Source organism: Plecotus auritus (genome assembly GCF_963455305.1).
Source record: "Plecotus auritus genome assembly, chromosome: 8".
Classification (NCBI taxonomy): Eukaryota; Metazoa; Chordata; class Mammalia; order Chiroptera; family Vespertilionidae; genus Plecotus; species Plecotus auritus.
Window position 1 is genome coordinate 58664789 of NC_137782.1, and position 66257 is coordinate 58731045.

At 49.4% G+C, this 66257-nt stretch overlaps 1 protein-coding gene across 1 annotated transcript; it reads left to right on the forward strand.

The window, feature by feature from the left end:
* The first annotated feature begins 616 nt into the window (after positions 1-616).
* KIAA1755 lies at positions 617-35353 on the forward strand. The gene is made up of 14 exons (XM_080684543.1): positions 617-740; positions 13401-13598; positions 14666-16016; positions 16723-16911; positions 18341-18464; positions 20793-20886; positions 21742-21828; positions 23111-23227; positions 24855-24953; positions 26103-26251; positions 28377-28515; positions 28649-28771; positions 29276-29497; positions 34163-35353. The coding sequence occupies exons 1-14, from the start codon at positions 738-740 to the stop codon at positions 34862-34864; spliced, it is 3597 nt and encodes a 1198-aa protein (XP_080540669.1). The 5' UTR covers positions 617-737; the 3' UTR covers positions 34865-35353.
* The last annotated feature ends 30904 nt before the right edge of the window (positions 35354-66257 follow it).

A 66257-nucleotide genomic window follows, 5' to 3' on the forward strand; every position in this document is an offset into this window, starting at 1 on the left:
TCTAAGAGGCAGGGGTCATCGTTATCATCACCTATCATAATCAGCCCCATTTTACAGATGAAGAAACTGAGGCTCAAGACAGTTCTTGATTTGTCTGAATCCCTGAACTGAAAAGTGGACGATGAGAGGGCTGGGAACCAGGTCTGATTCCGAAGTCCGAAGCTCGGCCTCGCTCTGCCCGTCTGTGAATGTAGGCGGTCAAGCGGGCGGCCTGCGAGGCGGAGGTGGGGGCGCGGTGGGAAGAGGAGGGGCGGGTGGGACGCGGCTGCAGGGTCGGCTGAGCTCCCCTTGGCAGCCGTCACGGCCTGGAGCCGGGAGCGGGAGCGCCTGGTTCTCATCACGAGCGCGGCGGGCAGGGCGGGGGACGAGGCGCCGGCACAAAAGGCTGCCGTCGCGACACCAGGACCCACGCGGGGAGCCGCGCTCTAACCTGGGCGGGGACCTCCGGCAGCCCCCGCCCCGCCCCGCCCCGCCCCGCCCCGCCCCTGTGGCCGTCCCTCGCTGGTGGCGGGGCCGCACCGCTGCGTCTCTCACTGTCTCCAGTCTTGGTTTCACCCATCTCTCAGGCACCTCCTCTCCCTGCCTCTCCAGCCTCCCCTCCGAGATGAGGCTGGGATCGGCGCTCCGGGCCAGCCCGCTCCAGTGCTAGGCTGGGGACCGGGCTGCACCAGACAGATGGACCCGCGGACGTTGGACTGACCTGGCGCCCAGAAGAGAAGTCGCCCCCGCTTGTCACCATGGTAATGCCTGCCAAAGTCTGGACCACCTCCCTCTGTCTTCTTTTGGCGGGGTCCTCGCAGACCCCAACCTTTTATGCTCAGGCGACCCTTAGAACCCCACCAGGGCTCTGCTTAACTGCCTCCCCACTAGCAGGGATAGTGGGGGGCGGGGATTGCAGAGACCCACCCCTGGGCGATGCCTCCTTCTGCATTCTGGGCCTCTGGCTCTCCATGTGCAAAGTGGAGGAGTAAGACGGGATGACTTGTAAACTTTGATATTGCCCCATCCCACGGCCCAAGTCAGAGCTGTAATCCCGGCTCTTGGGCCTTGGACCCAACTTGGTGTGGTGTTGCATTTCAGATGTGGGGCTGAGCATCAGATATGCCCACTGTCCCCACACAGTTTTGGATGGGGATAGGGGTTAAAGGCCCTCGGAGCACAGTCAGGCAGTGCAGGGCAAGGAGAGTTAAGGGTGAGGAGCGAAGAGGAAGAAGTTGCCACCAAAACTTGGGGTGGTTTTGCTATTTCAGACTCAGGGCAGGAAAGTCAGCTATGCACATTGCCCTGATTGAGGTGCTGTCCTGGGGACTGGGTGGGAGGTAGGTCTAGGGGAGAGGGGAGAGGGCAGTGCCCACATACTGTGACTTCCTGGGCTGGCACCTCAAGGTTGGGACAGGCGTGTGCGTGCGTGTGTGTGTGTGTGTGTGTGTGTGTGTGTGTGTGTGTGTGTTTGAGCAGAGAATGAAAGAAAAGTCTGTTTTCAGAGAATCCTAGCCCAGCTCCAGACAGGCCCAGGAGCCCGGGGCAGATTCACACAGATCGCAGGGGTGGTGGGATTTGGAAAAGGGCTGTGAAGACAGGCCAGGGCTTTAACCCATTGACTGTGAACTACCGTGTTGAGTGTGTGTGGGTTTTCACTGTGTACACGTCCACCCACAGAAGATTTCTGTATAGAGATGTGCACACACACGCACACACACACACATACATACACACCAAAACATGCTCCTGCTGACCCACACAGCTGAACACATGTGCCCTCTCATCGTACAAGCCTTGTCCTCCTGCTCTCTCATACTGCTAAAATAGGGGCACACACCTGCGTACATGCCATAGACATATTGCAAAAGCAGGCTCCTCAATCCATACACCAGCAGGGCAGGGGTGTGCGTACATTGCCGTTGGAGCTGTTTGACAATAATCATAAGCTAATGTTATTCACCTCTCACCACAGGCAAGGCCCTGCCCTGGGCAATGTACTTGCAGGAGCGCCAGTAACTCACACCAACCCTAAGAGTAAACCTGCTGGCATTGCTACTCCACACAGATGGAGACCTGGGAATCGGAGAGCTTAGGTGGCTGCCTAGGGTCCCCCTGCCAAGAAGTCAGAAGTGGGACAGCATGAATTCTGAACCCCAACTCAGCTGTCACGGCCACCCCAGACCCTCCGGCACCAAGTGATGTTTGCCAAACCTTACCTGGTTTTGGACCTAACTTAGTTATTATTTTTGGAATCCAGAAACTCCTTGCTGAACCCCAGATCCTAAGATCAAGGGTCAGGCACTGGGTGGTCCTCTCAAAGAATGAGCAACTTTTTTTCTGAATGGGAATGATGGACAGATTTCCCTCCCACGGTTGTCTTTAAGTATTAAAGGTTGTCACGTGCCCACCTCTCTGGCCTCACCTCTGTACTCCAGACACTCTGACCTTGGTTCAGAGCCTCTTATGTTTCATGTTCCCTCCAGCCACAGTGCCTTTGTACATGCTGTTCTGCTGGGTGGAACTCCTACCCTTAATGACTCCCATTCATGCTGTACATCTCCACCCAAATGTCACCTCCTCAGGAAAGCCTGTCCTGATTTTCCTGACTCTCACTGTATATCTCTCCTTCATGGCACTGGTCACAGTTGTGATTTTTGTGAGATGATTTGATTAATGGCTATCTAATGTTCTGAGACAGCCCAGTGTCAGAGCATCTTAGGACAAAGGGACTTAGGTTTGATTCAGTCTAAAATGTCTGTAATTTTAGTATCATCAGACCATTTTTGCATATCCACTGCTTGGATATAGCAAATAATAAAATCTACTACTTACCATTTGCTCAATATTTTTATTTATGTAAATTTACTTTTGAAACTTAAAAATATATTTAAAAAGGACATTTTATGTCATGACCGTGAAAAATCAGTATCCCTTGTCATAAATAGAAAGTAACTGGGGGGGAAAAAGTACGACCAAGGCAAATCCATGTTAGAAAATTCTGGCTGGATGTGGTTGACTGTGGATGACTCCAAGCCCCAGGACTGCTTTCTTGTTGTTAAAAGGAGCAATGACTAAGTGTTGAGAGGTGTGTAAGCTATGCTGGCACTGAACTGGGACTTTCTCTTTGGTGTCATCCAGAGGACCGGAAGAGAATTGGAGTAACCTCTTTATTGTGATTTCATGTTGTGCTCATGTCCTCCCCACATCGTCCTGTGGGCCACCTGTGATCCTATTGCACGCTTTGAGAAAATCTGCTTGAGTCAATTCAATTCATTCCCCCAGAGCAGTGGTCGGCAAACTCATTAATCAACAGAGCCAAATATCAACAGTACAACGATTGAAATTTCTTTTGAGAGCCAAATTTTTTAAACTTAAACTTCTTCTAACGCCACTTCTTCAAAATAGACTCGCCCAGGCCGTGGTATTTTGTGGAAGAGCCATACGCAAGGGGCCAAAGAGCCGCATGTGGCTCGCGAGCCGCAGTTTGCCAACCACGGCCCCAGAGCACCTATTGTGTGCCTGCCGGCCCAGGGAGAGAGATGTGTAAGCCCCGGGCAGGCCCACTCACTGAGAATTCTAGGCTGCATGACGGGCAGTGGGAGTCCATCCCTTTGCCTGGAAGCACCTGTGTCATGAGAAGAGATGGAGGTGGAACAGGGCTCTGCAGTGTGGGAGGGAGCTCGCCCGGGCCAGCGAGGGACGCCGTGCTTCCCAAAGTGAGGCACCCTGGTCCTTGGAGGGACGACTTTATTTTATTATTTTTTTTTTTTCATGCTCTTTGTTTTAATTTTATTTTTCAATTACAGTTTATGTTCAGTATCATTTTGTATTCGTTTCAGGTGTACAGCATAGTGGTTAGGCAATCATATACTTTACCAAGTGTTCCCTCTTGTATTTCCAGTACCCACCTGGTACCATGCATAGTTATTACAGTATTATTGATCATATCCCCAATGCTGTACTTTACATCCCATGGCTATTTTATAACTATCAATCTGTACTTTTCAATCCCTTCACCTTTTTCACCTAGCCTCCCAACCCTCTTCCCATCTGGCAGCCACCGGTTTGTTCTCTGTATATATGAATCTGTTCCTATTTTGTTTGTTCATTTATTTTGTTCTTTAGTGAAGAACTATTTTGTTTGTTCTTAAGTGCAGTCATATGGTATTTGTCTTTCTCTGTCTGACTTATTTCACTTAGCGTACTACCTTGAAGGAGAGACTTTAGATGGCACTTAGATGAACATTGTTTTATTTTACAGCTTTTCATCTTGATGAGTTAGGAAATAATCTAAATTAACATACACATGTGATAATAGATACAAATAAATGTATTTAAGTTGAAAATTAATTGACCAAAAGATGAATGTGAAGTAAATAATAAACAATATTAAGTAAACAATAAACGAGGACAGATGAATAGCAAGAAAAACTCACGATCGCAGCATGTGGGTGGTTGGGAAGCCCTGGCTGGAGTGCAAAGTGTGTTAGAAGAGTAGGAAAGGTATGCTGGGTGTAAACTGATGGGCCACCAATGTCAGGCTGAGTTGCTGAGCAGTGGGGAGCCACTCAAGGTTGCTGAGCAGTAGAGGGTTACAAAGGCCACTGTGGTGGCCAGTGGGAGCCTGGTGTGGTGTCAGGGAGCCTGGGGAAGAGGCTGAAGAGGTGGTAGTTATCTGCACATGTTCATACCCCAGCTCTACCGCAATCCAGGACCCCTCAGGTAGGGTCCCTAGGCCTGGCCAGCAATCAGGGCCTATCGGGGCTTTCCTTTCCCCAGCTGCTGGCAGCTGGCCCTGCCCCCACCGCTGCCACTGCTTGCCATCTGTGTGGTGCTGCCCTCCCGCTCCCCTGCCACTGGTCGCCTCCCTCTGTGGGCTACAGGCATAGGGTGTGATCACTTGGCTGGCCTGGGCCTCCCTCTGCGGGGCAATTGCTGGCCAGCCCCACACACCTGCCACAGTGTCGCTAGCTGGTGGCCTGGGCCTTCCTCTGTGGGGCAATTGATCGTGGGGCCCCCAGATTGATTGCCCCACAGAAGGGGGCCCTGCCCACCCAGTCCGGGCTCTGCGATCAATTGCCACACAGAGGGTGGCCTGGGTCTCCCTCTGTGGGGCAATCGTGGAGCCCCTTCCCCCTCCCCCACCCCCACTCCCACTCCCCAATCAATCACCCCGCCTTCTTGTGGCCTAGGCCACCCTCTTTGGGGTGATCAATTATGGAGTCCCCACATCGATCGCCCCGCAGAGGGTGGCCTGGGTCTCCCTCTGCGGGGCAATCATGGGGCAATGGCAGGGCCTCCTGACCAATCGCATCGCATCCGCCTTGGCTGGCCTGGCACCAGTGCATGTCATAGAGTGGTTGTCTGGACGGTCGATCTGCTGTTCGGTCGTTTGGTCAATTTGCATATTATGCTTTTATTATTATAGATGATCATATGATACTGCTTTTTTTAGCCTGCTGATGTGATGGATGATAATCATTGGTTTTCTAATGTTGAGCCAGCCTTGTATACCTAGGATAAGTCACACTTGGCCATGGTGTGTAATTCTTTTTATCCATAGTTGGATTTGTTTTGCCTGCATGTTGATTAGGACTTTTGCATCTATGTTAATGAGAGAGATTGGTCTGTAGTTTTTTATAGTTATGAAATGTTACCTCCTCTTCTATTTACTGGTAGAGATTATAGAGCTTTGGCATCATTTCATCCTTAAATGTTTGATGGAATTCGTCAGAGAGCTCCTCTGGGAGTAGTGATACTTTCTGTTGTGAAAAGTTACTGTTATTGGTTCCATTTCCTTAATATTTATATGCTAACTAGAGGCTCGGTGCATGAATTCCTGCAAGGGTGGGGTCCCTCTGCCTGGCCAGCGATTGTAGCCTACCGGGGCCATCTTGCCCAGTCCCCATGGGAGGTTGGCTGGCCAGGGAGGGACTGTAGGAGGGCTCCAAGATGTGTCCAGCCCCGTCTCACCCAGTCCCAATCAGCCGGACCCCAGCAGCAAACTAACCTACCAGTCAGAGCATCTGCCCCCTGGTGGTCAGTGCATGTCATAGTGACTGGCTGAGCAGTCGACTAGTTGGTTGGACACTTAGCGTATTAGACTTTTATATATATATAGATGGCCATGTACTTTGGGTGAGAGATGGTGAACCCTAGGGCAGGGCCAAAGGGGTAGTAGAGAAAGGAATGAGCAAACACAAAACTAAGGCTCAGAGAGGTGAAGTGACCTGCTCAAGGCTACACTGATGGTACATGACAGGGCTGGACTTGAACATGGGTATTCTGACACCCACTTGCTTCTCGGTTTACTGCAACTGGAATGTTTTTTCCAGTTTCTGAAAGTTGTTTTTTTAAAAACGAGAAGCCAATTCTCACTCATACCTCCACCCACACAAAAATAAGGATTTGGGCAGGAGAAGTTTTAGTTGGAAGTGAGCAAGGACTTCCTGGCAGCCAGAGCAACAGGATGCTGGCTTTAGGATCTCCAGCCTGGAGATTCAGAGGAGTGTCCCAGGTATTGAGGCTGGTGGTCACAGCCTGACACCTACTGGGCTGTGTCTGGCTCACGGATGTGTTTGTTTTGGCCAACCTTTAAAAAATTGGGAGGTTTTACTAAAATATCAATAGATCATAGGCTAAGGCAACCCTCAGCTAAAGCTGACAAGATGAGGCGTTTGCTTCAGGCCCTACTACTCCTTATTGCTTCCCAGACACCGAGAATGACTGCCAGGGGCCATTCACCGACGTGCTAGAAAGCCTGTTTTCTCACATTTGGCTCACTCTGGCTTCCATGTCACCTGTCAGGCCCCTGTAGGCACTTGCATTTGTGGCTGCTGGTTTAGGCTCTCCCTGGGCCTAATTATATCTGAATTCTAGAAATGGTCCTGCTGGAAGGGCCTTTAGGGATAGATAAACCCAATGCCCCCATTAAAATACTTTTTCATCAGTTTTTTTTTTTTTTATTGATTTTTACAGTGAGAGGAAGGGAGAGAGGGAGAGAGAGAGAAACATCTATGTGAGAGCAAAACATCAATCCGCTGCCTCCTGCATGCTCCCTACCAGGAATCAAGCCTGAAACCCGGACATGTACCCTGACCCAGAATCGAACCAGCAACCTTTCAGTGCACGGGACAATGCCCAACTAACGGAGCCATACCAGCCAGGATACCAATGCCCACATTTTACACATTGGGAAACTGATACCCAGGTCACCCAGTGAGTCAAGGATGTAATCCCACCTTCCCTAGGCATTTCAGCCCTGGTGCAGAGCAGGCATTGAGGGCAGCCTTAAGACACTGCCCACCTCAGCTTTTCTCAGTCCTCTCCCTTCCCAAGTGAGGAGGTGCTGACGCTAAGAGGTACTAAAATTTTGCCTGTTGGAGCAAATGATAAACCTGGACATGGAAGAAAAGTTCAGCCACATCTCAGAAGGCCCAACTAACAACATCTGGTGAGACCATTTCAAAAGAGAACCAGCCTTAAAACACACACCCTCGCACTTGTACTTTCCCCCAACGATTATAAAAGTTCTACAAGCTGGTTACAGAATGTTTGGAAAATCCAGTGAAACTACGAAGAGAATGAAAATGGTGCCTCTCCCCTTCACAGCCCTCAGGGGGAACCACAGTTAACACTCTTTGATGGTCTCTTGGCTCACACACCGTTTTCCACAGTGGAGAGCAGACTGTGTGGGGATTTCTCTTTTAACACATTCCAATAATCAGAAGAGTAGCTACTCCTGGGGTGGGGGAAGCCTGAAAGGGGGCCTCTTTTTGGGGTGGTGGAAGTCCTGTATATATATTTTTTAAATTTTATTTTATTGTTTAAAGTATTATAAATAGTAGTACATATATCTCCTTTCCCCCCCCCCCCATTGACCTTCTCCCAGCCTCCCCTACCCCTGGCAAATGCCCTTATTCCCCCCCCCCACCCCGTCCAGTGTCTTGTGTCCATTGGTTGTGCTTATATGCATGCATACAAGTCCTTCGGTTGATCTCTTTCCCCCGGAAGTCCTGTATATTGATGTGGGCAGTAGTCACAGGAGTATGTGGCTGCCCTGTGCACTTCATGTGTGTTTATTTTACTATACACAGATAGTACTCAGGATTACAATAATAATAGAGGCTCATTACAAAGACATTGAGACAAAAGTATACAAAAATCTTCCTCTTCTCTCTCCCCATGCCCAGATGGAACTGCTGAGGGCCCATCGGCTCCACACGAGGTCCCCGTGTCAGTCCAGAAGGCCTGTGAGCATTGTTAGGCGCCAGCGCTGTGGGCTGGTTCGGCCTGTCCCCTTGGGGGCTCCTTCTCTGGCCTGGGCTGCAGGGGTGGGGCGGAGGCTGCACACCGCTCTGGCCCGTCATCCTTCTTCCTTTCCAGCGTCATGCTGTCTCCTGCCTGGGCTCCTGCCGAGGAACAGCTAAAGGCCCAGCCGGGCTGCGCTCACGGAGAAGGAATGGAAACGGGTTGATTAAGTTTCATGGAAATCATTTTGAGGGGCCCACGTCTGGCCGGCGGTGTTTGGGTTCCTGTGGTCCCAGGCTGGGCTGCCAGGTCGACTGTGGATGGAGAGTCGCCAGCTTTCCTTCTTGCAGCCGCCTGGTCCCCTTCACGGCGTGCTTCCCCCAATACATGGACAGCTTATGAGCCCCTGGGGTTCAGGCTGTGGCAGGTAATGCTCTGGCTAAGAGCTCGCAGTCCTGTTAACTTGGAACATTCTTCCTCGTTACTGGCTGCCCCTTAAATGGTTACCGTGTGTGCAGGCAGCTGAGCCAACTTGTGAAAGCCAAGGGCGTCCAGGCTGCGAGCCTTGGTCTGTGAGAGGCAAACAGCGTTTTCAGGGTCACGCGAAACAGCGCAGGATGGGCAGTTGGGAAGGCCACCCCTGAGGCTGGTGGCTGCCGGTGGCCCCAAGACAGACCAGCATAGGGACCGGAGAGGAGGGCACACTTAGTTGATCCGGACTTGAGTTGGATTCTGGCTCTGTCTTCTCTGTGGGAACTTGGGCAAAATCAGCCCCTTTATCTGAAAAATGGGATGTTCCTGCTTAGCCCCTAAGATCTCCGTGTGGCTAAGCAAGTGAGTATGAGTAGAGGCCCTGGTGCATGGTGGACGTCTGGACACTGTTGTTATTCTTAGGGTGACGGTAAGTGGAAGGGACCAGGAGGTGGAAGATGTCTTTGCACAGAGGCCAGGACTTGAGCTTTGTCTGACAGGATGAGTAAAAGTAAGTAACTAATAGCAGTAGCAGCAGCAGCAACACGTTTTACTTTTCCCAAGATCCCCTGTATCTGTTATCTTGTATCTCCAGATCAACCTCTGAGCGAGACAGGATAAGAACTAGAATCCCTATTTACAGATGGGGAAACTGAGGCACAGTAAGGCAGAGATGGTTTAGCTCATTACTCCCAGGGGTTGGGATGCAGACCACAGGTGGGACACAGACTGGAACTAAATGACATGGAATCGTGTGTTGAGAGCCGGTCCCTTCTGAATTCTCTGATCTCCTGAGGACCCAGAGAGAACTCTGCCTTCCTCTGGTGATAAGATGTCTTTTACCACCTTCCTAATGCAGGACAATCTTTTTTGGAAGAGAGAACACTATTGAGCCTTTAGGAAGTGACCAGCTGTCTCTAGAATTTAATGGCAGTATTTCCTTTCATTATTTTTTTTCTTTTAAAATATATTTTTTAGCCCTGGCAAGTGTGGCTCAGTTGGTTGGAGCATTGTCCCATTCCAGTCAGGGCACATGCCCAGGTTGTGGGTTTGATTGTCAGTTGGGTTGTGTGCAGGAGGAACTGATCAATGTTTCTCTCACACATCAATGTTCCTCTCTCTTTCTCTCTCCCACTCCCTTCCTCTCTAAAATCAATAAAATAACAACAAAGACATATCCTCAGGTGAGGATTTAAAATTTTTTTAATAATTTATAGAAATAGAGCAGTAAAATAATTTTATATAAGAGCTACTTATTATTTAGGTGTTATAATATTTATATAAATATATTTATGTAAGATATGTACTATCTATAATAATAAAAGCATAATATGCTAATTAGACCGGAGAGCCCAATGACCTTCTGGACGTCATTTTGGACATCCTTCTGGATGAAGCCGCTACGGCGGAGGCCAAGGCAGAGGCAGTTAGGGGTGATCAGGCAGGCAGGTGAGCAGTTAGGGGCAATCAGGCAGGCAGGCAAGTGGTTAGGGGCGATCAGGTAGGCATGCAGAGTGGTTAGGGGTGATCAGGCAGGCAGGCAGGCAAGCAGTTAGGAGCCAGTGGTCCCAGATTGCGAGAGGGATGTCTGGTGGGATCAGGCCTAAACTGGCAGTCGGACATCCCCTAAGGGGTCCCAGATTATGAGAGGGTTCAGGCTGGGCTGATGGACACCCCCACCTCTCCTGTGCATTAATTTCATGCACTGGGCCTCTAGTAGCTACTATAATAATAAATATAAACGTATTTATATAAATAAAATAATATAAAAACCACCCAATGCATTGCTGGTTTATTTTTGGAATTTCATTGTATTTATGCCAGTTGATACAGATTTTTCCATTTATAGTGGTGATAAAATAATAACTATAATATGAACACAAAAATAGCAGTGATGGCTGTTGCTTAATGAGCACTTACTAAGTGGCTGTCCCATGCAGAGAATATGTTTATTTTATCATTGAATCTCCTTCAACTCTTTTAGGCAGGTAGGATTGCAATCTCTAGTTTTACCAATGAGGAAATTGAGGCAGAGAAGAGTTAAAAAAAAATTTGCCAGATCACATGATCAGTAAGTAGCAGAGCCAGAACTTGAACGTGGGCAATCTGGCTGCATTCTCATAAACAGTATGGTGACATAGAGTCTCCATTCAAAATACAATTATGCAAGCCTTTAAAAAGCAAGTGGGTTTGAAAAAAACAGTAAGTGCTAATAGTAAAAATGGTTAGCACATGCTAACATTGATGAAGGTGACAGTGAATGACTAAATTTCCAAAAACAAAATGAAACAAACTTAGGCCAACTCCATTTGCACACGAGGAAAGAGGCCCAGAGAAGGAAGGCACCTGCCCCAGGTGGCACAGTGAAGTGGAACCCGGGGGACCAATCCCCAGGGAAAGCTGGGTGGTGTGGGGAGGGCATGAGGTGGGGGAGGGGTGCTGCTTGATCGACTTCATGTGTCTGTGCTCATGGATGTTAGACATGGTCCTCTAACTCCCTTTTCCTGTTCCCACTGCTGTCATTAGGATTGCATGGGCTGGGGGTAAATAACGGTTGGAGCTTAGCCTTGCTTGGGGGAGCATTGGAAGAGGTTACCAGGCCAGATGAGCCAACCAGTCTGCCACATTAAAGACCCTCTTCCCCCTCAGTGTGAAAATAACCCCTCCTGGGCACGTGCACTTTCGACATCAAGTACCTGAGCTCACTACCAGGACGGTGCCAGGTCCCTCTTTCCTGCAGAGCGGGAGCTGTAGGCATCCACTCCCTCATTCTGCAAACAGTGATGGGGCTGTCTTGTGCCCAGCACTATGTGGGTACTGAAGACACAGCGGTGACGCTGACATTTGTCTAAATGCCCTAGGCTAGTGTTCCCTGTTTTACAGCCTCCTGGCATCTTGCTGGGCTCGAGAAATGCCATCTTCCTCCTCCTCTAAGGCCCAGTGTTATTTCCCTGTCTCCAGGGACGCCTGCTATATACATGAAGATTCTTATTTATTCTCCTCTTCCTTTACATTCCTCCTTTATAGATGGACTCAGAGCTGGGGTGCCCAGAATGGCCTCCATTATGCTTCTTAAAGGTTGAAAATCATATCCATGGAATCTGTTACTGTATCTGGATGGAAACCTCTAGCCTTGTCCAACTTGCCCGTGTTATAGATGGAAAAACTATGGTTGAGAGGGGAATCTTTTGTTCAGTTTTCCACATTTACTGAGCACCTATTTTGTGCCAGGGACTGAAGACCCTAGAGGAATAGGAGCCAGTGCCTGCTGTGTCAGTTTCTATTGCTGCTGAAGCAAATGATCACAAGCGTAGCAACTTAAAGCAACTCGAGTCCATTGTCTTGCAGTTCTACAAAGCAGAAGTCCAACGGGGGTCTCACTGGGCTCACATCAGGCGTTGGCAGGCTGCATTCTTTTCCAGAGCCTCTTGGGAGAACCTGCTTGTGTTTTCCAGCCCTGAGGGCCATCCACATTCCTTGGCCCTTTCTCCGTTGTCAAAGCCAGCAGCGTCGCATCTCTCTGACCCTTCTTCCAGGCACATTTCCCTCTGGCGCCTGCCTCTCCTGTGCCTTCTTGCACTTTTGACGACCCTTGTGATTGGATTGAGCTCACCTGGATTATCCTGGATAATCCCAGATAATCTCCTTGTTTTAGATCAGCTGATCATCAACCTTTATTTCATCTGCAACATTCATTCCTCTTTGCCCTGTAAAGTAACATGTTCACAGGTTCCAGAGATTAGGATATGGGCATTTTAGGGGACCATTATTCTGCTTACCATTCCTGTTCTCAGGGAGCCTGGAGTCCATTGAGAGAGTCAGCAATCAGTGTGAGAATTGCTATGACAGGGGCATCATAGAAGCCCAGAAAAGGGGACACCTGACCCAGGGGGGTACGGTGGGGGCTGCGGGGAGAGGTCAGAGAAAATCTCCTGGAAGAGACAACGGTGGACTTGAATCTTGGAGGATGAGAAGGAGTTGGCCAGATGAAGAGGGAACGGAAGTGGAAGGCATCCTGGGGGGAGGAACAGCTTGTGCGAAGGCCTGGAGGTGAGCGAGGGAATGCATGTGTCATTGTGGCAGAAGCGTGAGAGGGGCAGTGAGGCTGGAGGGGAGACCAGAGAGGTGCACCCTGGCAAGATCATGAGGATCCGGATGCCTGGAGGGTGATGGTTTCTGAAGGCACTGGGAACCCTTAAAGTCCTGAGCAGGAGGCTGAGGCGGTCAGGCTTGCAGTTGAGAAAGGTGACTCTGGAGTCCTGGTAGAAGGGCTGGAGGTGAGGCTGACTAGAGGTTGGAAGCCAATGAGGAGGTGATTCGATGGAACAGGTGATGGGGACCGGGGTCAGGGCGGGGTCAGGGGAACAGAAGAGAGCCCAGCGAGTGTGTTGGTGAGCTGTTGGAGGCAAGAAGACTGTACAGGACATGACTGGGGGCTGTTTGTGGGCAGGGGAGGCAGGAGGAGGGGGCAGCATGATAAGCAGACTTCTTGACCTAGCAGCCAATTGAATGGTGGGCTCCTTGCTGACGGAGAGACAAGGGGAGGGGCGGGGGGAGGAGTAGGTTAAGGAAGGTACTGAGTTGAGTTTAATATGTTGATGGTCATATGGGGCCTGGAAGGTCGTGGGAAGTGGCTTCTACGCCTGTAATTACTGCTACTATCACTTTTATCCTCTTCTCCTATCCCCCGCCACCAGGACCCCCCATCCCTGGACGCAGCCATCCAGAACGCCCTGGCAGGCCTCTACCCTCCTTTTGAGGCCACAGCGCCCACTGTCCTGGGGCAGGTGTTCCACCTCCTGGACGCTGACTTCCGGGGGGACGGGCTGAGCTTCCTCCTGGATTTCCTGATCCCTGCCAAGCGCCTGTGTGAGCAAGTCCGAGAAGCAGCCTGTGTAAGTCCGAAGGGATGCCTCCAAATGGAGCAGAAGGGCCACTGGCCCTTTCCTCGCTGACATTCAGGAGCCCACCGTGTTTGCACTTTCACTAGCAGGGAGGAAGGCGTGGATAAAGGGCCGTGTGGGTTCCCCAGCCCCCGGGAGCCTGCCTTGGGGTTGGCCTTGTGGGCATCGCCAGGCTCCCTTGGCTGAAGTGGAACAGCTTCAATAGAAATAGCAGAGAATGTTCCAGACCTTCCCCGGAGCCCTGGAGGCCTTTCTTCCCAGATCCCTTCAAACCCAGATCTCAGGGAGGCGGCTCCTGAGGCAAAATGGAAAGAAAAGCATTTTAGGCAGGACTCATTGACTGCAAATGATGGATCCTTACTCAGTCAGGGACAGGATGATCTGGCCTCTACCCCAAATTTATCCACTGATCAATTTCCTTAAGGACCTTCTGTCTCCGTCTCTGCTTCTTCTTGCTTGCCAGCATCATTCTTAGAGGCTGAGTGTTCCCATAAGGCTGGAGCCCAGGACCGATCTGGGTTCAAATCATCTCCTAGAGGGGAAAATGAATTCTCTCCCATCAATTGCAGATAGAAAAATTGCAAGGAAGGATCCTGATTGGCCAGGCTTGGGTCCCATGTCCATCCCTGGACCAATCACAGCAGCCAGATTATATAAGATTATCAGGGAGGGCTCAGACTTGATAGATGGGGAGGAAAAGGGAGCAGGAGTCAGTAGGACAATCCTCATGGGTAAGGGACTTGCTAACTAGTGCCTACAACTCAAGCTTTTCTCTCCTGGACCAGTAGGTTAGCAAGTATTTTTAAGGTCAGGGCCAGGACCAGGGTGAGTCAAGAATCACCAAAGGTACAACATGTCAGAGGCACTCACTCTCAGGGCTGTGCGACTTGTAGGACCCTGACAGTGGGGCTTCCTTAGATGCTACATCCTAGGCACCTCTCTTGCCTCACCTTAGCCCCCGACCTGTTCAAGATTCCTTCTTGGAGAGGAAAGGGAGCAAATCCACTGGTGGGGTTTTTAGGGTCAGGTTCTCTGACATCATCCCCTTCTCTCTGCAGGCCCCCTATACACACTGCCTCTTCCTGCATCAGGGCTGGCCGCTGTGCCTGCAGGACAAGATTGTGGTCCACCTGGCCCCCCTCAACCCCCTCTTACTGCGCCAGGGTGACTTCTACCTTCAAGTTGAGCCTCAGGAGGAGCAGTCTGTCTGCATCATGATCAAGTGCCTCTCGTTAGACCTCGGCACAGTGGACACGAAGCCTGTTCCCACGTCATCCTACCCGACACTGTTCACCCAGGAGTGGCTGAAGGCCTTCAACAATGACTTTGAGGGAAGTCCCCTACACAACTGCCTGGTAGCTTCAGAAGAGGGAATTGTTCCTGTGCCCTGGACCAAGATAACCAGCCCAGAGTTTGTGGATGACAAACGCCAAGCAGTGACTGTTCTCTCCCCGGCCTGGGGTTCCCTTCAATTAGAGGCACTGGACTTGAGTGGCCCCCAAGAGCTGCACCAGGCCAGGTCTCCAGGCAGCCAGGTGCTTCTTGGCCTGAGCTTGGCCAAGAATAAGGACAAGACATATGAGATTAAGTACCCCGGACTTATCAAGGTGGAGCAAGCCAGGCCTGGGGAGGTGGCCTTCAGGATGGACGATGTGGCCAGCCAGAACTTAGAGGGAGAGTATGTGGCTCTCCTGGACTTTTCCCAAGAGAGCAGAGGAGAGCCTGTGCGTAGGGAGGTGGGCACACCCCATGGGTGTCCTATTGGGGCACTGGAGGAGCTATCTGGAACTAAAGAAATCCCTTTGCCCCAAGGGAGGCTGCCTCTCTCAGGGGCCAGTGGGGGGCCTCCCCTGGGAAAGTGTGCTTGTGCAAAGCCAGCAAGCTTGGAGGAAGAGCCCTACATGTTGAGCTTGAGGAGAAAGGTCAACCATAAAGCCCCCTCCCACAACTTAGAATGCCAGCCCCAGGAGCCCTACCTCAACGTCCTTGAGAACCCACTGCACTGTGCCTCTGGCCTCAGGACAGATGTCTCAGAAGAGTCAGCTGCCTCCAAGATGCAGGGACCTCTGGGAAACCCAGAGAATGTGGTCCAGCTCAGGCCTGGACAAAAACAAGCATCCTGTCCCCAGCTGTGCCCAGCTTCTCCTCCTGCTGCGCCAGCCCTTGAAACCAAGATGGGAGAGAGGATCAAACAGGGAAGTGGGAGATTTCCCAAGCCCATGACTGGCCCTTGTCGAAACACCTCCTCTTCCAGATCCCCATCTCTCGGACTCAAATTCTCATTCTTGAAGGGGCAGAGGCAAGCTCCCATGCCCCCAGAGAGAGCCTCGCTCCAGCATGACGGGCCCTGGAAGGTCTTGTGTTCACTCTACTCTCCCAAACCCAACCGAGCCAAGTGCTTGGAGAAAGGTAAGGTGTCCACTTGCATAGCTGGACAGGGGAACTGTTCTCTGACCGGATCAAGTGACAAGGTGGTGCAGGCTGTTAGAGACAGAGACCCACCTGGCTGCTCAGTCTCAGCAGTTCAGAGCACCAGGTGGCATGTCAAGAGGCTTGAAGTCTTTGGTTCTGGAATTGAGCAAGGTGTTATGACTGTGTTTTGATGGCTTGAGTCCACACGCCAGGTTGGGTGACCTTGGTCAAGGACTTAATTTCTCAAAGTTCAGTTCTCCCCCTCTGAGCAATGGGGATCTTACCTGCCTCACAGAGTTGGTTTGTTTGAATATATTTTTATTGGTTTCAGAGAGGAAGGTAGAGGGAGAGAAAGATAGAAACATCAATGATGAGAGTCATTGATCGGCTGCCTCCTGCAAGCCCCACACTGGGGATCAAGCTGAAACCAGGGCATATGCCCTGACCAGGAATTAAACCATGACCTTCTGGTTCACAGGTTGATGCTCAACCACTGAGCCACGCCAGCTGGGCATTATAGAATTGTTTTGAGGTTCAAAGAGAGGTCAGAAGGAAGGAGCTTTGCACAATGCCTGGCACACAGTAGGAGAGCAATAGTTGTAAGCTATCATTATTACTCAGAAGGACATTCTTCTCCTCCCCACCCCCTGGAAATATCCATCTTCTGCTTAACACCCTTTCCTTTGTTGTTGCTTTTACCCAGCTGGAACAACTCAGACCAAAACATCTGGCCCAGCTGCTGACTCAGGCCCAGTGGCTGGAGGAAAGGCTGATTTCCCAGAAGCTTCTACAGAAAGAGGCCCCACTCTGGATGAGGAGCCACCAGGGCCTGAGCCCAGGATCGGGGCTCTGAGTATGGAGATCACTCACTCCCGGATAGCGTGCCTGCCAGGTCCTCGGGATTATAGGGGCAGGTGGAGGGGGAGGGTATGTAGGGTGCAGGTGGGCCCCTGGGCATCCTCAGATGATGATGGGTGTGGGGGAAGACATGGAAAGATCCAGAGACCTGTGTTCTGGACCGAGGCTCCCTGGCACTCAGTTTTCTCATCTTTCTAATGAAAATGTTGGATTATACAGGGTGGGGCAAAAGTAGATTTACAGTTGTTCATATGGAAAATAATACAATAATTAATAAATAATAATACAAAAATACACTCTGTGTTTCATGTACTCACAACTGTAAACCTACCTTTGCCCACCCTGCATAAAAGCACTTTCTAGGTATTCGTCCAAATATTCATCCATCCATCCACCTAACCACCCACTCACCCACTCACCCATCTATCCATCCAAACATCCATCCACCCACCTATCCATTCATCCATCCATCCATCCATCCATCCATCCATCCACCCATCCACCCATCCATCCATCTATCCATCCTTCCTCCCACCCATTCATCTACTCAAGTACATACATTCTACTTTCAGCAAGGCAGGGAAGGTGTTTGTCTTAGGTCAGGTTCCCTAGAAACTGAGCCAGAGACAGTGATCCTATTGAAGGTTATTCTCAGAAGGGAAGCAGGTCAGGGTGGGGGAGGAGCTAAGCAAGGATGTGGCCTGATCCCACAGAGTTGGTTCCATCATAAGGTGCAGGCAACTGGCCATTTGTGCCTGCATCTGTTAGTCATCAAGGCAGGCTGATCCTGGGATGGGAGGCAGGGTGAGCCCATGATCCAGTTCAGCCGAGGGCAAGTCCTCAGAGAAGAGGGCATCTGTGAGCCATTTACAGCCAATACATATGGCCGTGGGGGGATGAGTGCCCTGACTTGATGAGGGGGTCTGGGTGGGGCGTTAACAGCATCCAGCACAGACGGCATTATCATTTCTGTTTAATATTTATTCACCTTTGCAATTAATATTTGCTGAACACCTGCTGTGTGTCAGGCCCTGAGCTTAGCACTGAGGATTCAGCAGGGAACAAGTCTGATGTGTTCTCTGCTCTCAAAAAGTCTACATTCTAGTGGTGGAGAAAATTCAACAGGTTACTACAACTCAGTGTAAAAAATCTTGTGAGGATGGGGCCATACAGGAGACTGTGGGGGGACAGATTCCATGAGCTTTACCTCCAGGGTGCCCAGGACAGAGGGAGTCCGGAGGAGGCGAGGCTACCTCTGCATGGAGGAAGAATTCAGGGATGACTTTTCTGAGAAGTGGCTTTTGAGCTGGGTTTAGAAGGATGAATAATAGAATTAATGGGTCGGGGTGGGGGTGGGGTAGGAAGGGACCAGTGTGGGCAAAGGCCTGGAGGCCACTGAGAGGTCCCAGTCGAGAGGGTTGCACCAAAGTTCTCACTGCCCATGTGTGTCCTCTCTCCTCCAGGTGGTCAGGACAGGGCTGGGCGGCCCCTGCTTCTGCTGTCAACTACCCAGGGGGCCTGGGAGGAACCATGGTGCACAGCCTCAGAGGTCACCAAGCTGCTCTCTTACCTGTGCACTGTCCCCAGGTAAGAGGCTGGGCTGGTTGGCCACTCCATCCTTCCAACCTCTCAGCCCAGAGCCTAGGACAAGGCACCCAGTGGACAGACACCATATCCTTCCATCCAGTTGTCTGTTCCCAGAGCCAGTACCCAGATGGTGAAGACAAAGCAGGACACACTTAGTCCCCGCCAGCGGGATCATAGGCTGGTCAGGGAGGCAGATGATGTGCCAAAAAAACGAACCATGGGCAAGCAATTCTCAGGAGTGTTAGTGTGGTGAAGGAAACAGTGGGCTGTTGTAGGTCAGTGGTTTTCCAACTCAAGCTTGCATCAGAGCCCCATGAAGGGCTGCTAAAACAGCACTGAGACCCACCTTCAGAGTTTCTGATTCAGTAAGTCTGGGGTGGGGCCTGAGAATTTGCATGTCTAACAAGTTTTCGGATGATCTTGATGCTGCTAACGGTGGACCACCGTAGAGTGAGAGGGGTGAGTGGACTAATTCCAATGGGAACATCAGGGAAGGCTTCCCTGAGGAGGTGATAATTGAGAGCTGACATCTAAATTATAAATATTTGTTGAACAAATGAAGGGCGACTGAGTGAATGAATGAATAAATGAATGAGAGTGAAAGAATGAATGAATGAATGAATGAATGAGTGAGTGAGTGAGTGATGAGTGACCCAGGCTGATTTCTAACCTCCCACCCCACCATTTGGACTTCATGTTGGACTGGCTAGGGAAGAGGTACCATCTTTTCCTCTGAGTCCCAGCTCCAGTCAGATGGTCTCAAAAGGGATGTTTGCTCAGGGCTATGGTTATTGACCCCAACCCAACCTAGAGGTTCTGCTGCTAGGGGCAGGGGGTGGAGGGACTGATGGACTTCTCATGCACTCCACCCCATGGAAGGCACCACCTCCACCAGCTGGCCACTGACATTTTTCTTCCTTTTGTCCAAGCTGGAGTGGCTTTTCTGACCTGACAGGGAGATGGGACCCCCTTGTCAGTGCTGAGAAGTGGCCAGTGTGGTACACAAAACCCTGGAATCCCACTAACTTGCTGTGTGATCTGGGGGCAGTAACCTCCCCTCTCTGAGGCTCACCTGAAAAAAAGGGGGGGACCAAGTGTGGGCATAAGAGGTGGGGGTGAGCTGCAATGTAAACTGTGGAAGGCGGTGTCCTCGGGGCTCCTGTGTGCTGGGCTTGCTTTCTCGCCTGCTTTGAATCAGTGTTGCTGGGCATCTGCTCTGTGCCTGGCGTCATGCTGGGGCATTCTAGGGACCCACATTGAGTCCTGGGCCCTAGGGGCCTCCAGGCTGGTGGCTGAGGCAGGTGTGGAAACAAACCGCTCTCCCATGAGGCCGAAACTAGTATCCCCATTTGCAGATGGGTAATGGACTCCCAGCTTAATGGAACAGCGTGCCCAGGTGACCATGTACCAAGGCAGTGCCACAGCTCTGCCCCACGCTGGCCACCCCTGGTTCTGTCTGTGAACTGGCTTGCAAGGCTTGAAGGCAGTGGGTTTATTTTCTCAACCTGCCTGATGGTCAGGCAGAAGCCGACAGGTTGCCTGGCTCCACCCCTTACAACCAGATGTCTGGGTGGACTGGATGCGGCTGGGGCTGAGGGATCAGTATTTTAACAAGTTCTGACAATTGGCCCGTTTGGGAAATCCAAGGTGATTGCTGAAAAGTGCAATGTGAACCAGTTAGGGTGTTTTGGCTGCAAGTAACAAATTCCAATTTAAAATGTATTATCTGGTAAGGAAATTTATCATTCTATGTCTCTGCCTTATAGCTCTTTGTAAAAACTTCTTAAAGGAGAGACTGCTTTCCCTGAAGTCCACCAGCAAACTTCTCATGTTTCATTGGCCAAAAATATGTCACATGACCCTTATCGAAACCTATCATTAGCCAGAGGAATTAGATCCCTACTGTTGGCCCCAACTAATCAGAAACTAGCCCCTGTGGTGGTGGTGGGGCGGGGCTGGGGGGGCATAGTCATATGGTGGAACTTGGATTCTTGAACAAAATGAGAGTTCTGCCCACACAAAAGGGGTAGGTGAGTGCTGGGTGACTTACCCACTGTAACTGGGATAGTGCTTGTAGTTTATGATTATTAGGATGTAAGAGAGGGTTGTTCGAGGTACTGTGGGAACATTAAAAGAGAGCAATGGGCTCTGGAGAAAAATCCAGGAGGTCTTCCTGGAGGGAGGGGCATTGGATCTTAGTCTTGCAGGATGAAGACTCTACCAATTAATTAAAGCTTCTAGCAGGCAGTTTCCCTCATTCCACTAGGTCCTTCCCCCTAGAGGCCTGGCTTATCCAGCAAGACTGCCAGTTCTGTTTACCACCCACAGGCCAGAAGATAAAACCAAGGGGCTGGCGGTGGTGATTGATGCCAGGAAGCAGCCTCTACACCCTGTCCTGGTCAATGCCTTGAAAGCCACCCAGGTGAGTGAGAGGTGGACAGCATCAACCTAGAAAGTCTTGGGAGCACCAGGGGCTTTCTGGTATGCATGGAGTCTGGGAGCTCAGAGCTGGGTCCAAGCTCCCAGACAGGGACTCCTCGTGGCAGCTAGCAGAAACCCCAGCCCAAACAGGCTTAACGAGGAAGGTTCTTCATTGGTTCACATGACTCCATAGTCCAGGAGTAGATCCAATGTCAAGTATGGCCTGAATCGGGGACTCCAATATTGTCACTCAAATATTCTCTCTCCATTTCTGGCCCTGTTCTCCTGGGAGGGTGCCCTTCTCCACCGGCCCCTCTCTTAGTGACAATCTGGCTCCCAGAAGTCCTAACCTTACATGGTCTTGCATTCAAGTCCCATAGGAAAGAGTGAGAGATTCTTTTCCCAGAAGTCCCAGCAAAAGTTTCTTTGTGTCTCCTTAACCCTGATTGGCTCAGGTGTCAGGAAAATTCGACACACTGATTGGCTTAGACTTAGGTCACCTGAACCTCATGAACTGAGAATAGGGGAGGGAAGAGATTCCTCCAGAGCTGGTATGGGCAGCAGAGTAAATGGAATTTTGGCTTAAGCTTACCTCAGGGTCTGATCTCCTCCTCACTGTATAGATGGGGAAACGGAGGCCCAGAGGGGATGGGTCATCTAGAAAGTTTGCAACCCAGCTTGGACCTCTTGATGGCCAATGACACCCTCCACACATACCCTACAAGGGTCCCAGCCTTGCACAACCCCCTCTCCCCCTCCCTGGCCCTGTGGCCTATTCACTTGTGTCTTAGATGGGAAGCTCAGGGGCTCAGTGAAGGCCTGGGCAGAGCAGCTCCAAAATGCTTCTTCCATACAGGCTCTGGACCCAGCCTCCATCCATGTTATTCTCTTCCTGGGGGAGAAGGAGACTGCTCTTCCGCTGAAGACATTACCTGACGTCCAGGTGAGGGGCAGGCAGCGTCAGCCGAGCAGAGAGGAGGTGTTGGGCTTGCACTGAGCTGGGCTGAAGAATTGCAGACGTCCGAGCGAGGAGAGGCCCTAAAATAAGGTCAATAAATATAAGGCCCACGAGCTACAACTCTCCGGCCCTGCCCCTGGCAATCCTAGCAATGTCTGGTGGGCACCACCACGTGATTGAGAGCTGCACATGGCAGGATACCTTTGTGCAAAGCTTAATCTAGCCAAACCCTCCCCACTTTCTTTGCACATGGGGAACCTGAGGCCCAAGGCCACACAGCAAGCTGGAGGCAGAGGTGCCTTTTCCTCCCAATTTCCCTGTATTTCTCTCCCTAGTTTCTCTGAGCATCTCAGCCTCAATGCAGAGTTGATCTGGGACTTTGCAGGAAAGAGCGCGGCAGCTCCCTTCCTCTAGTGCCGGGTACCACAGTCGTAGTGTGGGCTCTGCCCTGCTTCAGGAGATGGTGTTAAAGGGCCCCTGGCTCCCGGGTTGTGACGGGCACATTGTAAGCTAGAGAAATGCTTTCCAAGCTAATGTGCTTACGAGTCACTTGCGGATTTTGTCAAAGGGCAATTTCCAATGGAGTCGTTCTGCTTGGGGCCTGGGACTCTGCATCTGTAACATGCTCCCAGGTGATGCTGATGCTGATGCTGCTGGTCTGTGGACCACACTTCGAGGACCAGGAATAAACAGTGGGCTCCCAGACCACACACCTGCCCAGCCCCAAGCTTAGGTGTGTGAAGCTGTTCCCAGCATAAACCTCCGACTTCACTGCCTGGGAGAAGCAGTCACCGGGTCCCTTCTCCATGTCCTAGGGGTTGCTGTTGGGTTTGGTGACCTTCCGCAATAGCCTCAAGGAGGAGACAGCACCTTGGGGGGTCCCCGGAGAATGGAACAGGATTACAAAGAAATTAGGGCCAGCTCCAGTCAATTGGTGTGATTGCCTGGAGGTCTGGGCTGGGCAAGAGCTGAGCTCAGAGGGAGCGAGTGCTGTGACTGATTAATGATGTCTGCCTTGGGCACAAACCGGAAGAGGGACATGGCAAGTGCTGTTCATTTGCTATTTCTCACCTGGGGTCTGGTTCTGAATTTTGATTTTTCAGAATTCTCAGAGAAAATCCATTGCCCAGAAAGCAACTCTTAAAGCCAGGGGACTCACCTGTGGGAGGTGGAATGGTGCTGGGGCTGGGGTCTGGACAGGACCTTCTCAAATGTCTGTCCCCACACTGAGTCCCCGGTCCTCTTGACTCGCTTCTTTTGTCCGCAGGTGGAGGTGCTGACCTCCTTAAAGGCCCTCAGCCACCACGTGGACCCCAGCCAGATGCCCACAGCCCTGGAAGGCTCCTTCCCCTACTGCCACAGCGAGTGGGTGCAATTCTTCCAGGTGTCTACCATCACAGCCTTTCGTCCCGTAACCTCACCCCTTCCCTTCCTCCCTTCACCATCCTGCCCCTTGGATCCATCCACACTGTCAGGTTCAAAACTAGTCATTCAACAAAAGTTTAAAATGAAGGTGCAGAGTGGAGTGATTGAGAGCTCAGGCTCTGGGGCCCGACTGCCTGGGTTCCAATCCCAGTTCTGCTGTGTGACCTTGGGTAAGTTATGTACCTTCTCTGAGCCCACTTCCTCATCTATAAAAGGGGGGCGGGTAATCATAGTCGGCGGTTGTTGTGAGCAGTAATTGAGTCAATGGAGGTAAAGAGTTTAGAAAAATGTCTGGTACCTGCTAAGAGCTGTCTGCATTAACTGAAAATAAATACAGACATCTGCTCTGTGGAACCACACAGCTCAGGAGCTCAGGGTGTGATGGGGAAGGCAGACGTGTTCCCTCTTGTAAGAGGGAGGAAATAAGGAAACTGCCAGCGAGGAGCTCCTTTCCCATGTGATCTCAATTCCTCTGGCTCAAATTAACACCCAGGAAAGCGGGGGGAGGGGGGGCGGCTCACACAACAGTACGCAGAAGATTACCAGCTTGAGCCACATTGGAACCCTGCCCGGCAGTGCCGGCCAGGGCGTTCTCTGGACCAGGGCTGCTCGATCTCAGCACTGTTCACATTTGGGGCCGAATCATTTTTTTGTTGAGAGCTGTCTTGTGCATTGTAGCATGATTAGCACCATTCCTGGCCTCTGCCTACTTTGACCGTGACAACCAAAATGTTTCCAGACATTGCCAATGTCCCCTAGGGGACAAAATTACTCCCCGCTGAGAGCCACTGGTCTATACTAACAGTTTACAATGTGGTCCTCTTCTTCTAAAAATCATGTCTGTTTGAAAATAGGCAGTATGTTCAAAATTCAAGTGGTGCACAGGGTACTGAAAAATCTCCTTTCCTGTTGTCCCCTGGGCCTCAGTTCCCTTCTCCAATTAATCGAGTGACTTTCAAACTACATATTTGTTTTAAAACCTTCCCTTTAAGTGAAATTTTACCTACAGACCCAGAATATAAAACTGGTAATGAGGAAGACTAACACTGTTTGATCCTCACACCAGCCTATAAGGCAGGAATTACTGTGATCCCATTTTACAGAGGAAGAAGCGGAAGCACAGAGACGTTAAGTAACTTTCCCAAGGCCTCACAGCGAGTAAGTGGTGGAGCTGGGCTGAAGTGGGACCCAGCAGAGTCTGTCCCCCTCCCCCTGCCCACCCTCTCCCGCTGCCTTCCCCTCCCCTCAAGTATCCCCACTGGCCTGGGATAGCGCAGGCCTGTCTTTCTTCTCCCTCTCTCACTCCCAGCATCAGTGGTTCTCAAAGTGTGGTCCCTGGAGCAGCAGTGTCAGCATCACCTGGGAACTTTTTGCAAATTCACGTTCTCAGGCCCCACCCCGAGGAACTAGGTCAGAAACACAGGAGTGGGGCCGGCCGCATGGACACTAACCAGCTCTCCAGTGATTCTGATGCAGCTAGTGTTTGAGAACCACCACCCAGGCCCCTGCTGTGTCTTTCTGGGTGGGGGAGGTGCCCTCCTCACTGGCTCAGGCTGACACCCCCACTCTGGCCTTCTGTCCTGCAGAAGTCAGACCCTTTCCTTGCTGACCTCCGCCAGGCCTCCTCCCTGCTACAGGCATCCATCAAGGAGTTTGAGAAGGGTGACCCTCATGGAGGGGCACAGGTGAGCCAGGGGCATGGGTGGGAAATTCTCACCACACCTCACATTCCTCAGACCAAGGACTCAATGAAGGGAACAGCCAGACTGGGCATGATCATCCCTGTTTTACTTCAAAAAAAAAAATAATAATAAATAAATTTTATTGGTTTCAGAGAGAAAGGGAGAGGGAGAGAAAGACAAAAACATTAGTGATGAGAGAGAATCATTAATCAGCTACCTCTTGCATGTCCCCTACTGGGGATTGAGCCCACAACTCGGGCATGTGCCCTGACCAGGAATTGAACCATGACCTCCTGGTTCATAGGTCGATGCTCAATCACTGAACCATACTGGCTGGGCTCATCCCTGTTTTTCATTCATTCATTTGACCAATACTTACTGGGTACTCACTGTGTGCACCCAGAGACCCAGCCTGGGTAAGCCAATTTGTTCCTGCCCTCATGCGGTGCATGGTACAGAGGTAGAGGTTGTTGTTAAAAAGTGAACAAAGAAATGGACATGTAGTTACAAATTATGCCAAATGCTTTGAAACTAATGGGGAAGAAGTGAGGGCCTCCCTGAAGAGATGGTGTTTAAATTCATACCTGAAGGATGAGAAGGAGCCTGCATGGGAATAGGAGGGGGATTGGGCTCCAGGTGGAGGGCAAGCATGTGCAAAGGCCCTGAGGTGGGATTATGCTTGCTATGTTCAAGAATAGCATGGAGGCCAGTGTGGAACAGAATGATTTGGGGGAAGGAGGAGGAGAAAACTAGAAGATCCTCTGGATAGAGGCTGTATCAAGGAGAGGTTGGATTGGGATTTCCTTCTAAGCAGGTAGGGAAGCTACTGGAGAATTTTAAGCAGAAGGATGTTTAAATATGCAGAGATCCTTTCAGCTGCCATGTAGAGAATAGACTGCAGGGGGAGCCAGAGTGTAGCAGCAAGACAGTGAGGAGGCTGTGCCAACAAGAGGTGATGGCACTTGGACCAGTGAGATTGCCATGGCGATGAGAAGAGTGGCCTGAGGAGATGTTTAGAGATAAAGGATAGATTTTCTGTAGGACTTTGTATGCCAAACTGGGGGAGTTGGGCATGATCAGGGTGTGGGGAGCCCTGGAAAGTGGTAGAGGGAGAGTGGGATTGGGTCTCAGGCCACCTCCCTACACTGGCAGGAGGCCTCCAGGTGTCTGAACAAGTCCAAGGAGCTGATGGAGGCCGTGCTGAGGGACCCAGTTCTGCTGGGCCTCCAGCGGGAAGGTGGAGCCACCTTGGCCAGGCTGCAGCAGGAGGCCAGCAGGCTGGATTTCAACCCAGATGTCAGGTACAGACGCCCATCTTTTCCTCTCCCATCCCACCTGTTTCCTGGATGGGAGTTTGGAGCTGGGGACTCATAGGGTGAGCCCTGCAGATGCCCAGGACAGGGATGTGCACAGGGCCCATGTCCTGTCCCTTCTCTGCTGCCCTCCTTCAGCCCGTCATCTTCAGATGGGGGGTGGGCATTGGAGGACAGCCCGGCCTGTTTCCGGTCACACTCATGCACCAGGCACTTTCACTCACCCAGACACTGAGCTGAGCCTGGCCAGGAGAACCTCACTGTGTGTGAGGTCTCAGAGCCACAGCAAAAACAATTCCCAGAAAGTACCAATTTTCTTAAATTTAGGGGTGGTGTAGGGGCAAATCAGTGCTTAAATCAGTCAGTAATTGGAAATTTCTTTATCTCTGTTAGAACACAAAGTTTGCATAAACTCAAGTACAATTAATTTATTTAACCAGCACCTAAATAGCACTTAGAATGAGCACAATATTGTGTTAAAGGCTTTACACATAGTAACTCGTTTAATTCCTACCCATGTGGTGAATCTAGTAGTATTCTCATTTTACAGTGGAGGGGCCTGAGGCTCAGAGAGTCTAAGCGACTTGCCCAGGGTCACAGAGCTGGGATGTGGTGGGGCCAGGACTTGAGCCCAGGCAACTTGGCCCAGAAATTTGAACACACCACCCTGAGCTGTGCCCACAGGCAAAGTCATGCTCTATGAGCACTGAGCAGCAAGGCCCTAGTACCAGGTATGGAGTCGTCCCCCTGCCCCTCACGTGGCCTGGTGGGGCTGTGATTCCCAGAATATCCCATCTCACTGGCTGAGCGCCAGGCCCCTGTTGTCAACCAGAGGCCCCTCCAGGCCGTTGGCCACCGGCAGGTCCACCAGGGGGCGCTGTGGTCCCGTGTGAGCCACTGTGCGTATTTGTTCTGCTGCTGGGTCCCTGCAGCTCCCGCCTACCGCCCTCCCTCTTTCCCTCCCTCCCTCCCTCCCTCCCTCCGCCAGGAAAGCTGGCATTTTCCATCAGGTTCACTCGGCCTGGACCCTCACCTGAAAGGGCAGGGACCGTGAGGAGTATCAACCAGATGGGGAGGCTCAGAGCGAGGCAAGCAGGCATTCCTTCCATTCCATCTCCCCTTTTTCCTTTTCCTTCTGAAGTAAGACACCCCCCTTCCCCCCCCCCCCCCCCCCCCCCCCCGCCAACCCTGACCACCCACGAGCAGAGGAGGGTGGGTGGGATTTGAGGGGTGTCAGAAAAGCCTCCCTTTACCCAAGTGTTACCACACCTGAGTCCCATCCACAATCCATTTATGTATTCCTGGCTTTGACCATTTTAAAAACAATGTTCAGAAAAAGCCAAGGACTGGGTTCCAATTCAGACTGCCATACTTGAGAGTCAGTTCCTCTCTCTGGACCTCAGTTTTCCCATCTGTAAAATGAAGACTGGTGAGGGGGTGTTACAGCTACTCACTATCACTGCAATAAAAATAACAAGTGCCAGCGAACACTGTGTGCCCAGCCCTGTGTTAAGTGTTTTGAATGCAGGAGGGCTGGTCCTCAGGCCTGGCTCCTGAGTAGGTTTAGGAAGCACTGGTGTCCAGGCTGCGTTCAGACCTGACTCTGTTGGCCTGGGATGGGCCTGGGCATCGAGATTTTTTAAGCGCCCAGGGCAGGTTCTGATATGTAGCCAGGGTTTAGAGTCAAGGAGTTAGATCATTTAATCCTTGCAAGCAGTCTGTGAAGTGGATTCTGTTATCTCCACCTTTCAGAGATGAAAAAACAGAGGCACAGAAAGGTTGAGAAATTTGCACCAGGTCCCATGACTAGAAGGTAGCAGGGCTGGGATTTGAACCCAGATCTGTTCAGTTTGGTTCATACCCTCCTAGGTAAGAGAGTGTCATTTGATGTCCTGCTGTGCTTGATGGTCCTCCCAGTCCCATGTAGACCAAAGCTGAGGCCCAGAGAGGTGTAGGGACCTGCCCGGGGTCACACAGCAAATCAGGAGCTAAAATACCCAGGTCTGGGCCACAGACTCCCTGGGAGTTGGGGGGTGAGGCAGGCCTATACTGGACAGGAGTATTGGGGTGGGGGGTACATCTTGGGCCTTCTCTCACCTCCACTGCCTCCCAGGAGCCATCTGGCTGAAGCCACTGCCCTCTATAGCCTCGTGGACGAACAGCTGCATGTCCTGGTCACCACATCTAATCACCTCCTGGGGAGGCTCGAGCTCCGTGTCCGCATGGGCCACCTGGAAGCTGCCATCCACCAGGTGAAAGGAGAGGCTGCCCGGGACATGTGGGGGCTTCTGCTCCAGGCCCTGCCCCAGCCAGGCACTTGCTCTGGTGTAAGGTCATGAGCCCCTCATGTCCAAACCTCCCCTCCGACCCCCGCCCCTGTCCCAGGTCAGCAACTGGATGGAGCAGGAAGGAAGCCAGTGCCTGCAAGCGCTGACCCCCAAGGACGGAAGCCTGGAGACAGTGCAGAAAGCCCACCTCGAATTTGAGGACTTCTTCCTTCAGGCTGCAGTGAGTCCCTGAAACTGAGGGGCAGGACTGGAGCAGATGGAGAGAGGGCAGGAGGAGGCGGCACGCCAGGGCCAAGGTGTGGAGGTGGGCAAGTGCAAGAAAACTTCCAGAGACAGTGAGGAGACTGGCTCGGGTCCTAACGGGTTCAGCTTAGATGCTATCTCCTCCGGGAAGCTTCAGAGACCACCAAGTCCAAAGCCGACTCATCTCAGAATCCCGCGGGGAACTCCCAGAGGAGTGGGGGATGGAGGTGGGGCCAAACAGGGAAACAGACAGAAAGGGGAAACTGTGGGGACCCGAACACTCTGGGGCCGGGAAGCTTTCCAGAAGAGGATGACTCCAAGCAGAGTCCCAGCCAGGAGAAGTACACCACCTCGGCAAGGGCCGGGGGCCCCGTTGTATAGAAGAGGAAACTGAGGCACGGGAAATCTCATCGCTCAGCAGCAGGGCAGTGGGAGGCCTCAGCTAAGGCAGGAGCTGAGGGATGCCCCTCTCCTCACACAGGCCCAGTACCGGCAAGGCCTGGAGCTGTCCAAGCAGGCGGCCCAGCTGGGAGCCTCAGCTGGAGGGGCCAGCGAGGCGGGAGGGGCAGAGCTCCCGGAGCTGGCTGCCTTTGCCTCCACGCAGCGGGCCTTCCAGGCTAAGCTGACCCACTTCTACATGGCTGCTGAGCGGCAACGCACGGACCTGGAGACGCTGCTCCAGCTCTACCACTTCTGCAAGAAGGTGAGCCTCCCGCCACCTCCACGGCCCGCCCTCCAGCTGGGAGGCAGGGAGCAGCCCAGGCACACACTGGGCTCTTTGCACGCTGCGTTCCAGCCCAGGCACACACTGGGCTCTTTGCACGCTGCGTTCCAGCCCAGGCACACACTGGGCTCTTTGCACGCTGCGTTCCAGCCCAGGCACACACTAGGCTCTTTGAATGCTGCGTTCTCCTACATTTTCCAGAAGGGAAGCACAGCTTGAGAGGTTAAGTCATCACCTAAATCCAGTCCAGCTGATCCCTGACCCAGTTTAACCCACTACACCAGGCAACCTCCCAGTGACCCTCAGATATCACCTGCTTCTTCTTTTTTTCTTTTAAATATGTATTTTAAATTGATTTCAGAGAAGAAGGGAGAGGAAGAGAGAGATAGAAACATCAATGAATCATTGATCGGCCGCACGCCCCCTACTGGGAATTGAGCCTGCAACCCAGGCATGTGCCCTTGACCAGAATCAAACCTGGGACCCTTCAGTCCTCAGGCCGATGCTCTATCCACTGAGCCAAACCACCTAGCACTCACCTGCTTCTTAAACGTTGGCATTAGGGAAAGGAGCCTAGGGATTTCTGAGAATCCAGTCAAAAGCACAAGCTTTCTCTCCACACATAGATCTCTGTAGGTGACCTTGATCTCATCTCATCCCTCTGTTGCAGATTTGGAGAAACAGCATCAGAGAAGGGCTGTCACTTAGCCAAGATCACACAGCAAGCCCATGGCACCATTAGAGTGCTCTTTCCCATGCCTTGCCTGCACAGATGGTGCAAGCGGAGGAGGGAGGGACAATTGGCTGAGGGTGGCATGTTCAGAAGAGAGGCCTCAGTCCTAGTTGGGAACCTGGAGTTTAGCCAGGAGGGTAGGACTACCATGGTCAGGTGGGGGTGGGGGACAAGCACAGAGTATCGGGATGAGAGGCAAGAGAAACTCCATTACTTTGCATCTATCATCTCTTGGCAACCCAATGTGGCAAGGTTGATTAGCCCATTTTACAGATGAGGAAACTGAGGCCCAAAGAGGGAAAGGGCCTTGCCCAAGGCCACATAGATGGAGAAGAAAAGCTGGAATGTGAACATAGATGTGTCCATGCCCTATCACATGCTCTGTGTTCTCCAAAGGTGGGGAGGTAGGCAGAGAATGCCAACCAATTAGTCATGTCTAAGCCAGGATGATGATGATGAGGATTAGGTGGTTATTATGAGGATAGCCTACATGTTGACGGTGTACTCATGCTGGAGCCTCCTGCCAGTATAAGTGCTTCACAAACCTTGCCTGATTGAATTCGCACTACATCTTTATGAGGGAGGGGTGCCAACATTTTTCCATTTTACAGATGAGAAAACTGAGGCCCAAAGAGGAAAGTAGCTAGCTCAAGGTTCCCCAGAGGGCTGACGGTCAAGCAGGATTTGACTTTAGAGCTCTCACCTCTTCTAAATTTCTCCCAAGTCCTTCATTTTCTGATGGGGAAACTGAGGCCTAGGGGAACGGGGGTTAGCCTGGGAGAGCTGTGACCCAGCTGGAACAAGAACCCACCTCTCTGGCCCAGGCCCAGTGACCTCAGCTGCCCCTCACTGCTGAGGACAGAGTGTGAGAAGAGCCTGACCCCAGACTCCCAGCTGTCATGCCTGCCCATCACACAGGGACAGAGAACACAGGATGTTTCAGAGGGCAGTGGGAGGGACTCCGGTCAATCACGCCAGGGCCTCTGGGAGGACAGGCCACTCTCTGTCTCCCTGGGGCAGCAGGCAAGGGAGGCAGATGTGGGCCGTGACAGCAAAGGGATCTCCTACTCCCAGCTGTGCAGACTTTAGAAAGCAAGGCAGCTTATGCTTGTACTAGAGGCCCGGTGCACAAATTTGTGCACAGGTGGGGTCCCTCGGCATGGCCTGTGGGGATTGGGCTGAAACCAGCAGTCCAATGCCGCCTGCTGCTCCTGTCTGCCGCTCCCGCTCATCCCCGCCCCACTGCACCTGCCACGGGCTCACTCACCGTCAGTCCTGATCGGGAGAGGCTCGCGCTGCCAGAGCGGCACTTGCCAGCCATGAGCCCTGCGTCTGGTGCCTGTCCCAGGTGGGGGGAGGGGCGAGACACGATTGGCCCTCCGGGCGGGCAGTGGGACGCCCTTGCAGGCCCAGGATCTGGATCCGTCCCACTGACCTTCACACCAGTTGTCGGGAGCCACCTGGCAGCCGCTTTTATATCCTTTCTTCCTTGCAGAGCGTCTAGGGAGGGGAAGCGGCTGCAGTGCCTGAGGCCGGCTTCCAGGAGGCCTGCGGCGCTGTCGGGATTGTGAAGGTGGGACAGGTCCGCCAGCGCCTGGCCCCTTCTCCGGAGATCGGGCCTGCAGGACTACTGAGGGAGGGGGTGGCCGCCTCCAGGCTGGTGGGCCACCTGGCCGGGTTGGTCACCTGAGTGGCACTCCCGCTGTGGGAGTGCACTGACCACCAGGGGGCAGCTCCTGCATTGAGCGTCTGCCCCCTGGTGGTCACTGCGTGTCATAGAGACCAGTCGACCAGTTGCTCGGTCGTTCGGTGGCTTAGGCATTTTTATATATCGATGGGCTGTGTGACTTCAAAGACAGTCTCACTGTTCTGGGCCTCAGCTCCCCGTCGATGATGACGATGACGGTGACGATGGTAACAATAATGCTTCTGTGGTTCTTATGATGTGCCCCGGTTTCAGTCCTTTTGCACATAGTTTTATGGTCACACGAACCCTGTGAGGCAGGTACTGTTATTATGCCCATTTTGTGCACAAGGAAGCACAGAGAGGTCACAGCACCCAGGGCCACACAGCTAGGAAGTGGCAGAGCTGAGACTCAAACCAGATCATCTGGCTCCAGCGCCAGCCTTGCCAGGTTCCTTGCCGGGAGAATTAGGTTGAATGTGAATAACCCCCACACCTGCTCCCTTGCTCGTCAGTTTCAGCCCATTGGCCCTCCCTGGAGAAACCAAACATGCTCCAGCTCTGAGGCTTTGCACTTGCTGTTCCCTCGGCTGGAATGCTCTTCCCCTCGACTGGCTGGCTTCTTGTCTTTCATCAGTGCTCAGCTCAGTGTCCTCTCCTCACAGAGACCCTTCCTAACCCCCTTGTACCTGCCCCCCATTCTCTCTCATCACCCTGTGCTTATCGCTTCACTGGCCCTGTGTGATCTGAAATTATCCTGTTACTTCATCACCTGCTCTCCTCTTGTCTGCCACCTGTGAGGTGAACTCCCGAGGTGGCAACCGGGGTTGGTCCACCGTGCCAGAGCAAGACCAGTGGGGGGCTTGGTGAACTCTGGGGGCGTGGGCTGGCCAGGTGGCTGGAGGAAGGAGGGCTGTGGATGTGTGTGGGAACGTGCAGTCTGACCCAGGGACTAGAAATCGTACATGAGGTCCAGCCGACCTGAAGTCCAGCCATGGCCATCTCTCGCTGTTTGATCTGGGCAAGCCCCCTCTCCTCCCTGGCCCTGAATTTTAATCTGCACAAAGGTTGGGGCGAGATGATTTCTGAGGTGTTATCCATCTCTGTCCAGCTCGGCCTAGAAGATGGAGTCCTAGACAGACAGACAGACAGACAGGACAGCTCAGTGCTGGGCCCAGCCCTGGGCGGAGAGCGTGCGTGCAGCAGCTTTGGCACTAAATAATAATAACACGATTGCGCTGCTAAGGGAGATTTATGGAGCCCTTTCCCAGCCATGAGCTCCGTGAGCTTCCGCGAATATGAAGCCATTTATCTAAAGACAAGTTCCCTTAATCCACAGAAAGATGGTTTCCTTGGAGAAAATGGTTCTCCAATCCCCACAGCCTAACAGCTCGCTGTCAGCTTCTAAATTAATGGAGAGAAAGATGATGTTTTTCACGAGCTGCTGGGAATGTGTTGGCCCCTTTGCAGCCTGCAGACATTTTGCAAGTGAAGTAGGGACAGCAGAACCCCAAAATGGGGCAGAGGGGCTGGAGTGAGGGGGCCGCTGGGCCTGGGTTGGCTGATGGTCTTGCTGCCTGGGCCAGGTTCTCCTGTGCAAGGAGATGCTTGGAAGATACTCTCTTAAGTTCAAATCCCAGCTCCTCTCTGACTTGCCGTGTGACCTGGGCAAAGGATTTCACGTCTCTGAGCCTCAGTTTCTTCCTCTGTCCAATGGGCTGTTGGTATGGTCGCGTGCGATCAGAGGGGAGACACAAAGAGCCTGGCAGACAGGCCGTGCTCAGTAAACGTCAGCAGACTCCTCCCTCAGTACCACTCCTCAGGGGCTAATGCTATCCAAGAGCCTGAATATTCAGCTCTCAGAAAGGTGTTTATGATCACCTAGTACAACCTTGCATCTTATAGAAGGAGAAACTGAGTCCCAGGGAGGCATAAGTCCCCACTGGCCCCTGGTGCCTGAAGTTCCCAGGTGCTGGGGACTGTTCCCCGTGGCAGGTGTGTGTGCCCTGGGGCAGAGAGGGAAACCGTTGTCATCACCGTCAGAAAAGGAGATCACGGCCACCTGAGGGCCCTAACATTTGGGGGCGTGTTACTAATTCTATCCAGCCAATCCAGCCAGGCGTAGTCTTCGAGTCCTCTCTCTGCTCGGAGAGCCCCATCCTGTCCTCACGGAGCCCCGGTGGCCCCACTCCCAGCCTGAACCCCACCTCCCTCTCTTGTCTCCCAGATGGCCTGGTTCCACATGGACTGTCAGGACCTGATGACCCAGCTCAGGCTGGGCAAGGACTCAAAGGCCAGCCCTGGGGGCCAGCGCCGCCTCCACCGCTACCTGCAACGACTGTCGTCTGAGTTCCCTGCTGAGAAGCTCACAGCCATGGGGCTGCAGGTGGCCTCGCTGAGCCGGGAGGACCTGGGCCAGGACCTGTGGGAGGAGGCCCGGGTGAGACACGGCGAGATCCAGACCCTCCTGAAGAAGGCACTGGCCCACTGTCCGTGCCCACTGGGCCCCAGTGCCCACTCGGCACACTTGGAACTACAACGGCCCGCCTCCAAGGGCCAAGGTGTGAATGGAGAAGTCACTTCCACGGGAAGGCGGGACCCACCCTTCCAGGACTGCCTGGGCCTGGATGGGTCACCAAAGCCCCGTTGGCATCCTCGGGCCGAGAGAGGGGGGCAGAACAGACATCTCCAGGCAGGCCCTCTGCCCCCAGATGCTGGCCAGGCCACAGAGGCTGGTGAAGGCAAGGGCCCTCGCGAGCCCCTTGATCCCGCTCCTGAGCGGTTTCTCACCTCCCTCTTCTCCTGGCAGCGGCTCCCCAGACAGAGGCAGATCCCCCACCCCACCGGGGGCAGCTCCTCCTCAGAGGGGACAGACTCACGGACATCTCTGGAGGACTCGCCCCAGACAAGCCCCCCTGCCTCCCTCTAGCTGGGAGCAGACACCCCCCCCACACACACTGTACCAGGCTCCAGGGGTGTGGGCTAGGCCTGTTGCAGAGGGACCGAGCCCATCAGGCCGCGGCTTCTGAGCACTGGGTGTGTGCGTGGCCTGTACTGAGGGGCCAAGAACCGGCACCAGGAAACTCTGAGAAGTCCGGACCCTAGGAGGTCAGGGCAGGGTGCAGCAGAGCGTGGGGTTGGCTCCCTCGCCCAGTACAGACCCTTCCAGAGGGCTCAGCCATAAGCAGGCCGCATGCCCAGCTGGAGTTCAGGGGCACCCAGCTTCCCCTTGGGACACAAGGGGCATCGCTGCCCTCGTACAGAACCGTGAATGAGAGATTCGGGAGTGGCTTCTGGTCTTAGGACCCACTGAACAGACCCCGAGACAAGGATCCAGGTGCATGTGTGTTTGACAGTCACCCCAGGAACCAGTGGGGGAGATGAGCCTGGGAAAGGAATAAAGGGGGTGTTGTCAAGCAAATCACTGCATGCAACTCATTGTGCCATTGGCCTTGGCCAGAGAATCAAGCACCTGTTGGAGATGAATTAGTGTCCCAGGTAGGGGGAGGGAGAAGGGAGAAGGGGAGGGGGGAATGCCTGCTGCATCTCTGCTCTCCATCTCACTCGGCAACTCCAACTGTCACAGACCTCACATTTAAGGATCCCCACAGCCTGGTCCTTGCCCTCCAGAGAGAACCTGATGTTCTCTGTCTTCTCCCCTCCCCACCACGTCTCCCCAGACACTGTCTCTCCCCGCTCCAGGCTTCACCTGTCTTTAGGCACAGTCTCTGGTGCCCAGAGTCCCAGGTTGTGCTGGTGGTAGGGACCGGACAAGGGTAGGAGCCATGTCCCTGCCAGCAGATGGTGCCGACGGATGGGGGACAATGGCAGAGGCCTTTACACCTCTGATCTTAGCGTAGAAGACAGTAAGCCTTCCACCTGCCCGGAGTAAGCCAGCCAGCACCTTCCCGGAATGTCACTGCCCTGAGAACGTGGGCCCGGTCTCTGCCCCAGGACGCATTACCAGCACGGCCTCTGCCAGCCTAGCCTGGAATTTTCCTGGCTGTGGGAAGAGGGTGCGGCACATGTCCTCCCACAGATGAGGCTGTGGAAGGAGAGGGAGGCAGCTCTGGAGCAGGCCCAGGAAGACAAACGGGGTTTCTCAGGAGTTGTCACAGCAGAGAGAGCCACACAAACCTCAATGCCCAAAGTGACTGCAGGACCTTCCAAGACTCAAGTGTGGTTTGGGGCCTGTCTGCCTCTGAGCCAGTAGCAGGGCTGATCTAAGGCAGCTTCCTCGGGGTCCCCTCCTGATCATTAAAATCAGCCCCTGGGGCCATCAGTGGCTGGATTCTGCATTAGTAATCAACTATTTAGGTGTTTGCGATGCAACACAGAGCAGTGGGGGCTGCTGTCTGCACACACTGGGGGCTGAGGGCTGAGTTAGCCCCCACCCCAAGCCAACTCTCATTCTTACATTCCTCTCTCCTGTCTTCCATCCAGACAGGCCTGAGAATGCAGGAGACATTTGATCAGCCAATCTCCATCTAGGCCTGTCACCTCAGAGGGGGGCCAAAGGCTCTTAAAATGCTGTTGCCATAGCAACAGCATCCAGCAAGTGGGGACCACAGGCAGGGAGCCAGGGTACCTGGGGTGCAAGATAGAAACTGATTTCGGAGGAGAGACTATAGCTACTTGGGAGGGATGAGGGGGGCTGAGGAGGGGAATGGGTGATCCAAGAATCCTTGGGAGGGAGGGGTCCTCAAAGCCATCTTGTGCATCCCGCTGTCTCCAAAAAGAACAGCCTGTTTACTCACATCAGCCCCTGGGGAAAAGGGGGTCCAGAAATGAAATGTAATAATAATAACAAAAAAGAATGAATAATAATAACACTAATAGCTAACCTTTATCTGCATTTTCTTTGTGCCTAGCATGCTGCTAAGCCCTTTATTTTATTTTATTTTTTAAATAATTCTTTATTGTTGAAAGCCTGCCTCCACCCCCTCCTCTCCCCGCCCCAGGCCTTCACCACCCTATTGTCTGTGTCCATGGGCCATGCATATATACATGCAAGGTCTTTGGTTGACTGCCTCCCACCCACCCACCTTCCCCCGCCTTTCTTCCCAGATTCCGCACTCTGTTCCATGCTTCCATGTCTCTGGATCCACTCTGTTCATCAGTTTATTTTGTTACTTAGATTCCACATATGAGTGAGATCATGTGATACTTGTCTTTCTCTGACTTATTTCACTGATAAGCCCTTTAAACGCTTTACAGGGCTATTGAATTTTTCACAACAATCCTACGAAGCCAACGCTAATTCCACCTCATTTTAATAAGGAGGAAACTGAGACTCAGAGAGATGTGGGGGGTCTTGCCCAGTGACACCCAGCGAGTGGCAGAGCTGAGACTTGGTGCAACTGATGCTTCTAACGCCCCCATGGACAAGCCTGGGCTGGTTGCTGTGTCTGCAGTGACCACAGGCTTTGTCCCCTCAGCAGCCCTGCTGTGCCCGGCCACTGGCCTGTCCCCAGGCGCCTTGGCTGGGCTGGCCTTGGTCCTTTGGGCAGCACTCATATGCGGTCTCCCGTAGCACACGTGGCAGTGTGGTCCAGTGGTCAGTCACACGGCTCTGGAGTCGGACGAACCGGGTTCCTGCCCAGGCTCCACCACTCACATGCTGTGAATCCTTGGCCAAGTTATGCTGCCTCTCTGTGCCTTGCTTCCCTCACTGGAAAACGAGAATAAGCAGACCTCAGAGGCTTGCTGTAGGTATTAAATGAGTTAGTATGTGGAAAGCCCTTAGAAAGGTGCCTGGAACATAGTAAGTGCTCACTGAATGGTATCTAGTATTATAATTAGGTATCAGCCCAGCCAGTCCCTGCTTCCATTACCGACAAATTAAGGAATAAATTTCTCCAGAGGCCACCAATAAATTCCCAAAGAGTTTTTCACTCTTTGAATCGTATAGATTGCCTAATTAGTTTTCTGGATCCCCAGTTGTCTCTTGAAGTCCAATGAGACCTGGTTTATTGACTTTTGCCCTAACCTGCCCATGATGGGGCCCAGGGGGACCTCCCCCCATATTCCCCACTAGTGACAACAATGCTCTGCGTCAGTTAACACCTCAGCCTCTAATAGGCTTCTCTGAGCCTGGCCAGGTAGCTCAGTTGGTTAGAGCATCGTCCCAATATGCCAAGGTTGCAGGTTCAATCCCTGGTCAGGGCACAAACAAGAATCAACCAATGAATGCATAAATAGGTGGAACACAAACTCCCTCAAATCAACAAATAAAAAGTTGTAAAAAGAAGATGTGGGGGTGCAGTGTCTCTCTGTGGAATTTTTTGAGAGAGTTTGTAGCCTGTTCTGGTGGGAGGAATATGGGCTGACAAGGAACCCCAACTCTGCCAGTAACTATGAATATTCCACTGTGATAGGAGCCCCTTTTTAAGCTCTAGGGGTTGGCGGGCAAGGGGTGGCAGAAGGGGCATGACCTGGGATTCAGAACCTCACGTGCCACTTCTGCCCTATTTCCGACTGCCTGTGTGACCCCAGGCTTATTGCTTCCCCTCTCTGGATCTCAGTTTTCCCTACCCGTCCAATGGGGACATTGAATGGATGAGGATATTTTTCATCTTTGGACTCAAAGAGCTCTACCTTTGAATCCAGGCTTAACAGCCTGATGACTCTGAGCAGAGGGCTGCCCCTCAGTTTTCCCCATCTGTCCAGTGGGTTGGTCAAGCCTGCTGGGCCAGGATAGTAAGAGCTCTGGATCCCTGAGCTCAACCCCAGACCTTTTCCTTCTCCAGAGGGGTGGCTGTCTTGTGAAGGAGCAAAGCCTTAGACGTCCCCAGGGCAGTGGCATGAAGCATAGTAGGACTGAAGTGTAGGCACTTTACAGATTTCAAAGTACTTTTGCTTCCATCCATTTCCTCATGCAACATTTACTACAACTTTGAAGTGCACAAAAGTCATAGCCTAGGATGTCCCCATTTTACATTTGAAAAGGCTGGAGCCTGGAGAGGGGAGGAGGTTTGCCCAAGGCCCCATGGCAAGGGAAGGGATGGAGAAGGGGAAACCTCAGAATCTGGACCTGGTTCTAATTAATGCCAAATCCAGGAGCCTCCATCTTGTCAGCATCTTGAGGTAGGCACCCCACGCCCTTGTACCCTCAAGTTGCCCACATCAGACCCAGACAGCACAGCTGGCCGGGGTCAGGGTACAGGCAGCCCTCATGAAACAGAGCTGTTCTGTTCTCTGGGGGCTGTGAACTGGCTACCAGCCCAGGACAAGCTCATCTGGCCTGAAACCCCACCCTCTCCCAGCTGAAAAATAGCCCTCTGAGGCCAGAGCCTGTGACCCCACGCAGAGGAAGTGCTCTGGCTGGTGGCAGGGCTCCTACAGTTCCACTCCCTTCTGTCTAGGGTGTGATGGGGGACCCTGGAGGGACCACTGTACTTCCTTAGGCCTGACTTTCCCCACCTGTGAAATTGGGGGGGGGGGGGGGCGCAGACCAAGGACGATGGCAAATTGGTCATCTTGCATGTGGAACTGCTGACCTGCCCTCCCAGTCCTGCCTCCCTCTCTGTTCACTGACCATCCATCCAGGCGCCCAGGCTGGAAACCTGCAAGTTTTCCCTGAATTGCCCCAGAGCCTCTAAACCGACCCCCACCCCAATCCCTCTCTAACCTTCCATTTCTCTCTCCGTCACCTTCCCCACCCTCATCTCAGCCTCCATCCCCTCTCCCGTGGGTGGCTATAACAGTATCCTCCATGGTTTTCCTGCAGCCACCTGGGCCCCGCTCATCTGTCCTCCACACAGAAACTGGAGGGACCTTCGCAAATGTAAAATAATGTGCCACCAAAGCACGAGCAACAAAAGGAAAAATTGATCAGTTGGGCTTCATCACAATGAAAAACATTTGGCTATCGAAGGACATTATCAGGAAATAGAAAAGGCAACCTACGGAATGGGAGAAAATATTTGCAAATCATATATATGATAAGGGTTTAACATCTAGGATATATGAGCAACTCAACAACTAAAAGATAAACATCCAATTAAAAAGTGTGCAAAGAACTTGAATAGACATTTCTCCAAAGAAGATATGCAAATGGCCAGCGAGCACATGAAAAGATGCTCACCACAATTAGTCGTTAGGGAAATGCAAATTAAACCGCAGTGTGATACTACCTCACACCCACTAGGATGGCTGTAATCAAAACAGCGGAAAATAACAAATGTGGGTGATGATGTGGAGAAATTGGAACCCTTGTGCAATGTTGGTGGGAATATGAAATGGTGTAACTGCTATGAAAAAGTGTGACGGCTCCTCTAAAAGGTCAACAGAGAATGACCCAGCAATTCTACTCCTGGGTACATACCCCAAAGAATTGAAAACAGAGATGCAAGCAGATACTTCTATGCCAGTGCTCATTGCAGCACTATTCACGATAGCTAAACGTTGCGATAACCCAAGGGTCCATCAGCAGATGAATGGATAGCAAAATGTGGTGTTTACATAAAAGGGAATATTATCCAGCCATAAAAAGGGATGAAGTTCTGATGCATGCTACAATGCAGATGATCCTTGAAAACATTATGCTAAGTGAATTAAGACAAAATGGATCGATATTGTATGATTCTGTTATATGAAATATCTAGAATAGGCAAATTCATAGAGACATTATTGGTTAGAGGTTACCAGGGCCTGGGAAGAGGGCAGAATGAGGAATTATCATTTAACTAGAGGCCCGAATCACAAAATTCATGCAAGGGGCTCGACCCCTCACAGCTGCAGCTGCCTCGCCCCCTCATAGCCCCGGCTTCTGTTCCGTCTGCTGTTTGGTCTAATTAGCATATTAGCTCTTTATTATATAGGATGATGATTAATGATAATTACCAGAGTTCCTGTTTGGGGTGATGAAAAGTTTGGGAAATAGATATGATCACTGCACATTGCAAATATAATTCATGCCACTGAATTATATACTTAAGAATGGTTAAAATGGCAAATTTTACATTATACATATTTTATCATAATAAAATTTTTTAATAAAAGTATTGACAAATATACAACATAGATGAGTCATATAAACTTTAGGCTAAGTGAAAGAGGCCATTTTTTACATAGTGTATGAGTCCATAGGAGATTACATAGTGTATGAGTCCATTTATATAAAATGTCCAGAACAGGCAAATCTATAGAGACAGAAAGCAGATTAGCAGTGGCTCAGAGCTAAGGTGTGGGTGGGAGGGCATGAATATCTAAAGGGTAAAGAATTTCTTTTGCAGGTCATGAAAATGTCTCAAAGTGACTATGGTAGTTGTATGTATTTTTGAATACATTAAAAGTATTGAACTGTACACTATAAATGAGTGAATTGTATGGTAATGTGGCCTGTAACGGTGTTTTGTGGTGTGTGTGTGTGTTTTTTTCCTTAACGCCAGAGAAGGGATACAAAGGAACAAAAGGTGATCATAGGGAATCTGGGTGTAGCACAGACAATGTCTGCTTGCAAGCTTTTCCTTGTCTCAAGGCCAGAACCTTCTCCCCATTCCTCCCTGGTCAATTAGTTAAGCCTTCCTTAGACTTCTGAGATCAGCAACAGGGTCAACCTTTCCTGGCCACACGGGATGTGTCAAAACTCTCTTTTATAAAAACATGTTCTTCTCCTTCATGCACGTAGAGCCTTTTATAAAAACCATGTACTTCAATGGTATTTATCTCAATTGCCATTTTGTAGTATTTTATTAATGCTTACATTGCCTACTAAACTGTGATTTTCATGAGAGTAGGAATTGAATCTGCCTGTTCAATGTATCCTTAGCACAGGGGAAAAACTCAACAAAATTTATGAGATGAATGGATGGATGAATGAACAAATGGATGCCAACGTTGATCGATAAGTAGGGACTGCCTAGAGCACCTGGTTGGCTTGGTAAGGAAAATTCTGATTGATTATTCATGTCTGCCACGAATGCCAGCAGGGATAGAGGTAATCAATGTGTCCCAAACTTGCCATTCCTGAACTAGATAGGGCCATGCCTCAGGGTCTCCCATCAGAGGGCGCTCTAGAAACACTCTTATCTCTCTCCCGGCTCCCAGGAGAGGATGGTTAAAATGGCAAATTTATCATCCCAGCTGGCTTTGATAATCAATCACACAGCCTTGCAGTGCCCATTAGGATTTGTCACTGAGCCACATCCAGGTGTGTCAAGCAAGAGCAGGCAGGCCCATTTACATCTCATCTGCATACAAATTTGCATATGTCTCCACAGCCCTGTCTCCTTGCAATTTTCAAATTAAAATGTCATTATCGCCCCTGTGAAGGCAGTTATTTCTTGATTTCATTCTCCCTGCTCCCTTACCCCCATTCCCTCCTATGCCTCAGACACACGTGGGCTGGGAGAGAAAAGGGGTTTGAGCTCTGGTTCTGCAACTGATTCACTTCCCTTTTGGGGAGCCACCCTTCAAGCAGCCACAAGAGGGCTGACATAAATGTTCTCCACTCAGGTTCTCCACAAAGCCTCCGATTCCCCACCTCTCTGCCCTTGCCCACGCTAGGCCCTTTGCTAAGAGTCCAAGGCCCCCACCCATTGTTTTCTCTGCTTCTGTTTTATCACAGGCCTGTTGCCATATGCCGGTTAGATGAGGACATAGACATGTGACCCAGGCTCATCAATAGGAATCTTTTCCCAGGACTCGGATTTGAAAATCAGACTTGCTAGGCAGTTTCTGAACTGAGCAGGTGTAAACTCACTGTGTCCAGCCATGTCCATAGAAAACACAAAAGTGGTCCTCGGTGGGGAAGGACTAAAGCTGATGGGCCAGAGACGGACTCAAGAGGCCCAGAGGCAGCAATCCCGCCCCCCACATCAGGTCAAGCTGCCCTGCTCACCAATGGTTCCATTCACCACGGCACCCTGCCCCATCTTGCCCTGTCTCCTCCTTTCATGCTTCAGCAAGCTCTAGGGCCTTACGTTCCTTGAAGCCAGGACAAAACATTAGGCAGATGCATTGTGAGCTGAAGGACTCCAAAAGAACTTTGGAGGGCAAAGAATTTGATATTTGACATCTCAAAGAGAGCATGGAAGTTGGTTATGAAGATAAAAAGCCAAACTTCAATGAGCTCTCTTTTTCTGGTACTCACACTGAGCAAAGGGGGCATCAGAAGCTCTTTAGAAACAGGAGCTATGATCTTAATCTTCCAAAGAGCCTGGACTACAATACAACTCTGCCCGGAGGCCACCTCCTCCAGGAAGCCTGCCTTGATGCCCCCACCCAAGTCAGAAAACCCTTGGTCTCTCCTTCATGCCCAGCACTCATTCCCTTAACTTGGCCTTTATTCCCATAGGACTGTGTACAACCAGAGGGCAGGGCTGTGTGTGAGGTCTGCAGATCTGCCCCTCCTGGTACATAGCATAGTTAATTAATAACAAATAAAACTAACTCAAAATAACAACGGCCTCTTGTTTACTGAGCATTTACTCCATGCCAGCATTGTTGTGAAGATTTCTGGGTTATCTAATTTCATCCTCACAACTGTCCTATAGGGGTCGGTTAGTTTTGTGAATGAGAAAACTGAGGGTCAGAGAAGTTAGGTAACAGGCCTGAGCTCACACAGCCATAAGAGGTAGAACCAGGCTGTGAACCCAGTTAGTGTCATTTCAGAGTGTGTGTTGCAAACCTCTACACATAGATTTGAATGCCCTGAGGGCTGCCCCATGACTTGAGGAATTCTCAAAAATATACCTGCCCCAGAACTCTTTGGCCCTAGCCTGAAGCTGGTGCCTCGGTGTCTGACATTTGTGCTTCTAATAACTTAAGTTAAGCAACAACCCATCACTAGAGTGACCAGACATCCCTGTTTGCCTAGGACAGTCTTAGTGAATGCCTACTATCCCCAAATAATTATTAATAGCTCCCCAAAGTGTTTTGGTTTGGACAATAAATTACATGGTCACCCTGGCCACCCTGCCTTTCGCTGAAGAACAGTGTCTCCCTGGGAATGGGGTGGCGGGGGGATTAACAGGTCTGGTGCCCTCCTTACTTCTGAGGAACACAGCTGGGCCAGGGGGGTTGAGCCAGAGCAGCCTCAGAGCCACCAGCATGTGGGGGTGAGTCATGAGGACTGTCTGACCAGCTGGAGTCTGCAAGTAGAAAGCTGCTGGCTCACTCCTGTGTCTCCATCATCCCCATGCATCCCACTCGCCCTGGAGCAGGAGCCGTGGGCAGGGAGTCAGCCAGGATCAAGCCGCAGCTTATGCTCCCCACCCTCAAATTCTCTAGAAGTGGGGGTGACCTGGTTTCCTCCCTCGGCCTCAGTTTGCCCATCTATTAAAATGGGGAGAATGTATCCTGGCTCTAACTGCCGGGATGCCAGGGGAGCGATACCTCTCTCAGATGGGGCCCAGCTGCTTCCACACCCCCAAGGAACTCCTATTGATGTAGCCACATCTGGCTGGGGGTCCTGGGAGTTCTAGTTGCCAATGGCCTGGGAGAGAAAGCTCCAATGCACCTGAGCAAGGGCTGGAAATTCCCAGCATCCTCAGCGCCCTCAGGGAGGGCCACTTCCCTCCCAGTAAATGCGCACCTAAGTGTGAGTGCCAGGCTTAGGGTCTCATCCCAGCTCAACCGTTTATTCCCTGTACAGTCACATGTCCTCCTCCGGAAAATGTGGGTGCCAGCACCTTTGTTGTTAGCTGGGTGAGAGATGCTCAGCACACGAAGTGCCAGGAGTGGGTGGTGGCACTATTTTATTAATAATTAGACCCATTTACTAGTAAACAAGGGGTCCTGAACCAGAAGAGGCCCTTGCCTGATCGCCACGGTGGAAGGAGGCAGGGCCCAGGATTCCAGTCCCAGCTCGGCCCCTGGTTTACTGGGAGACCCCAGGCAAGCCCCTCCCCTTCTCTGAGCTCAGGTTTCCCCTCCCATTGCTGGGATGAGTATCAGACAAGGCAGGATGTGGAAATCTGGGAAAAGCTGGATCAGGAAGCTGTTGTTAATCTAACTGAGGCTGGTCTGGCTCTCACTCCCCCCTCAGGATCTCAGCAACCCGATCTCACTGAGTCCTTCCACTCGGAAGTCTGCTCACTGTCATGTGACTCTGGTGTGCCCCTGTCTCTTTCAGGGGCCCAATTTCAACCATCTGCTCTGAGGTTCTCCACTATGTGGGTCCAGGCCAGGACCCCCACACCACTCTCCAGCCCTCAACACATAATCACTTCCTCTGGCTTGGGGACCCAATTCCCAGCTGGTTTTGTCTCAACATTTCCCCATCTGCTTGGCCAATCTTCCTGCAAATGTGGGGTCACCAGGGCAGCTGCATGGGTGGGGTGTTTGCTTTTGTTTCTTTCATTGTTTGTAAGGAAAAGGCTTAACCACACTGACTGTGAATACGTTCCCACTGCAGGAGGGGCCCAGGATTAGCTCTAAAACACATCTGGGATTGAGCATGGGCTGAGTTTGACCAAAAAGTGCTTGACTGGGTCCGAGGGAGGGGCTGGGCAGTAGGGGCTCCCAGGGCATCGCTGGTGCTGCCTTGAAGCAACAAGGACCCTGGGCCCAGACCCACTATGGGGTCCTCACATGCTCTTTCTTTCTTTCTTTCTTTCTTTCTTTCTTTCTTAGCTCAATGCTTTTATTTTCTTTTATTTTTTGAGAAAACCAGGGGCCAGTATTTTAAAAAAAATAAATTTATTGGGGTGACATTGGTTCATAACATTACATAGATTTAAAGTGTAGATTTCTATAACACATGACCTGTATATTATGTGTGCCCACCATCCAATGTCAAATCACCTTCCATCACCATATATTTGGCTCCTTTTGCCCTTTACTACCCCTAACCCCCTTCCCTCTGGTAACTACCATACTGTTGTCTGTGAGTATGAATTCTATTTTATATCCCACATATGAGTGAAATAATATGGTTCTTAGCTTTTTCTGACTGACTTATTTCACTTAATATTCTCAAGATCTATCCATGCTGTCACAAATGGTAGTATTTCATCTTTTCTTATGGTTGAGTAGTATTCCATAATATATATGTACCACATCTTCTTTATCCAATCATCTGTTGAAAAACCCTTTGGTTGTTTCTATGTCTCGGCCATCATGAATAGTAGTGCAATGAACATAGGAGTGCATATATCTTTGTGAATAAATGTTTTAAAGTTTTTTGGGTATATAACCAGAAGAGGGATTACTGGGTCATACGGCAACTCTATTCTTAATTTTTTGAGGAACTGCCATACTGTTTCCACATTGGTTGTACCAGTTTACATTCCCACCAGCAGTGTAAAGGTTTCCTTTTTCCCCACAACCTCTCCAACACGTGTATTTACTTGTCTTATTAATAACTAGAGGCCCAGTGCATGAAAATTCATGCACTGGAGGGGGGTCCCTCAGCCCAGCCTGCCCCCTCTCACAGTCTGGGAGCCCTCAGGGGCGGGAGGTGACCTGGTGATCAGGGGAAGGCAACGCACCATCACACCTCTGCTACCCCCACTGCCGGTAGCGCAAGCCTCGGCCGGCCCTGGTTACCTGAGCCTTGGGCAGGCCCTGGGCGGCTAGGGTGCTGAGGGGACTGGGGGACTCCAGAGGCAGGCGTGTGGAGCGGTCAGGCCTGCCTGGGGGTGGGCCTGGCCTTGCTGCACGCCTGCTGCCCCAACAGGGCTGAGGGGACTGGGCGCTGCCATCTTGTGGCTGTGGGCACCACAATCTTTGAAGGCGTGGCAGTCAATTAGCATATTCCCTCCTTATTGGCTCTGGGTGCCGCCATCTTTGAGGGTGGGGCAGTCAATTAGCATATGCCCTCCTTATTGGCTGTGGGCGCCGCCATCTTTGTGATGGTGTGGGGGTCAATTAGCATATTCCCTCTTTATTAGATAGGATAGCCATTCTAGCAAGTGTGAGGTGGTATCTCATTGTAGTTTTGATGTGCATTTCCCTGATAGCTAGTGAAGCTGAGCATCTTTTCATATGTCTGTTAGCCATTTGTATGTCTTCTTGGGAGAAGTGCCTGTTCAAGTCTTCTGCCCATTTTTTAATTGGATTGTTTGTTCTTTTGGTCTTGAGTTGTATGAGTTCTTTATATATTTTGGATATTAACCCCTTGTCCGAGCTGTTGTTTGCAGATATCATCTCCTATTCGATTGTTGCCTTTTTGTTTTTGGTGGTTTCTTTTGCTGCACAGAAGCTTTTTAACTTGATATAGTCTCATTCATTTATTGTTGCCTTTACTTCACTTGCCTTTGGGGTCAAATTCATATAATCTTCTCAAAGACCAAGGTCCATTAGCTTAGTGTCTATATTTTCTTCTATATAATTTATTGTTTCAGATCTTATATTTAAGTCATTGATCTATTTTGAATTAATTTTTGTACATAAGGACAAACTGTTGTCTAGTTTCATTCTTTTGCATGTGGCACTCCAATTTTCCCAGCACCATTTATTGAAGAGGCTTCCTCTTCTTTGTTGTGTGTTTTGGGTTCCTTTGTCAAAACTTACTTGCCCATATACATTTATTTCTGGGATCTCAGTTCTGTTCCATGGGTCTGTATGTCTCTCTCTCTTTATTTTTCTTGCCAATACCATGCTGTTTTGACTATTGTTGCTCTGTAGTATAATTTTAATTTTTTTTATAAGTTTATTTGAGCCAAATTGATGACATATGTCAGAGAGCAAGATCTCAAATACACTGGAGAATAAGAGGTTTGCAGCTTCTTTTGTGCATTTGAAATTAAGAAGGGAATGGAAGGACGTGGGAGAAGCAAGGCAGGGATTACCTTATAGGAGAGTTAACAAGATTATGTGCTGTTTTGAGAGTTAATACCCACTTTCAGGATCATTACTTCTGGTATTTCTCCAAGTATTTGATTTTTTTACATTGTTTTTATTGTAGTTGATTTCTAATTTTATGCCATTGTGATCTGAGAAGATGCTTGATAACTACTTCTGGGTATTTCAAAAGCATGTTAACCTAGACGCATAAGAACAATGGACAGAACTGCTTAAAACCTTTCACTGAAGAAGCTATAGGAATGGAGCATGGCTACCCGCTATGACCTTCCCAGTTAGAAACTTATGAACAGATCACCCTGTGAATTACTTTGCACAGAACATTTTTTTTTTACCTACAGTTCCCACTTTTGGTCATAAATCAATCCAAAGGATCCAATGACCAACCTTTCAATTGGATAGTGTGGTCTCACAGCACTAGAAAGGCTCATTGCTAGGAAATCTCAGCATCAACGTTGTCTTGTTGACCATTGGGTATGGGACAATATTATAACCATGGAATCTGAACTGAGGTTGAATTTTTCCCAAAACAGGAAGGAGAGGTAAGTGGAAGGGAGTTGGGTATTATGGCCTTCATAAAAATAAAAAATAAACACACACACAGAGAGAACTCTGGATCATTTCTATTCTGTGAGCTATCATGTTCTAACTTTTGTTGTCTTCTGTCTCATTGTTCTGAATTTGGCATTTAATATATTTACACAAGCCATGGAAACAGTATTAATAGTTATATTATACATGTTCAGTAATCATAAATAGTTGGACTATGTAGAAAGACCCAAGGACAAGTATAACTGTTATGATGACTAATATCATTATCAGGCAGTTAAAGATAATCAAACAAAACAGATTCTTAGTTCAATATCAAATAGTAGGTATACAAGCCTTGTCGATGTCTAAGGGTAACTGTCTACCCCTGGTGTCGGTGGCTTCTCGTCCTCCAGCGATCTTTGATGTCCCTCAACTGGGGTAGATGTCCATTCCCGGATAGGTGCCTGATAAGGTCCCTTCCAATGAGAATGTCTTTTATTTGATGTCCTTTCCAATAACAAAAGCTACAGGTGACAGTCAAATGATCTTTAATGTCTTTTGTCTTTTGAAAGCTGACTGTGAAAGAAAGTGGTTTCCAACTTGGCATTTTCTTGAAGTGACTCTGTCAAACCTTGGCAATAGTGTTAGAAGTCTCCTTTCAATAATGTTGGTTCAGCCCTAGCCGGTATGGCTCGGTGGATAGAGTGCCCACCCACGGACTGAAGGGTCCTAAGTTCAATTCTGGTCAAGAGCACTTACCTCAGTTGCAGGCTCCATCCCTGGCCCTTGTTAGGGCATGTGAGAGAGGCAACCAATCGATGTGCCTCTCACATCAATGTTTTTCTCTCTGTCTCTCTCCCTCCCTTCCACTCTCTCTAAAAATCAATGGAAAAATATCCTCAGGTGAGAATTAACAACAAAAATAATGTTGGTTCATACAGTTCTTCATCTAAGTCCAACTTAAATGCACTGTGATGCATGAAAGAATGCAAAAACAGAAAAAATAAGGAGGCAGGGAGCAGGAAAGAGCCAACTGGCTGTCTTGGGTTTCTGTAGCCCCAACTCTTCATTTAATTTACAACCATTGTTTATTCCCACAATATACCCTACAAGTTTGCATCACTTACTTTACAATGCTCCTCATGAAATTTCGAATCTTTTGAGGTGTTCCAGAGGTCCTTTCTAAAACACTACAAAGTTATTCCTACATATATTAAGATTTTAACCCTTAAAACCTTAAAGTCTAATGAAAACTAAGAAGTCAAATACCATACTTTAGCATGGATATTTTATAACCTCTAGAAACATAAAAGTCAATTGTTCACATAAACTTATTTTTGTAAACCCAGACAAAATAAAGACATGTCTGTTTTACTTGAACCAACAAACTTAAGCTAGCTTTTATTACTAAAGATTAACCTTAGAGCACATGAACTTGAAAAAACATTTAGGTTGGTTGCTAAATTACTGAGAATTTTAGAATATCCAATTCTTAAAAGCAGGAATTTACCTTTAAATTAATTTTAACAAAACCATCAGGAGGTAGATTTATGGCATACCTATATATAGACACACATAGAGACAGACACAGAGACCTTGTAGCCATGAGAAGAGCTCATAGGTTTATAAAACTACAATTAGATCCAACGTTTGCCCTGAGGCATTTATAGTTTATATTTGTCCTTGACAAGTCAAATTCCAAATGACCTTCGCCCTTGTAAAATAAGGACAGCCATTATTTTAAATGCTTCAAAGAATTGGACTGACACCTAAATGACATCATAGGAGGATCTATTTATCTAAATCTTCTTTTTGAAGTTTCAAGAGGCCAATTAAATGTGTTTTCCATTTATTTTGCCTAATTTCATGGCCAGCTTTTTCTAGCTGTGCATGCAAAAAATTAATTTAGAGCCAAAACCGGTTTGGCTCAGTGGATAGAGCATCGCCCTGAGGACTCAAGGGTCCCAGGTTCGATTCCGGTCAAGGGCATGTACCTTGGTTGCGGGCACATCCCCAGTAGGGGGCGTGCAAGAGGCAGCTGATCAATGTTTCTCTCTCATCGATGTTTCTCTCTATCCCTCTCCCTTCCTCTCTTCCTCTCTGTAAAAAATCAATAAAATATATTTTAAAAAAAAAAGAAAAAAAATTAATTTAGAAGTATCCAAGGATCATCATCTCAGCCATCTTAGTTGTGTTAGCAGCAGAAAAACCAGGCATTAGTGATGAGTGAAGTTAGACCAGACTTCAGTTCAGCAACCTCGGTACTTGAGTTCTAGCTAAGAAAGAATTCAGAGCCAAGACACAAATTATAAAAGAACATTTATTTAGAAAGTCACGGAAGAAAAAAATTGAAGGTCACAGAGATAGAATAAGTGAGCCATAAAAGAAATGGGCTCAGGAAACAGGTTTCAGAGGCAAAGGAAGGGCCCTTGGAGCTCAGGAAAGAAGAGAAGGTGGGGAAAGGGGTGAGCTTGCTCCCTAGAGAGTATAATTTGAAGTCAGGTAGTGTGATACCTAAGTCTCTGTTCTTCTTTCTCAGGATTGCTTTAGGTATTCGTAGTCTTTTGTGGTTCAATGTAAATCTGATCATTTTTGTTCTATTTCTTTAAAAAATGACATTGGGGATTTTTATGGGGATTGCATTAAATCTTTATATTGCTGTAGGTAATATGGACATTTTAACTATGTTGATTTTTACCATTCATGAACATGGAATATCTTTCCATATCATTGTATCTTTTTCAATCTCTTTTAATAATGCTTTGTAGATTTCAGTATATAGGTCCTTCATATCCTTTGTTAAGTTTATTTCTACTAAAAAATGACTGGGTCAAAGAAGGAATAAAAGGTGAGATCAAGAGATATATAGGGACAAATGAGAATGATGATATGACATTAAAACTTCTGGAATGCACCAAAAGCAGTAAGAAAAGGGAAGTCTATGTCATTACAGGCCTATCTCAAGAAACAAGAGGATTCCCAAGTAAACAATATAACACTACACCTTAAAGAACTGGAAAAAAAAAGAACAAAAACAACCCAAAGTCAGTAGAAGAAAAGAAATAATAAAAATTAAGCAGAATCAAATGAAATAGAAAACAAAAAGACTACACAAAAAATTAATACAACAAAAAGTTGTTTCTTTGAGAAGATTAATAAATAAAATTGACAAACCCCTCACTAGACTCACTGAGGAAAAAAGACTCATATAAACAAAATCAGAAATGAAAGAGGGAAAGTTACCACAGGTATCACAGAAATACAAATAAAAAGCACACTAAAATACATGGAAGACTATATGCCACCGAATTCAATAACCTAGGAGAAATGGGCAAGTTCCTACTAGTAGAGATGTAACCTTCCTAGACTGAAGAATTGGAAAATTGAAAAACAAAACAAAACAATAAGCAGCGAGGAAATTGAAACAAAAGTCCAGGTCTAGTGAATTCAAACATTCAAAGAAGATTTTATATCTATTCTTCTCCAACTCTTCTGAAAAATTAAAGAAAAGGCACTATTTCTTAATATATTTTATGAGCCCAACATAAATCTGGTACCAAAATCTGGCAAGGATAACACATAAAAAGGAAACTACAGACCAATATCTCTGATGAATACAGATGCAAAAATTTTAAACAAAATACTAGCAAATTAGATACAATAAATTTAAAAATAATGCATCACGATCAAGTGTTCATTCCAGGGGCACAAAGATGGTTCAACATTTGCAAACTGATCAATGTAATACACACATTAACAAAACAAAGGATGTAAGTCATATGCTCTTCTCAACAGATGCAGAAAATGCATTTGATAAGATACAACATCCATTTATGATTAAAACACTCAATAAAATAGGCATAGAAGCAAAGTACCTCAACATAATAAAGGCCATATACGCAAACCCTCAGCTAACATCATATTCAATGATGAAAAACTGAAAGCTTTTCCTATAAAATCAGGAATAAGAGAAGATGTCCACTCTTACCACTTTTATTCAACATAGTCCTGGAAATTTTAGCCAGAGCAATCAGGCAAGAGAAAAAAATGAAAAGAGTCCAAATTGGGAGTGAAGAAGTAAAAGCGTCACTTTTTGCAGATGACATGGTTCTATAGATAGAAAACCCTAAAAACTCCACCAAAAAATTATCAGAAACAATAAACAAATACAGTAAAGTTGCAGAATACAAAATCAATGTACAAAACCCCAATGCATTCCTATATACGAACAATAAAATTTCAGAAAAAGAAAGGGAAAAAGAGCAATTCCTCTCACAACTGCAACAAAAAGAATAAAATACCTCAGGAGTAAACTCACAGGCTTTTCTTAGGATGTGACCCTAACGCTCCATCTATTGAGCAGGGGGGTTTATGTTCCTCCTCCCTTGTGACTGCTTTGACCAACAGAGCCTGGCTTCAGTGACATTGTGCGGCTTCCAAAGGCAGGACAGAAAAATGCACTTCCACTTGCTCTCTTGGAACCCAGCCACCGTGCTTTAAGGAAGCCCGCCCGGTCCACACAGAGAGGGACCCCTTGGGAGCACATGGAGGTGCTCTGGCGACAGCCCCTCAGACAGCCAGCATCAGCCTCCAGACCTGCAAGTGAGGATGCTTGCAGCCTCCAGCCACTGAGTCACCCTTCAAGTATTCCCAACTGACATCATGGATCAGGACAAACTGACCCAAATTGTTCTGGATCCGAATTCCTGACCGGAAGGATCTGGGACCATTACAAAATGGTTGTTTTACACCACAAAGTTCTTGGCTGTTTGTGACTCACCGGCAGTTCTGACCCTCCCTCACCATTGTCAATCTCATGCCCTCTCATCACGGAACCTCACCCAGAACATCCCTTCATTGTTCAGGTGAGGACACGGGTTCAGAGGGACCAGGGACTTGCCCAGGGTCCCACAGCCTTCAGTGGTTAGCTGCCAGGTTTCAGGGCAAGCTCTGATGAGACCAGATCCCTTAGCAATCAGCAAGACAGCCACCTGGTGGGCCCACTGCCTACTTTTGTGACACCATTGTAATTAACCTAGTTACTAATAACAGAAAAGGAGCAAAGGGGAAGGGAGGAGGGTGGGTGCATGTGCAGTGAAGTTGGGATGACATTGGGAAGGTACTTGTCTGTCGGTCATGCCCGGGAACAGGTCATTGGCCAGAAGGCATGTGGCCACAGCAAGCACACAGAAATTTGGGAGACTTCGTTCCCTAAACAAAGGAACTAGCTCCTCTTGTGCTCTTGGTTCCCCTTAGCTTGTTGTGCTTGGCTCCTGGCTTGTGGGCTCTCATGCTTCCGCTTCCTGGCATTCACCCACGAGTGGACCCCACACACAATGGACGAATGGACAGTAACTAGCCTGACGCTGGACTGGACCCGGCTGCAACATGGAACAGAAACTCTGGACACTGGCTTTGTTTCTAGCTCTCCCGAAGCCCCCGCTGCACTTCCTCTATGACTGGGCTAAGGGAAATGGGACTTCGGAAACCCAGGGGTGTAATTTCACACGAATAAAAATAACTCATCCTCCCGTGTGCGTCTCAGAAAATTCTTTTTCTGGAGATATCCTAAGGACTCTACCCCCAGCACTCAGAGGGGAAGAAGACACCAACTTTCCCCATCACAATGCAGTCACACCGTCATTTACATATCACCTGCTTTCACACTACAAGGGCATAGTTGACTACAGCCCCGAAAACCTAAAACGAAAGAAATGTCCAAACTTGTAGAGAATTTTTACGAGTTTATTTGAGCCAAACCGACAAGATATGCCAGAGAGCAAGATCTCCGATGCTCCAAAGAATGACAGTTTTGCAGCTTATCTTATACGAGATAAGAATCAATAGAAGAGGGTGGGGGTAAGGGGAAGAGATCAATCAAAGGACTTGAATGCATGCATACAAGCCTAACCAATGGACACAGACAACAGGGGGGTGAGGGCATGAGTGGCAGGGAGGAGGTGTTGGGAAGGTAATGAGGGGATGATGACACATATGTAATGCCTTAATCAATAAAAAAAATAAAAATAAATTTAAAAAAAAGAAGAAGCATCAAAGGAGAAGATGAAACCCAGTGGTGGTAGATTAAGGAGGCAGGAGAAAGCAAAGTGGGGATATCTATAGGACTGGGTTTAAGGAAAATGTTGAAACACATACTTCTTTTACGTTGGTGAGTATAGGCTAGTTAACAATGAACAGCTACAGCACATAGAGACAGTATGCGGGAGAATGAGATAACAATGAGGTGGTTTCGGGCTCTGGTGCTGGTGGTTACGCCTTTTAAGGGTAGGAAAAGAAAATGACTGACATTTCAAAGGTATGTTATCCTGAGGCAGAGCTCACTTACGGTAAGGACTGACCTTTGCTAAGGAAGATGTGGGCCTGGGACGTGACAGCCCACAGTCACCTGCCCAGCTAGGAATTTGTGATCAGTTCATCCTGTGTGATTACGTTTGTCACTGAGCTGGTCGGGCCTGCCTTGTGACTCCCTGGCCTTTTACAGAAAGTGAACATTGGGACCTTTTTAGCAAAAAAACTCTAAGTTTGATGTAAGGAGACCGAATAGACTCAGGATTCAAATCTTCTCGTTTCCAGTTCTCACTTTTCTCTTCTGCAAAATAGGACACTAACTGTGCCTGCCTGTGACAGGTGCCGGAGGATGGAGGATGTAAACAGAGAAAGCCCCTCTGCTCAAGCTCCGACTCCCTCCTGTGAGTGCCCGCCTTCCCCGTCCCTTCCACTCAGGGAAGCCTCTGGCCTGGGAGGGCAAGAATAGAGCTGGAGCGCCCCCAGAGAAATTAGTTCCCAGGCCCTAGTGGCTTCACCTCATTTCTAATGTTAATTGAATAGATTTCCATAATGTGCTCACTGAGGTATTATTTTACTTGTCCATTTAAACCATTTAATCATCTGTGAGTTTTCCTCTCTTAATTTTGATGATGCCAAGATGGGGAGGGGGAAGTAAAAGAAAGACTATGAATCTTCAGGTTTCTCTCTCTCTCTCTCTCTCTCTCTCTCTCTCTCTCTCTCTCTCACACACACACACACACACACACACACACACACACACACACTGCACTCCTGAATGCAACCCCACTGCCAAACACACTCTCCATCTCCCATCTCTGGCCCTATTGACCTCCTTGCCAGTTCTCACACATTAAGCACATTCCTGCCTCAGGACCTTTGCACTTGCTTTTCCTCTGCTTGGTATACCCTTGCTCCAGACAACCACATAGTTTCCTCTCTTACTTCCTTCAAGTCTTTAATCAAACATCACCTCTTCAAAGAATACTTCCTTGACCTCCCTGTCTTATTTAGGAGCTTCTATCCGTCTGCATTTTTTTGCAAACATTTTTCACTACCTGACACTGTAGTGAGTTTGTCTATTTGTCCGTTGTCACGTCCCTTAGCAGAATGTAAGCTCCACAGGGTATGATTTTTGGTTTTGGCTTGTGTTTTTTTACTGCTCTCTCCTAGTGCCTAGAATAGTGCCTGGCACATAGTAGGTCCTCAGTAAATATGTACCGAATTAATGAACTTGCTTGCATTGAAGAATCAAAGGCTCCTGAAGGATTAGATAGGATGGCCATAGGTCACAGGCTGCCCCAGGACTTACTCCAAGGCACTGTCAGCTCTGAACCCAGGACACAGGTTTGCTACCAAAGTGAGGTCAAGCTTTTCTAGAAATAGAGCTGTTGCTGAAAAGGCCCAGCTCAGCTTCCCCAGGGGGCTGACATTTCCTGGGCAGGTAAGAAGAAGAGCTGTCTGGGCGGAGGGTGCGGAACTGACAGACTTCTGGGGAACAGGCCATTTTGCAACACAGGCATCATACTCATCATATGCGAGGGCCCTGCGCCACAGGCAGGCTAATAAGTCCTGAGGTCACTGGCTGGCTACGGAGGGCCCAAAGAGGAAGGTCTGGGTCACGGGGACAGAGGTCACTGAGAGTTCCGAGATGGCTGCTGTTCCCACTTCTCAGAGGATGTTTTAAGCCCAAGGTCAGAGCTGGAAGTCCAAGCCTCTTCCGCACCATTTACAGATGAGGAAACTGAGGCTCAGCCCCGGGAGTTGGCTTGTCCGCATGTCCTGAGCAGGGCCCGCCGCTCACGGAAGCTCCTGGGCTGAGACCTGCCTAGTCCAGGAAGCCTCAGCGAGTGTCCCCACTGTCTGCATGAGCCTCTTCCTCTCTACACCACTCAGACGTCACTTCTTCAGGGAAGCTACCCTGACTCTGGGTTTAGGTCAAGTTCCTCTATTCTCAGAGAGTCACTCTTTCCCTTCAGAGCCCGCCTCGCTTCAAAGTGATGATCTGGCATCTGTGCCCCCAGCCGGGCTCTTAGCTGCATGAGGACAGGGACCACGCAAGGCTGTTCCATTCCACACCCTGTTCCCAGAGCCCAGCCCGGGCCTTGGTGGCTGTTGGTTGAATGAACACGTGCAGTATGTGCAAACGTGCGGAGGTGGGCTGATGCAGTGGATGCGGCACCTCAGGGACTGGCCGGGGGCTGGGGTAGTGGCTCGGCTGCCCCGTGCCTAAAGCAGAAGCTCCCAGGCTATGCTCTGTCCACACCTCGGGTCTCCTGCCGGCTTCCTGCACACCAGCTCCTGAGAGGCACCCATTTCTAGCAGCTGCACCTGCACACCTGTGATGGGCTGCTCAGGCCGTCAGAAGCCCCAATGCCTGTGCCCCAGGGAAACCAATGCCCCCGCGCACTCCTGGGGGTTGCACCCCGGCTCTCACCAAGGTCGGCTGGGTACAGGGTACTAGGGAAACCCCAGTCTTTGTACCTTCTACGCAGCAGGGACTTACCTGGCTGATAAGGCCCTTGCTTGACCTCCTGCCCTGCCCTGTCTCGCTTCTCCCCTGGTCTTCTGGTCTTTTCTGGAGACACTCCCAAATAAGCCACTTTTGCTCAAATCCTGTCTCAGGGTCTGCTTCCGAGGCCCCACCTCAGACAGTCATCTCACTCAGGCCTGTCACGCCTAGCTGAAGCTCGAGTCAGACACACACGTGGGTCTCACACCAACTCTGCTTCTGACCAGTTGAGTGGCTCTCTGCAGGTTCACCGACCTCCCTGGCCACCTCTGCGAGAGGGTGCGGTGAGAGTTAGAAATGGTACCTGTGAAGGTCTGATCCAGGCCAGGCCCACGGTGGGTCTCTGTGAGGTTCAGTATTCAGCACTGTCACCAGCATTTTCTTGTTTTGTTTTGTTTTTATTAATCCTCACCCAGAGCTCAGAGGTCTATTCTAGAAAGTTCCAAGGAAACTGCCTGGCCTTCAGCATTCCCATCCCTGCTGAGTGCCCTTGGCCTAGTCCCCAGCACCTCCTGGCACCTTCCTGACACTTGTCTGGGTCAGAGCAGGTCCCGGGGAACTCGGGAGCATGGACATCAGAGCGTGGTGGCCCTGCAGGATCTCCGTGGGCTGGCCCATGCTTCATCTTTCCCTAAGCTTTGCTTTGGGAGTTCTCCTCTCCTGCTCCTCTAGGCCTTTGCACCTGCCGTTCCATTTGCCTGCCTGGCTCCCTCCTACACATCCTTCAAAGCTCAGCTTCGACATAACACCTCCTCCTGGAAGCCTTCCGAGACCAGGCTCCTCCTCGGGTTGGATTTAGTGCCTTCCCTGGGCACCCATGTCTCCTGTCCTTGCCCCAACACAGACCTGGCCACATTTCTGCATTTTTGTTATTTTTCCTTGACTTGTCTGTCTCCTGGAGAACTGGAGACTGGTTTGCTCACAGTTGAGTCTGAAGCACTCAGCACTAGGCCTAGAACAGAGTCAGTGGTCCTATAAATGTTTGGCGGATGGATGGATGGATGGATGGATGGATGGATGGATGGATGGATGGATGAACACACTCCAGATTCCCCATCTAGGTTTTTAGCTCACGTGCTGAGGGTAGGGTGGGAATGGGTGCAACTGTGCACCTTGGCTTGTCTGGTTATGTCTCATCCCCTCCCCCCATTTCCCAAGGAAATAATTTGAGTCCTGAAGAGCCCTGTCCTAACGCTGTCATGACCAGGAATGTGTGGGCCCTGACATACAGGAACATCTGGCAGGGGCTGAGGAGCTGCTGACACCCTCCCCTTCTCCAGCACACATGTGCCCGCCACCTCCTCCCACCTTCTCTGTGAGGCCCTGCGGTGTGTGGGGAGCTGGACTGAGTCAGGCAGATCTGAGTTGGAGTCTTAGGCCTGTCACTTTACTAGCTAACTGACCTTGGGAGAGTCACGTCCCTGCTTGCTGCCTCAGTTCCCCCAGTTGTTATGGGAATAATTTGAAGTCCTTGCAGGCATTCTGGGGCTCCTCTCTCAAGCTCTTGCTCCTGGGAAAAAATAAAGGGCCACGGTATGTGTCAGGAGAGAACAGGGTGTCTTTCAGGAGAGAAGGCTGGAGCTGGGGGCAGAGCTTGGGGCCTCACACGCTTAGGGCTGAATGTCCTGAGAAGCCCAGCCTGGGTCCCAGGAGGATGGCTTTGCCACCGAGGACCCCAGCAGGGCTGGGCAGGCTGAGCTGGCAGAGGGAGGAGGCTTGTTTTGCAGGGCCTGGCCTTCCCTGGGGGCCGCCCCTCCTTGGCCTGCAGGGCTCAGCCCAGCCCCTGGCACAGCCAGGCTTCAGCCTTGGGTTGAAGGTACCAGGGGATGACTGGCCTGGCCCCAGTCTCTTGCCCTGACGCTAAGCTGGCCCCGCTTTGGCATTCCCTGCTTTAAAAGGCAAGCACATATTTTTCCTGCAAGCCATCTATAGGGGCCTGGCTCTCCTAGACTAGCAATGGTTAGGGCTGAGGTGGCTGCCTGGAACAGTGACCACAGGAAGTGACCAGAGTGAGAATTCTGGACAGCATAGCATGGTGGTTAAGTGCCTGATGGTCACTTTTTTAATCCCCGTTCTGCCTTTTAACTTTTTGGGGCCTCCGTTTACTCATCTGTAAAATAGGACACATAATAGTGTCTTCCTCTTGGGGTTGCTAAGAGGATTGGATTTGAGATTATTTGAACACAGCCAATGCTCTATAATAAGTGTGCACTTAGGTCCATGGACCTGCGGGAGACCAGAAGTCCAGACCCTTCTCTGATGTAATGCCAAACACATGGGCAGCAGGACAGAAAAGGAGAGTGTCCAGGGAGGGAGGAGGGAGAAGTGAGGGAGGCTCTGGGCAGGTAGAACATGGGGTAGGTAGATGCGTTATTTCTCTGACTGGGAGGATGGACTGCTTTAGGTCAGTAGCTCCAGACAGTGTGAGCATGTATTTGGGGGTGGTAGGGGTGAAGACAATGCCCTGGACTGGGGTCAGGAAAGCCTGGGTCCCAGCCCCAGCTCAGACCTGCATTGCTATGTGACCCAGGAAAGCCACTGCCCATTTCTAGCCCTTGGTTTCTTGGAGGCCAGGAGCCAGAGCCATCTGGTTTTGAGGGGTTGCTTCCAACACAATCAGTGGTTGGGGCTGGACCCCAGAAAACTGACCCAGAAGCCTGTCAAACTCGGAGCCAGTGGCAGGAAGACAGCTCTGAACCTCACTCTATCTCTTCCCTTCCACCCAAGCAAAGACCTTATGCCCATTTCACAGATGAAGAAACAGGATCAGAGACTAAGTGGCTCAGTAATAAGTCCGTTCCTTTAGCGGTAGGGATGGGTTCCGGAGCCCTCTGTAAGCATAAGAATCCGCTTAAATAAAATAGGCTGTTTGTCACCATATCATGCAAAAATAACTGAATGGATTTTACATGCCAGGGATGGTCTGATTTTAAATATAGGCCACCTTGAGTGCTCAGAATTTTGGGGTTTCCAGGGCTACTCAGAGCATCTCAGGGAGAAAGCGCCTACCAGTTAGTGTGGCTGAAACGGAGGCATAAGGAGAGGCTGGTGGGAGAGGAAGGAGTGGTGGAGGGCTAGGCGCTCCCAGGACAGACACCGATTTTTGACCAAGCTACCATCAGAAAGTCCAGGGCGTGCCGTGGAAGTCATGTGCTCCTCGGAGAGAAGCAACAGGATTTATTTATTTAATGATGTTCCACTTGACATTCCCACTTGGACGTTTGAGGCAACTCTAACTGTGTAGGTCCTGAACTAAACTTCTGTTCTCGCTCATCAAACCAGTTCCTCCCACAGCCATCCCGTCCAGAAAATGACAAGTTCCTCCTTCCTTCACAATCATCATGGGTGTCTCTCTCATTCTCACATTCCATCAGCTAGCACACCCGACTGGGCTACCTACAGGCTCGATCCAGAATCTGACCCCTTCTCACCACGTCCCCTGCTATCTCCATCATCATCATATTGAAATACATCATCTCCTGCCTGGATTATTGCAGTGACCCCTTCACTTGTCCATCGGCTTTGAGCCTCCCCCATCAGTCCAACCTATACCCTACACAGAATCCAGAACATTCTATCACAACCTAAGTGAGATGGCTTGTCTCCTCTGCTCAAACACCTTCACTGACTCTCATCTTAGAGTAAAAGACAATGTCTTTGGAATGTTTCAGAAAGCAGCCTGGTTCTTCTTTTGGCTCCTTACCATACCTCTGATAGTAGCTTTCTGCCATTTTACAGATAGGAAAACTGAGGACTGGAGCAAGGGGAGTTTGTGCATGGGGTTGGATGGAGTGCAGAGCACCCATTCCAGGGCTCTGTCCACCCCTCTGTCCCAGATGCCTGAGCAGGCAGCTGCTGGTGTCTAATCTGATGGGACTGCTCACCCCACCCTCTCCACAGAGCACTGGATCCCTGCCCACTCTCCAGAGACAAGCCAGATGCTGAAATGGGCTGTGGACACTGTGGGCTTGGCTGGGAACGGCCCTTGGATTCCACCCCTTTTTAGGCCAGATCAGAGCAGTGCACAGTCCACTCTGGGCTTCTGAGTAGCCATCAGAGGAATTTAAATCTCCTGGGGCCTGGGGTGGGTCAGCCCCAGGGCAGCCTGCTCTCACTCTCATTTGCCAAGTTTCCTTGGACAAGTCACTTCTCTGTTCAGAGTTGTACTCATTCCACTCCAATGGAGTTCTAACATTTAGGCATTCCAAGAACAAGTCAATGAAACTAGAGCTGCATCCTACGGTGTCAAAGAAATAACCAGAAACCAGAAGATGCCAGTTATCAGCTCACTGCAGGTGGAGCAAAGGTCTAGGTTGGAAAGTCAAGGGATTCTGTCCCCAGCCCCATCTGTTCAACACATCTATCGATCACTTTAAGGTGGGTAGATGGCCTTTTACAGTGTGGCCAGGAGGGCAATAAGACATTGGATGTCAGAACCAGGATGTCCAAAGACCTGGAGAGGCAGGGCCAATGGGCCTAATATAAGAAGATGGAAAATATTAAAAGTGAATGCCAAAGTCTGTACTTGAACTCAAATGCCACCAACTGAGTTTGGGATGAGGAGGACAGGGTTGAGACGAAGCAGGTTTAAGTCAGGAGTTCTCCAGGGGGCATTTTACAAACTCATGGGGTCCTTATTGGCTCTCACTACACCTGGGGGGCTCTCGTGACATTTAGAGGTCAAGGACCAAGTGTGCTGGGCATCCCACAATGCACAGACAGTCTCACACTGTTGAAAGTTGCCCTACAACCCTCACAACTTTCAAGTGTCCACCTGACGAAAACTCACAACAAATATGAATAGGTTGGGCTTCAGTGCATCACAAAACTCAAAGGTTTTTGTTACAAGAAGTTATTAAAAAAAAGTAACTTGGGCAAAGGTTGTAATTGACAGGGAAGCAACAATGCAATAGGGAGAGTAACTCAATTACTGAATGCATTTCTCTCTGCCCTGCCTATCTAGTCAATGTATTGGGCCATCACCAACTACATATTTAGAGGGAAAGGGTTTCAGAGCATGAATGCAGTTAGTGAAAAACGAGAAACCACCTGTAAATATTTAATAGAGGAGAGATGGAAGTCCATTTGTGCAGGTTTAGAGTCAAATACTAGTAAATTAGAGACACTAGAAAGCTCATTGAATTTCCTTAGGGATAATTGTTTTGAATCCATGTTGGGAAAATTACACGTTGAGATGATTTCTTTGCGGGTTGCCTGCTGTTTCTCAGCTTTACTCAGTAACTGTGCTCATAGAAGCACACATGGTTTCTTCCTGGCCTGGATGGAAAGCTGCCTTTGTGATTCATCCCCCTGTCACCTGCACCTCCGTGTAATGATGTATGTGGTTGCTTTCACCTCTGAAGGCAAAATGTGCCACTCTGTTGAGCAGGGGATTCTAAGGAAGATGAGTTTCCTCTGTGACCACATCATTGCCCTGCCCCACATCATAAAGTGGAAATTTTCATCACACACGGAGGTTCCGTTTCCTCATTCTCGCCCTCGACAGGCTGCAAGGGTGGTGTATGCTCCCTGCTCCAGGAAAGCTTCCTGCTCTCTTTCTCTTATCACACACAAATAACTCGGCCTGCTTTGATTTTACTCTCCACCTGTGCCTTCTCCCTGTCATTTTCCTGCACTACTTGTGTATTATAAGGTCTGATCTGTTTATGTCTCTGGAATTCAAACTTACTCATGAGTAGATACTGGTTACTATAATTTGAGCAGTTGTGCCTGAGAACACACACAGGATTGAACACACACGTATTGAAGCACACAGGATTTTATTATAAATTAACTCTTATTTATATCTCCTTTATATTGTAGACTGGGCAACAAAATGACATACATGTGTGTGGGTAGATTATCATCCATGAATTTCATTTCAGGAAATTAAAATAAAAGGAAGCATAAAATATTTGCTACTAAAAGGCTGCTCTGACAATTACATGTTGGGACTTATCCCCAAATAGGATGCTTCACATGTTCACTAAGAGACGTGTGCAAGGATGCTGACAGCAGGCACATTTGCAATAGTCCCCCCTTGGGGTCAGTGGGACATCCAGCAAAACTGAGTGGACCGTGAGCTGAGGTGAGCCACACAATGGAATACTCCACAGCAAGAAGAACGAGCTCTGTACAACGACAGGCAGCAATGCAGACGAGTCTTACCTGACGTGCAGTTGAGTGAAAGAAGCCAGAGACAAAAGAGTGCATGTTGAATGATGCCATTTTTATAAGGCTTTAAAACCATGCTGTTGGAAGGCAGGAGAGCAGTTGCCCCTCGGGGATTGGGGACTGGATGGAAGCAGAGGACTTCTGGGGTGAATGGTCATGTCCTTTTTCTTGATCTGTCATGTTTAGCTTGTGAAAACCCATCAAGCTGTACACTGATTGCACCTTTCTGCACACATGTTTGTATTAAAGTTCCCCAGAGAGACAGAACTGATAGTATATACTTATATATTCATAGAGAGATATCCAGATATCTATGTACATGGGTGGTATTTTTAAAAACAATTTTAAACATTGATTTTAGAGAAGAAGAAGGGGGGGTGGGGAGAGAGGGGAAAAATATCGATGTGAGAGAAACATTGATCGGTTGCCTCCTGCATGCTCCAAGACTGGGGATCAAACCTGAAACCTGGGTACATGCCCTGATGTGGAATCAAACGTGCCACCTTTTGGTGCACGGGATGGCACTCCAACCAACTGAGCCACACCAGCCAGGGCAATGGAGGTGTGTGTGTGAGGGGGTGTTTTAAGGAATTGGCTCATACAATTATGGAGGCTGGCAAGTCCCCAAATCTGCAGGTAGACCAGCAGGCTAGAGACCCAGAGATGAGCTGATGCTGCAGTTGGAATCTGAGGCTGTTTGCTGGTGGAGTTCTCCTTTAGGAGAGGTCAGTTGTCTATTAGTCCTTCAACTGATCAAAGACCCACCCATATTATGGAGAGAAATCTGCTTTTCTCAAAGCCTTCAATGGGAAGTTAAATGTTAATCCCATCTAAAAAAAATCCCCCTGTGTGGCCTAGTCAAGTTGACACATAATGCTTTACCTCAATAAAAAAAATTGTTGGGAGGTGGGAGTCTTTGGACTGACAAGGTTTAAAATCAGTAATTTAGGAATATACATTATGATTACAGTCACCATAGAGCCAGGTTAAGTTGCATGAGTAGCAACATTGTAACTAGATACTGAGCAATACTCACCTGGAGAGGTTTGTTTATTTCTGGAGGCTACACTTTCATAATGACCCAAGTTGCCACTGGGAGATGTTGCCAAGAGAATTCCCCAAGGATGATTGGCATGTAAAAGGGGAATGATTCACAGAGCAAAGCAAAAGCCTTAAAAAATGGGTGAGTCATCTACCTGATAAATGGCATCTCTGAAAAGTCCAGAGCTAACATCATACTTACTGGCAAAAGACTAAATGTTTTCCCCTAAGAGCAGGAACAAGACATGCTCTTGCCACTTCTATTCAACAATGTACTGGAGGTTCAAACCAGAGCAATCAGGTAAGAAAATAAAAGAAAAGGTATCCAAATTAGAAAGAAGTAAAACTACCTCTATTTGTAGATGAACATGATCTTGTATACAGAAAATTTTACAGAACCAACTAGAAAATTATTAGAACTAATAAACAAGTTCAGCAAGGCTGCATGGTATAAAATCAATATACAAAAATCAATTGTATTTTCATATATTAACAATGAACAATCTGAAATAAAATTTTAAAAAGTTTCATTTACAATAATATCGAAAAAGTTAAAATAGGAGTGAATTTAACAAAATGTGTGCAAAACTTGTCTATTGAAAATTATAATACATTATTGAAAGAAATAAAAGAAGATCTAAATAAATGAATAGACATTCCATGTTTATGGATCAGGAGACTTAATATTGTTAAGTTGGCAATACTCTCCTAATCTAGAGATTCAATGCATTGCCCTGGCTGGTGTGTCTCAGTGGTTAGAGCATTGTCCTGTGCACCGAAGGGTCTTGGGTTGGATTCCTGGTCAGGGCACATACCCAGGTTATGGGTTCAATCTCTAGTCAGGGCATGTGTGTGAGACAACTGATTGATGTTTCTCTCTCCCTTCCTCTCTCTCTTTCTCTCTCATAAATGAAAGACGTATCCTTGGGTGAGGATAAAAATAATGATTCAAAGCAATTTCTATTAAAATTTCAGCTAGCTTTTTTTTTATTTATTTATTTTGCAGAAATTGACATGATGACCCTAAAATTAATAAGGAATTGCAGCCTTAGCCGGTTTGGCTCAATGGATAAAGCATCAGCCTGCGGACTGAAGAAGGGTCCTGGGTTCAATTTCAGTCAAGGGCACATAACCGGTTTGCCGGCTCGATCCCCAACAGGGGGTGTGCAGGAGGCAGCCAATCAATGATTCTCTCTCATCATTGATGTTTCTATCTCTCTCTCCCTCTCCCTTTCCCTCTGAAATCAATAAAAAATATATTTTAAAAATATATGGAATTGTAGTAGTGAGAACTAAGAGGATTCACACTTTTCAATTTCAAAACTAATTACAGAACTATAGTCATCAAGACAATTTGGGTTGGCATTAAGGATAGACATATAGATTAAGGGAATAGAATTGAGAATTTATGGTCAATTGATTTTCAACAAGGATGCCAAGGCCATTCAAGTGAGGAAAGAAGTCTTTCTTTTCTTTAGAGAAAGACGAAGAGAGAGGGAGAGAGAGAGAGAGAAACATCAATGTGAAAATGAAACATCGATCAGCTACCTCCTGCATGCCCCAAACTGGGAATGGAACCAGCAACCTTTCGGCGCACAGGACAATGCCCAACCGAGCTACACTGGCCAGACCAGGAAAGAAGTCTTCCAACCAATGATGCGACAACAGCTGAATAGCCACGTGAATACCGTACACAAAAACCAACTCAAAATGGATCGTAAACCTAAATGTAGGAGTTAAAATTATAAAACTCTTGGAAGAAAACATAGGAGTAAACCTTTGTGACCTTGGGTTACACAAAGCCTTCTTAGGTATAACGCCAAAAACACAAGAGGCAAAAGAAAAATAAATAAATTGGTTGTCATCACAATTAAAAACTTTTGTGCCATTAAGAAAATGAAAAGACAACCCACTGAATGGGAGAAAATATTTGCCAATTGCCTACCTAATAAGGGATTTGTGCACAGAATACGTAATGAACCCTGACAACTCATATAAATAATAAAAA

Bases quoted from the DNA above. Each gene is read 5' to 3' on its own strand.
- KIAA1755 (XM_080684543.1), top strand. The intron at 16,017-16,722 runs GTAAGGTGTCCA...GCTTTTACCCAG, and splicing joins AGCCAAGTGCTTGGAGAAAG to CTGGAACAACTCAGACCAAA. The intron at 28,772-29,275 runs GTGAGTCCCTGA...CTCCTCACACAG, and splicing joins ACTTCTTCCTTCAGGCTGCA to GCCCAGTACCGGCAAGGCCT.